Source organism: Oculina patagonica, chromosome 4 (genome assembly GCF_052425735.1).
Source record: "Oculina patagonica isolate OP01 chromosome 4, crgOcupat, whole genome shotgun sequence".
NCBI lineage: Eukaryota > Metazoa > Cnidaria > Anthozoa > Scleractinia > Oculinidae > Oculina > Oculina patagonica.
The window spans coordinates 4065869-4137531 of NC_135761.1; the positions used below are offsets into that span (position 1 = coordinate 4065869).

A 71663-nucleotide genomic window follows, 5' to 3' on the forward strand; every position below is an offset into this window, starting at 1 on the left:
AGTAACAGAATTGTTAATTCGTCGGAATCACTAGCTCGCTTGTTTACGATAGAAAGCATAATAGTTACAACGCTTGATAAACAAGCAGCGAAGTTGAGTTAACTTTTTCTATTAACACATGACTTAATACTCGATCTGTGACAAAGAAAATTGAAAATAATTTCTGCAATAAAAGGCTTCATTTAAAACCAGTTCACGCCCTTTCGCTACCCTAGTAACAGAGGATTTGTTTCTTCTTTCTTCTACGGTGGCTATTAAATTGTTTTAAAAGAGCGCGAGTGAAAAAATGGCCGCGTTGACGATTTCTAGGGAGAGAAGATGAAAGTGCTGTAATAGAGAGAGTGAAGCCTATCATAAAAGGTTCTGTCAAAGGGGGGTAATAAGAGAGGGGCTTAATTAACAGATCTTTCACGGAAGCTCTGTAAGTTAATCGGGATAAGAACCACGTCATCTGTGTGGAGACAAAAAATAATCAAATTATAATTGAATGTAAAGAATTCGTGGAATTTTAAGGTGATAATGATTAGCCATTACTAAACAGAAATATTGAACATTTTACCGCAGTCAGGGGATATAGTATTGATACAATGTAACAGTTTGATGATTATTAAGACACTGCAACTAAAAACGCAGTCGAGTTTCTTTCCCCCTTTAATTTCCCCATCCTTGTTTTAATGTTTAGAATGGTTCAGTTTTCTACCAAAAAAATGGCAGAACCCATTTCAAAGCAGGGCTGAAATTGTTTAACTACTTATATCAATCAAAACTAGCCTAAAAGAATACAGGCCTACTCAGTATAGAGAGCGAAGACATATTTAATACTTGTATTATTAGAAAACCTAGTGATAAGTATGTCCTCGTAGCATCTATAGCTACTTAAAGCTTTCGATAAAGAAGGTGGAATGTACTGTGTCATACCTACAAAGCCGCGGTATGTCTTCAAAGCCAATATAACTCACTTGTAACGGAAATGAGGGGTAGCTGATTGTGCAAGATTCATGAAAACCTCTTGAGTTATATTTTTACTCTTCACCGCGCACGTGCTAAAGAGCACTAACCAAAAGACATCCACGAGCTAAATTACACGAAAGAAAAGGGGGGGGGGGGGGGAGAATTTGGCGCTGTACTTGATCACAGCAAGGCTTCATAAAACGAGTGATATTACAGGTATTAAAGCTTGGAAAACAACTTTCTAAGCACTTCAATTTGAAACAACTGCATTGCTGAAACCTTTCTATTTCTCGACGTTTCGCGAGCACACTACACGCGACTTCTGAAGCGTCAGTGAAATGGATGTATTTTCGGCAAAGCGCACACGAGCGGACAAAATCTGACGTCTCTTGCCTTTCAGCGCCCATTACTGTGTTACGAAATATCCTCCATGTGGTCAAAATGCGGTTACAAAATCTCTATCGCAACGTGTTGTTCGATACGATATTGCTCCACCACACTGAGAGCCTTCTAAGTGGAAAACGTGCCGCTACAGTGGTCAAACCCACGCTTTCTGTCAAACGTTAATACCACCGCATTCACTATTTCCCTGCTTTTAAATTAGCAGGTTATGATTCAACAAATTTTTCTGGTTTGCAAAAATTAAGTATTACATATTTAACCGCGAAAATTCTGCGATTTCCTCATTTTTTAGGGCAATCGTAAAGAAGAAAAAATTTTCCGCATTTTCACAGTGCCTAAATAACAAGAATTTATGAAATTTGCGAAAATAAGTCAATTAGTGCAAGTAGCTGTAAAAATCCGAGTCACAATCGAACATTTCTGCGAGATTTTCAAAGATGAAGATAAAACTAGACAACATTTTGACGCCTATATTTTAAATGTCAATGAAAAAGGGCTGAGTTACGCTGAATCATTCTTGAATAAACTTTGCGATAGGCGCCATTGGTTTTGCGGGTCATTAGTTAACAAAAGACCCATCTTTTGAAAAAAAAAGAGATAAAAAAGACGAAAAGCACTTAGAAGTGTAACATCAAAACAAACCCCTTAACAGACAATCGCACCATAATGTAATGAATAGGATTTTACGCAAACAATTTTGGCTTTATTTGACGAAAGTTCCACAGAGTGACCAACATTAAATTACATCTTACAATAGCGATACATTGTAAAAAAAAAAACATCAAACTAGAGGACGGTGTCTTCAATACAGAAATTATATGTTACCAAATTCGCGATACAAAAATTCAAAGAAATTTCAATGCAGGCGTTTGGCAGTAAAATGGTTTTCGAAGCAAAGGCTCAGCAAAGCAAAATCTGAGAAATGGTAATATCAATTTCCAGTCACAAACAAGTCCGTTAACTTCGCTACGATGTTATAAATAGAATTGCGTCAAGAAGACCGCGGTTCTATTAAGCTAAGCTTCTCAAGCACTTCAAGTGTCTACAAAGACTTGATGTCTATCGATGGCAAATTAATTAGCTCTATACGTAATCGTGGTGTAGTTCTTTTTTGTTCTTTATAAGGGCCCTTAGGGAAAGTACATCTTCTGGAAACACTTCACAGGATGCCGGTTCCTTTTCGCATTAACAGCCTCTTGACATGCAGCCAAGCAACCTAAACGCTCTTTAGCACATAATAAGTGCATTGTCGTGGGCATCGAAACAAAAATCAACGCCTTTGCTACTAAAAAGTTCAATGTTCTCAAATTATGTGGACGATTGAACAAACCAAATAACCACGCAAACGAGAACAATAAAAATGCGAAAGCGCTGGTTAAGGCTTCGACCGTCGAACGCAAGGCGGGAAAAATGATCGGAAACATAAGCAAGCGGAAAAATCGCCTCGCAGCCATTTTTGCCTCGCGATTTTCTCGCTCTTTGCACAAACATCTGAGGGAAAGTAGGAATGCTTTGCAGTCCAAGGAAGATTTGACGAAGTGCTTTCCAAAGAACCCTTTAAGCTCCAAAGTCAGTGACTGAAAAGATTTTTAAGTATGGTAGAAAACTTGAAGTGAACACTCAACCACGTTCCCAGGGTCTCTCCAACCTCCCCCCCCCCCCCCCCACTTCTCTCGCTCTGGGGGGCGGAGAAAGAGAGACCCTGGGCGAGGTTAGTGAACAATGTAGTTTTACGAGGTGAATGCCTGCACAAAGACTAGTATAACACCATTTTCCTGTAGCAAAAAATTCAGTTTCCAAGGTTGTCGAAAGCTGGTCCCTGGGGACGCGGGCTCTGGGAATGGATGGCTCAAGGATGTCCGCGCATCATCAACTTTACCTTTGGTGTAGCTCAGATTGCAAACAACTGTCAAACAGTTCTCCAATCCCTACTTTATCTCCGGCTCCAGTTTTCGCGCGGCCTTGTTTTTCTGGGACCGCCGAAAGACCTGCATTAACGTCCCTAAAGTTTATTAAAAAACTCTTCTGTGATATTTGTAAACGGCGCTGTATACGTAACATTATTTAAAGTTAGCCAATTCCTGAGTTTTGATTGGTTTACAGGCCATGGTATATGAGCTCATATACCATGGACCACAAATATGGTCGGTGCACGCGACCATGGACCAGGAGCTCAAATATTGCAATTCTTTGGGCGTTTTTTTATAAAACATTTATTCCACTCGCGCTTGTTGGATACGAGATCTTAAAGGCAACTCGACACTACGCGCCTTATTGGCTATCTACAATCTCATATCCAACGCGCGCTCATGGAATAATTGTTAAGTATCGCACGGATATTAACATTGCTAAATCATGCTTAGAAAGTAGTTTCAGAGATAGTTTGTGGATGATCAGTTGTTTAATATGGAGGTACAATTTTTCCAACATTAGATGGAAAGTGATCTTTTTCGCATAACAAGGTAAACTGTAATACATATTAACATACACTATGTTAATTTCTATTCAAATTAAACAGGTTAAAACCGAATTAAGGTTCTAACGCTCCCTCTTGGACTAAGAATGCCCATCCATGGTCCAATTTCACCCTCCCTGAGTTTTCAACATAGTTTTGAACTGTAGTTTATTCACAGTGTGACTCAGTGCGCGCCGTCAACTTCTGCGAGCGCCCCACGTGGCACGCCCGTAGCGGAAGGCGCGTAATGACAGGCGGCAGAAGCAATTTTATCGGAAGTTAATTTCGAGATAAAGAGATACCATAGTCCAGAGACGTTTATTATTCATTACGAACTGTTTTGTTATTTCTACTACTATTATTATTGTTTTAGCGTTGTTTCGTTTCGTTGTTCCTTCCACGCTCCATATCGCGCATGTGTCCTTTTGTCCTTCAGTGAAAGGCAATGAATTAAATGATTTGACTAAATTACAAAGTGTCAAACAAAGCATCGTTTACATATTTACAAAAGACCACATTATAAAAATCTCTGTTACCACTGCTTTCTTTATAAACCAACACGGTTTCCATTTTTCTGTGACAAAGCATTATCAAAATGAAGTCTTCACGACCCTTTGTTGACTACAAAGGGAGCACATTTCTCACACATTCGGTTAATAAAGAACCGCATTCAGATAAAGAAAAATCTAAACGTAACAAAAATACGTTAGATTGGATTAGCAGTGTTGTAGTCATAACATTATTTTCGTTGTTCGATCGTGAATACATCTCGCACCTCGCTATTTGAGGCTGGAGGACTAGTGATGGGTCGGTTAGGGGGGAGGGGAACTTAAGTAAAAATCTTCCCGGAGGCTCCGTACGGCTTCCGCAACAATCGAGCCTTATACCATCTTACCTCCCCTTTTCAAAAGCCGGCAATCGCGTAAAACCTCGTGTATTTTCCAAAACGTTTTATCTTTCATGAGTTGTTATTCTAATTAACTTATATCGTAAACAATTCAGTGCTGTAACTAATGCTCTTTGACACTTGATCGGCAAACACAACAGACCAGAGAACAGACAGTGCCACCGTCTTCGCGTGCTCTTCTCGCTTCATTTTATTGAGAGCGAGAGAATATTGAACGCGTCTGGGCCCTTCAAAAGCTCTCTTTTGACAAGCAGATACTATGCCAAGCCCTGAACTCTGAAAACGCACGGTGCCATTTCACTTTTCTATTATTTCAAAACGTCAGTTGATGACTTTAGATCCTACTGAAGCCAGCGTGCGCTCGTGTGGCGCGCAATTTCGCGCCTAAACGTAAGTGAATTGCCTTTTTTCTTGTAAGCTACGTTCTCAAAGGGCTACAGCGGTGCGCAATGTTGTTTTTCGTGACTACATGCCTCCCACTAAGAACATCCTTAGGCTATTAAGTGTTTAAGTGACACGACAGCGCGGAACAAAGGAACTCATGTTTTTCTTGCACGATGCGTGGTGAATAATGTTTAAACAAGCCGAATGCGATACCTCAGTCTGACAGCTGCTTATTGAGCTGTTTAACTTCCCGGTGTGTCAAGACTTCCTGTTGCGTCTTAATTATAATTAAATAGAAAAATTAAACGTTTCGCACAAGGCGATCGTAATTGCCAAGGATCAGGTTTCACAGTCGGCACGCGATTTTTATGGCACGTCAAATAATGTCGATTGAAAGCCACCGTAACTTATAACGGCCTGTATAAAAAGAACTTCCTTGTTTCACACAAGGCAGGTTTCAAAAATGATTAATATTGATTATTGAAAGGTACAGATTGTTCATGCGTCCCTCTTTTGTTTGCGCGCGCGGACTGTTTCATTCCGTCTACAAACAGGACGCTTTCACTAAGCGTCAAGAAAAGCAAAAAGTGCTGTACTTATTTCACTTTGAGTTCGCTCTAGCCTGTTATTCACGCGTGGATCACAATCAAATTGAAGAACTGTTCAGTATTTTGTGCTTATCCTTTGTTCACGATATTACGTGCGCAATTGCACTGGTAAAGTTGAAAATAGTAATCTTGGATTGATGACTATCCAAGATTGTTGTTAATTTGAGTTCTATTGTATGCCGTTCCCCTCTCGATCGTGAATAAGAGCTGACTAATGATAAAGACCACTAAAACATAGCAAAAATGTGCCTGAAAACAATCCTGCTAAACTATCGTTGACAGAATCTAAATGGTTCTTTTATACAGTTATAAAAACAGTTGAGTACAATAGCAGAAACTACAAAAACAATCGGAGAATATAAGATTTACCTATCCGAGCTCTTATTACAAACAACATTCCGAAAAAAAAAAACCGCGAAGAGTTAAAACGTTTCAAAGTGTAACGAGCGGCACTCGTTTCAATGTTATAAGTGCAAACCTGGCTTGTGGGTAGTTTCGCACCTAAGTCAGATAAACTAAAAACGATCATTTCAATAAAAAAAAAAATTCCAAGTTAATACTGTAAATCACATGGATAGAAAAACAGCAGAGATGATATCAAACCATAACAGAAGATGAATTTTAGAAATGGGGATAATTAAAATGGATTGCAGATATTAAAATCGGATTAATTTCCAGCAACCTTATTAAGAACAAATTTCGTGTAAGTAATGTTGCACTTCGCACCTAGTTTTCGCATTATATAGCTATTACATAATCATCTGATCGTTTCTACGGCGTGGTTAAAAGGTGATGATTACTGTTTTAACACTGCAGGTTTAATTAAGGCTCCATACGGTGTTATTTACAAACAAATCCGATGTTTATCAGATACTTCATGGAATTACGACACTGCGGGGAATCTAGAAAGCGACCGAAATATCCTTTGTGAAAAACTGTTACCTAGTTTGGCACATTTTTGCCCAGAGATTCACATGGCATTCATGAACAAATATCAAAGCTGCAATTTCCTTGACACTACAGAACTGCTGTGTGACTTGACTTCTCTTTCAAATCTCACGCTCAGTAAAAGAAGCAATATGAGCAAAGTTTATCAATATTTTCTCTTTTTGCAACAAGCTGTTTTTACGCCGTTGGTTAAAAAAAACACTTGTGCCAATGGTCGTAGCTTTTATTAACTTTTTAACCCTTCCATCAGATAGCAAGACCTCCCGCCGAAAGCACTTTCCGATTAACCCTGGTCATATTTTGATCGTAACGACGAAACGCCACGTGCTCACAGAACACGCGACTATTCGATAGGTGTCGTAACAGACACCTGTCTATTATCACAAAAATGAATTAAAATGGGTTCTTGATCTTGTGCCCGACAACCGCAAAAATCGCCCGTTTGTTTGCTTGACAATAATTAATATAATGAAAGCTATTTTGTTCCACGTGGGGTTTAGTTCTTTTTCCATGGACCTTATGATAGGGTGATAATTATTAGACAATGTGATTATGTAAACAGGGTCTTTAATATCGGTAGTTGCATTATAAAACATATAGTTATAAAACAAACTGGTTGTGAAAACAACGTTCCCGCCAAAAAAAGACGCTATAAACCGCACGAGCGATTTTGGCAATGGGTTTCGAACAGCTTTTCCTATGTCTTAGCACAAAAAGCTGGAGGCAAAATAAAAGAAAAAAAAAACAGAACTTCAGTTTTGTTTACGTCGTATATATTAAGATTGCAATTGTAAATCAGTTGCGAAGAGTCGGCAAAATAATTAAAGGACTATGTCACGGGGATTTCGCAGTTTTTTGGTCTTAACTGTTCTGAAATAAGTGGTAGGCACTTTTACCAATAAAAAACATTGTCTTTGAACATTTAGCGGAAGATAAACCTTTATTTGGGGATAGAAATCAAACTTCGGCTATGAATATCGATTTTTTTGAAGGCGCGCGGAAACAACTTGAAAACGTTGGCTAACGTTTTCGTGACATAGTCCCTTTAAGTTGGAGACACGTCGACACGTTCCAATGCCCGCCTTTAGTTCTTAGAAATATATCGCACGATTCAACCAGTGACGGATCCAGACCTTGAACTGAGAAGGGGGCCTTTTTTGTGTGTACACCCCAAAAAAATGGCGGAGGGAATCATTAAAAAATGCCTTTCACCAAAAAATAAGAAGGGGCCCGGGGCCCTCTCCTTGATCCGCCACTGTCAATGGCATCTTTTCTGAGAGAGTTAAAAACAGTAGTCACCATTCCTTAACGCTAACAAATTAATATCGGGCATTTAAATAGCATTTATCGTTATTGACATTTTTTTGCGTGTTTTGAAAAGAAAAATACAAAAAATACAATGCAGTGATTTGAAAACATACACAGACGATCGCTAGCGTCTGCGGCGATTGGGGCGATCACGATCGCTTGGATCGCCCGTGTTCTATCCTTCTAGCTTCTCTTTCCCTTCTTAGCCGAAAAACTGCAATAACTGAGAAGATAGGAGGCCACAAGTTTTGCTCTTTTATTGAAATCAGCCAATGTGCTGGATCTAGGGCTAATAAAAATGAATTGTTTTTCGTAGATCGTTGCTCATACCAGGAATAGGGACGATCATATGAGAACCCCTGATCGCTTCCAATCGCCTCAATCGCCTACGATCGTCTCAGTAGTTGCAAACGATCGATGCGATAGAAACGATCGGGGCGATCATATGAGAACCAGCCTTTAAGCCTGGTTAATAAGCACCTTCAATGGTCTGCGAGATATCCTTACAAAACATTCAATGTACAGCACTGTGTGCCTGTTTTAAATAATGCTTTAAAAAAGCATTACTTACAACAGCGCAGCTTTCCAAAATATTAATATTGGGTTTCAAAACAAATTGAATGTTCTAGCGGTAGACAAGAGTAGATAAGTTTCGTAAGGAGCACCATCTGCGCCATCTGTATCCTTGACAAACCCCACACGACCTACTCTTTGGAAATCACTTGTACAACAGTTCAGCCCTGTGTGAATTCAGTGCTCTGTATCAAGGAAGGATCCTACTCTAGCAAAATTTACAAGCCTAAACACGTACAAAGCTGCTATTGCTTTTTCTGGAATAAATCTCTCTTCTAGCGAATAGAACTACATTCAGTGTAAAATTTGCTTTATTTACGGTGTAGACGATATTTCAAGTTTACTTCTGTGAATATATTGATACTTTCTATGCGACAAAATTCCCTCGTACGTCACAGAAGTGCCGCATTGCGCATTTTTTGAGACAAAATTTTCTCGTTATTTTATCTGGTCGAATCAGCGGTATTTTCCGACAAAAGGCAGCTAGTGCGAAAACTAGCAAATCGTACTTTAAACGGACAGAAATTAGAAAGCATATCAGTATTATTATATATACAACAGAAGTTTTCTCTGCGCGCTGCAAAATATCTTTAATATGGTGTTATTTTTGGACGCACTTTAATTTCAATAAAACTGTCTCTCAAGAAAAAAGTGAAAAAGGAACGAGATTTTCCTTTGTGTAAATCACGACGTCGTTTCTGTAACTGTAGCTTGCTCAGCGAAAAAACGTGGAAGTATTTCACTTTTAGTTTTCTTTTGTTCTGAAAATCAACGCAATCGACAACAAATGGTCTTTCCTCTTTTCTCGGTCACTGCAACAGGTATCGAGCACTATAAGCTATTTCAAAATAATACGCAAACTTACAATAATTTGGGCCCGTACTATTTGTAAAACAAAGGGTATTAATACAAGTTACGAATAAACTAAGTTCTCGTCAAATAAGTCGGATTTTTTGTTTGCCATTGGGGAAATAACCGTAAAGTAGCGCCGAGGAAAATTCTAATTCTTTCGCATGCAATGCATCTATACAAGTTACGATTTATTTTATATTCAATTGATTGTCATTTTATATCTTAATCTTTAAAAAATTTAGCTGTCTTAGCTGTATCAGTTAATATGAATTCGATTTATTTCGATTTCACTGATGAATTTGTGGAGAGCGGAGAGATGAATGTTGAATGAAAAACAAATTTTGTTTCGTTTTGTATTTCTCAGCACATTTGCTGTATTCATAATGACTGAAAGTAATTTTTAAACATCGACAATTCTGGTATACCCCCAGACAAATTAAAATTTAAACCCATATCTATATATTGTCAAAAAAGATATTTTAATTAGAAGAGAGCATTTTAGCAATTCAATAATTTGCTTGAAATGACTATTTTATGACCCAAAGAAAATTTCGCAATAAAACGAAAGTCGAAGGTTTTTACTGAGGCGAAATTCAAACGATAACTTTTTTAGACTGATTTTATTTTCAGGTTTTATTAAGGTCAGAATATGCCCAAGGTAGTTGTTTTTGAAAAAAAAGTTCGGCGATAATTTCACATAAAAAGAAGTTATTGAAAATACTTCACTTTTCAAACGACTGCCTACAATTTAACACGGGAAGGGAGGGAAATTATTCTGCTTTATTTTTGTTCACGTGGATAATTTGTACGCCTCAGAAAAAGCCATGGAAACTATTCAAACGTTTATTATCTTCATCTTTTCAGAGTTACAAAGCGTGTCGTCTCGTAAAAACGGGTTTAATCATTGCACCGGAGATTTACGGGACAAGACAAAACGCAAGCAACTCTTCCTGCATGGTAGCTATTGTAACGCAAATCTTTTTGTTTTCTTTTCGTTTTCTTCGGGCGTTTCGAGCGCGATTTTGTTTGGCTCTAATTTCCTCCTCGCCACTGCTGAATATACAAAACTCATTTCGCTATCCCGCTTTAAAATAAAACTTGATTTCTATGCAAGAAAATATTTGGGTATTGTATGACTTAAATGAGCAGGCGTTGAGAAAGAAAGCATAATTTTTTCCAAGCAGTTTCTGAAATCCCTGGAAAATCACAGCTGGAAACGTAAAAATATAATTTGTCTATAAATCAATAAGAATATTTTGGAGAAGTTTACCTTCCAAAAATTAATTTTCACGTTCAGAATCCCTAACTCTCTTTTGGGTATTTACATCACAAGAAAAAGAAGCAATTCGCAGTCGTTTATCATATAAACTGTGTTGAAAACACGCGAAAACACCAAACACATTAACATTTTTTGGAAAAAACTATTTTTGTCTTAAGACAGTTGGTTGTGTTCCCTCGAACAAGAGCCAGAACACACCTTATCCCGAAAGATCTTTACATTATATGCAAATAACTTCTGCTTTGAATGGTAAAGAACAAAAGATACAATCGGAATCCAATTTTCGCTTTTTCAGTTATACTTATGTAGATTATCTAAGCCCACGTACAAAATATTGCGTTGGCTGCCGCTAAAGTATGGGAGAAAATTGGACAAGGGTGTGTTTCGGTACCGAATTTTATATTTTTGTGCTCGAGGCAAAAATAATGATATATTTTAGAAAGTGTCTTTCTTTAAATATTCCATCGTCTCAAATAAAACAACAGCTGTAATGACCGGTTAATATCTAACGCAAACAAAGTGCCTCTTGAAATGTACCACAGATAATGGAAAAAATTCAAATTGGAAGAGCTTGTTCAGGTAATGATGCTTTTCCCCAGGCTAAATCCAACACATGAAAAAAGGCTACCTTTTAGCTGCAAGTTAGATAGATCTAGGCCCCACTGAAACTACTGGGTTTAATTTTTACCGACCAAACTTCAAAAGTGTCCTTTTTGGTAATCCATGAGAATAGTTAAATAAAAGCTAAACAAACAAAATATAGTCAGTTGTTCCTTTTAATTTTATACTAAGTTCGCTGGTTTCTTTTTTAGAGAACCCAGTAGAACGCAAGCATTTTGCTGGGTTTAATTTTTATTCACATAACATGTCTTTTGACTGGTTTCTTCAAAAAATTACCAATTTTTTTCTCTTTTTTAAGAATATTGCGTCTATTACTCTTATCCATTAGAGTTTTGAAGATGGTCAGAAAATTTAATTGGGGTCGCTGACTAAAAAAAGCTATAACCACAAATACATAAAACTGTAGATTATTAGTCTAAAAGCCGTATCGTTAATTACTCCTTAAAGTGCATGGCAATCATCTAAGCAGTTCTCTTTTTCTCATCAATAAAAGCCTCCTTTGTCTTTTTGTGTTTATTCTCACTTTAAAGGTTGTTTTATTCAAAAAACGCATTTAGACACTTCGCTGAGCCAAAGCACTTTTATAGCGAGCGGTTTCTTTTTCGTTCAGCGCATGAATTTTTCGTTGGATTCGTTAGCTTGCACACTAGTTAATTTTACAGCAGTTTGCAAATTTATTCTGCTTCGAATAAGCTGTACAAAATCACAAAACTGAAAAGAGACGAAACGGTCATTTTAAAATAAAAAGGACAGACAATTCAGTTTTTGTTTTATAAATTCCGTGCTACCTTTTTCATAAGAAAAGATCAAAGCGACCAAAAATAATTTTCCGAATACCATTAATACTTTCTGTACCAGTTTAACTCTTTTAACCGCAGCAGTAATATTTAAAGTTAAGGATGACTTTTAGGGTTTTCCACATTCAAGTGACTAATGAGAAAAAGAAAGCTTAAATTCTAACGTTTGAATTCGCCGCCGGCAAAATTTGCATGAGGAAACGTGTATTCCTCTTCATCACAAATAAGCTACGAAAATTTTGAACTCATAGCCGCTGGGAAAAACAAGATCAACACAAATGTTTGGATACCATAATTGACAGTTTAATTGACCTGTTCGGCGGAAAACATTTTTGATAACGCTGTGCTTTTTCCTAGAACACTTGAGATGCTTCAAAACAGAAACATTTCCGAAAGTTAAGTGGAATAGTAATTTTCCAGGGAACGCACCGAATGTTCGAAAACGCGAACACGTAGCTAGCATGACGAAGCAAAATGGCCTGGCTTTTCCTCTTAAAACAGGACCAGGGAAAAACCGTAAAATAAAATGAACACTGAGGACACAAATTAACAGTTCCGTGATTATACAGCAATGGATATCTAAAAACCGATAAAACAAATATTAACCACAGCTCACTAAGTGGAAGGCGGGGAGCGTACACACAAAGTAATTAAAAACCAAACCCAAGAGTCAAAACAATTCACAAGTGTTTCTTCCTATTTTCTCTGGTTTTCGAAGCTAACGGCTCTCAAATCCTAACAAATTTGAAGAGGTCAGCTGACTCGGGTTTCATGAGAATAATTTAACGCGGAAAAAATTGTGGCTCAAGGCGGTTTTGCTTGAAATTATAATCACACTAATATAGCAAAGTAAAGTTCCGAAAAGCCGCCGCTAGGGTTTTGGAACAGGCAACTCTCAATTACTCACCGGCAAACAGGTAAAAACCAACTTAGTTTAGATTTTCAAGAGAAAACTATCTTATCCCAAGGAATGAAATTAGCAGACTGGGAATTTAAGACGAGGTAAAGAAGTATTGCCTTCCCCTTTTTATTTTCCCCACATATTTTTACAAATACTGGGTAACGTTGTGAATTTAATCGTTTTTACGCGTTTCTCAGCGGGATAGCATTCTTAGTATTTTTATTCATTTTGAATCAGTTTTTTTTTACCAAAACTAACGAAACGTCGGCAGGTATAACTCTTGTTTATTTAAAAATTAAGAAAGAAAGATACTTTTTTATAACGGTTCATTTTAGCACCGCAAATAATCTAGCGCAAATTTCTAATCGGCAACAGAAGCACCTTGCCTTTCGTGTAGAGCAAAAAATAAAATACATCATGACTCAGACACACCTATGATAAATATCGACCATTGGATTGCTAAAATGCAAGTCTAACATCAAACGAGATAAAATGTAAGATTATGTTCTCTCGGAAGCCAGTATTTTTTTTTTCTAGCGCTCCATGTTTGTGGTTGTTAATTCACTACCAAATTGACCGCTGCCGCCTTAGTTAAAATCCGTTTTCAAAATTCGTCAGAATAAAATTTCGATTTCCCCATTAACGGCTTTATTCAACAGATAGCGCATTCCTCCGAGATAAGTTTCAGCGAGAAAAGAAAACAATTTATCGAAGATACGATCAAAATTTGAAGGATTTTGAATCCCAATGACCCGCAAAATTCGCGTAATATTTTCTCACATCGCGGGGAACAGGTGTTGTTTCATTACAAAACTGTGGTACATTTCTTCAGTTTGCACGCAAAAAAAGACATTTAAAAATTGAAGGAAAATACTCATGTCTTTGCTTCCGTAATTGCAAATGATTTAAAGGACTCCAACTTACTTGAATATGATGATTTTTCCACTCTAGGTTGTCAGTGTTGCTTTTATCAAGCAATATTTTCACTTCCTTTCCTGAGAAGCACTCGACTGGCCCGCCGCGATTTTTTATACTTCGATTACTCGTTTGTTTACTGAAACCGATTCTATGCGAATAACTTTTAACCCTTTCAATTCAAACCAACCTACCAATTTGGCGTGAAAACCACGATCAAAACCTACTGTTTTCTTCGTCCCTTATTAGCATGTCTTTTGTACGGACGGCAAATTTCACTTGCTAGAAATGCAAATTGCGAAAACTAAGGTCGTATTAGCGAACAAATCGTGGTATTCTGCTATTCTATGCAGGGTAAACATTTATTTTCTGCCTTTTTTTCTATGGCCATTTCAACGGCTTTTCATTGTGCGTTGTTTTGAAAATTAAAGAAAGGTTTGTTTCAGTCAGGGTGAATTTCGCCGCCATGGGACAGCCTCGCCGGCATGACAATTTTTAAACTCCCGCTAAGCGAATAGGTGATAATTTATAAAGATTGCTCGAAAATTTTTGTAATTTTTTTATTGAGTTTGTAGCTGTAAAGGTGCGAGTGTAAATTCGCTGCTAAATGTTATCGTACGATTCTTTTCTCTTGCGGTTATCGCGTACGCAATAAAGATTGTTTTATTCTGGTTTTTAAAGCTCAGTTAAAATAAAAGTGCTTTAGCATTCTCTTTAGGTGATAACACAATTTATGTCAACTGTTTTTTTCGACGAACAAAAAAACACAACAGAAAAGTGCATCATTCTTTTCAGAGAAATAATATTCCTTCAAATTTTGCATGCCTCCCTAACTAATCTCGCGTAAGATCTTGGACTCGAAAATTCCTTTTAGGATCTAAATTGCTTTTCTCGTGTAGCGGACAGGTGCAAAGTAATTTTAACTACCTTACTCTCTTGAGTTGCCTGAAGCGATATTTCAACAGTATGTTTATTTTTCTCAAGAGATCGTCTTACACCGATCTTTGTCTAGCTAGTTGGTTTAATTCCCCGGTTAAAGTTTATTTACAGAGCCAGAAAAAAGTATCACATCGATACGCCGGGATTAAAGAAATAAATAAAATTTTTGCGAAGGATGTTAATTTGAGGACGAGTTAGTAAGTAAGTAACATTAGCCCCCAGCAATAACAACATTGTCAATTAAAAGTTGTGCGTCTAGAAAATGTTAACTTAGGAACATTCGGCTTTTCCTAAAAGGCACTATCGGTTATTTGCTTTCTAATTATCAAAAATATTTTTCGGGTGGGCAAAGTTTCTTCCTGGAAGCTATTCCACGCGACAATTGCAGTCGTAGATAATTCATTCGAAAGAAAAGATAAAAAAAGAGAACAAAGACCGATGTTTTGCAAAGCTTTATTTCTTTTGTGTTGTATTCATTTTATGCCTTTCGTCCTTTCGTGGTAAACTTAACAGCAGGGGCGAGCTAAATTTTCAACTTTGTCTAATTGGAAATAGTTTGAAGCGAAATTTCCTTTCCTTACATGTTTGTGGCAGCAACAATTGGAGCTGTTCTTCGCGGTAAATAACATAATTAAAGCCAGTTTTTGTCCCTTGATTAGCAGTGTAAACAGAGAGGAAATCAACTCGAACACAAACACAAGCGCAACTATTGGGACTCTCCAAACACAATTCGATATCGCTGACTATAGCACCGTTAATAATCAAACTGACTCCCACAGTTTCACACCAAAATTTTCAAGATGATTGAAAACTGCTTCAGTCCCACGGAAATACCCCAAACAAAGAATAATAAGCGACTAGATCGTAGGAGTCTCGCTGAGTTTAAGAAAAAAAAACTAATAAAAATTCAAAAGCGCTTCTCTGTTAATATTTCTGTCGCACATACGCTAAAGAAAACTACATGTTTAAAATTTCGGCTCAGACAATAGCGCGCACAATGACCACAATAAAATTTGCCAATTCTCAATTCGGAAATATTTATCTAGCGGTGTAAATCGGCTGTAACCCAAGTTCTTAATGACTTTGCAAATACGACGGTCTATCAGAAGATAGAATCTAATTTGTCAGTGTTTTTTAGGAGTTAATGCAATCAGCGAGTATCGAAAGCGCTCGCACTTTACAACTCAGCCATGCACGGAAAATCAACGCTCAGAAATCAACACTGTTTTGCCCTCTTAGTTTTTTGATCCGAAGTACAATACCCCAAGACCCCTAGGCCACTGTTTGAAAAGCTCTTTCTCTTTTCGTTTATTGTGTCGTTCAATGAAAACCAATTGACCTCGAAGATGTGGAGTTCGCTATGATTATTCGCGAAACGAATCGCACAATACAGCTTTCATTATGCAAATCGCTCCTTGGAGTCCATTAAATAGAGAAAAGCTGAAAAGTTTGTAAATCTCTTTAAAAAAGCGACAATGACGCACAGAAAGGCAAGGTAAGCCCTTAATGAAACACGTGCAAAGCGAACAATAGCGAATGCCGCAGATGTGGTGAAGGCATTGAGCGGAAAACATTATTATATTGAAATAGTTTGAAAAGCGCACCTGCGTGCCTTGCGCAGGTGTCGCCCTGCTATCATTAGAATAATGTTTGAATGAGAAAGCAAATAGAACCGAAAACTTGCAATAACTCCGAGATCATTGCGGTTTAATCCTGCGTTAAGTATTTCCCACTTGGACAACACTCGTGTAGCTCTCCAAATATCATCTCTGGGCTGCCAACCGAAAGCCATGTCGCTTTAGAGCACGTGTTTGAGAGTTATGGCACAAGAATTGCCGCCGAACTTTCCCGAGTGTTGATTGGCCCACAACGGAAATATCCATAATTCATGCGCAAATAATTAACACCTATTGTTTACTTCTTGTATTATTATTGAAATGAAATATTAGCATTGTCCTATTATATCATTATACCCATCAGCCATAATCACGCCTGCGAGGTGTTGGAGCAGTTGAGCCGGCCGACCAGGCAAATAACAGAACGGAGGTTGCTCCTTTGAGAACAGTTTGACCGGACTCATCCTCGCGTGAACATCACCGTAACTCACTACCAAGACAACCAGTTTACTCCGCGTTAACAACCTACGAGGACCATAGACAACATGGGCAAGCAAGATGAAGGACACATTAAGAGACCCATGAACGCATTTATGGTGTGGAGTCGTGGTAAGAGAAAGCAGTACTCCGCTATAAATCCGCGAATGCACAACTCCGAAATCAGCAAGCGACTCGGGGCCGAGTGGAAAATGCTCTCACAAGAGGAGAAAGAACCGTTCGTGGCCGAGGCAAAACGACTTCAGGCCATCCACATTCAAGAACACCCAGACTATAAGTACAAGCCAAAACGACGCAAGCCGAAATCACTGCAGAAGAAAGAGTTAGCGGCCCCGATGTTTTCACCTTACAGCGCCCCAATGATGGCGGTTGATAAATTCTCAACGAATCAATTGCCTCAAACAATAGCTCATTCAACGGCTTTGTCCGCGGACCCAATGTATTCCAAAATAAACGGAGCAACAGCATTTCATCACTCCGTTTCACCAGGATATCCAGTGATCTACCCAAACGTAACCGCAGTGAACAGTCACCATACTATGACTCCGCCGTCGCGTCAGCTATTCGCTAGCTCCTTGGACACGGCGCACTCGTTCCGTGCCGCGGATGTCATGAGCCATAATCGAGCGCTCTACACCAGCCAGGCCTTCCAATCAGCACTTCCTTCCCAAATGCAGCAGAGAATTTCCAGCGTCGACGAAACACGCGGCGCGTCGATCAGTAGCGGATCGTCCTCCAGCCCAACCGCTTCAAGCAGCGATGCGCCGAGCAAGCCTAGCGGTTATACAGTTTCCACGGCCGAACTGAACGGTCAACGCGTATGGCAACCCCAGCAGGACTTATCCCGTCCAGTGGCCTATGTCCCGGTATTGCTTTAAATTTTTTTATGTAATTTGTGCCACACCTTTTAATTTAAGGGCTATCGATAGAGTGAGAGTATAAAATTAGAGACTTGATCATGCGAACGCCTTGTCAACATACGTAACAACTTTATTTTATTCAGTGAGTTTTTCTAATCGTAAACGAAGATCACATTCGCTCGAATGTTTTCGTTAGTTTCTTTCCACTTGTGTTAGTGTAAAGTTTATTAGCAGCGTCGAGTACATTAGGAACATGTGATAATTTGTCTTTTAAACGCCTTTTCAGTTTATGCTAGTTGAAGTCCACATTATTCCTAGAAGCAAATTTCCGTTTCGCACAAAGAGCGCGGGTTTGTGATAAATGCGCTTTAATGAGGAACAATTTCGAGTTTACAATGAATAATGACGTTGTTCTGACAAACGGTACAATAACTCGCTTAATATAGAGTAACAACATAAACCCGGGTACAAACATTCAATTTGCTGTAACGGTTTGGCAGACATCTCGCCCTGAAAGCTCTAGAATCGCTCAAGCGAAATCGAAAACGCCGTTCTAAATTTTTTCCCTTTTAATATATGCACATTAGCGGCTGCATACGTATGTTGCGAACAAACAAGAACGCAATTCCAAAATTGTTTTATCTCGAAGGAAGTTACACAGAGTTTGCCAGTGATTGTAGAGTCGATCGACCGGGCCGTATTTGACACTATAGCATCGTCTTATATATTCGAACAATGCTCTAATCTCGGGCCTCAAACCAACATTCTGTTTAGTTCATTGTTATGCAAAGATCGTAATTCACTTAATGCGATAAAACAAGTGGCCACGTCAAGACCGAGAACAAAACAATTTCTAAATATCTCGGTACAACTTTCTTTTAGTGTGATCAATGAGGAGATACTTGTGTTTACATAAAGTCCGTCGCCATTCTCGCCAACGTGCAAGCCCGCGCTCGGGGTACGAAACAAGCGAAAGATCACCTGAAATATTTATTTTTTCACTTTTTGCATATTTATAACTGCGGTGTGATCAAACGCTTACATGTCGTTTGCTACTAAGCTAGCTTCCATTAAGTTAATTTCACCAAGATTGAGAAAGTAGAAAGTTTACAAAGTTTTTTATGTTCAGATACTTAAGTTAACAACACGCGAGTTGTACGCTTTCACTTTGTTGCAATACTCCACACTGTTTCTGCCAAATTGTAAATTATAAAGATTCGAACCCACATGCCAAACGCATGGCAGAGCAGCAAAATTTAATTTATGCTTCAGCGGACGATTGATTCACATGCCAACTTCGATAAGCAAGCAGAAAACGAAACTCGAGGCTGTCCGATTGAATAAACATACGACAGCAAAGTTGAAAGGGTTGGATTAGCGAGTTAAACCAACAGCACATGTCGCTAAAGGCACACGAGCCCGGTAAATTGAAATTGATTTATTGGATGGCTCTGACTCTGCCAGATTCTCTTTACAAATTAATGAGTTCTTTGAGGTGTTGTTGACCGTGGATCGAGACCTCAATCTTGTACATAGTGACCGCGAATATTTACAACTTTAAACGAATTAAAGCTTTGGAAAAGAACCGGTCGAAAGTTTCTTGCATATATACGCTCGTACGAAGGAACTTATACTTCTCGACAATCAACGTACTTTATTTCTCGAAATATATTTAACGTTGGTGTTGGCTATAGGCTATTTTTTAGTTTTTTTTTCTTTTGTATACACGGTATTTAAAAATATTGTAAAAATATGTAGGTAGCGTTCATTAACGACGGACAAGTTAAAAGTTTTTCCTCTGTTCATTTCAGATAGCCATGAAGAGCAAACTACGTTTTCCCGCCCATATAAATTTCGCTTAGCTCTACATTTCGACATTCGAAAACTTAATGTATATCACAGTTATTATTTTTGCCTTATATTAAGTTTTGTAATTATCCTTGTCTGAGACTGAAGAATGAACGATTTTTTTATGCTGTAACAAGTGCCTCAAATATGGCATTATAAGACAATCCCTTGAGGGAAATTACAGTCTTTTGTTAGCTAAATCAAAATATATCATACTAAAACTGAGACAACCTATATATTAGTAGGTAAAAACTGTGTCGAATAAGTATTATAAATTTCAAGCTTGTATATGGAAACCTTTTGTAAAAGTTTCATTTTTTTTCTGTTCAATACCTAGCAAATTATTACATATCAGAAATACGCTGATATTTGAAAAGAATATGTATAATTCTTATCTGTGTAATATAAAAATAAATAAAAGCGTGCTGTGTACAATCATGACATTGTAGTTGTAGTTATTTTTGTCAGCTGAAAGCGACGAAAAATGTTTTGGACGGCAAAGGTTAAGCGCTCTCTAAGCTCATAAAAAATTGTTCGATCTGAAATCAATTTAAACTAAAACTGCTGTTTTAATCTTTTTCATTTGCGTTTTTTTTCTCTTTTGGAATTTTCGAGAGCGTTTAAAATAATGCTAAAATCCTACATGAGGCAGTTGATTAATAACATGGAGGTTTATACAGTTGTGCAATCTCAACGCCGTCCAAAGCAAATTTCGTCGCATTTAAGCTTTCTTGTTCGAATGCAACGCAATAAAAAATAATACAGAGTTAAGTAAACGGAGAACGCGCTTTAAATTTTGAAATTTGCCCCAAACTCAGTGGAAGGATTTAGGTTTGAAATTTTCCGTCCTGTTCCCATATCGTTCCTTTTGATGGTTTAGCTCGAGTTTTAACCAGATTCCAGCAGATTTAAATCAGAGCACTTTTTGTTTATCAAAATACCCCTTAACGCCTAAAGTTCGTTACAATAAAGTATTGTTCACACTTTACTGAAACGATAGTGTGAAAATTCCAATTCTTATACATTTCATCGTCAGCAAAAACAAAACTTCCCTTTTTTTTTTTTCACAAAACACTTCTTCGACTTTTAAAGAAATACTCTCTTTTCCAAGAAGCAGTTTTGCCCAATAAGCGCGCGAACACGAAATTGGTCAAATTTTAAGTCAGTCTGCCTACATATGAAGGGAATTTAATTTTTTATCACTGGAAAATCGCAAAGCCGCTTAGCTTCTTTTTCTTTGAGTCATTCAACAAGCAAGGGAAAATATATTTCTCACTAACACGCGTTTTTTAATCACCACAAAACTGAAAACATTCTTGTTTTTGAACGTGGGCGTTTGAGCATTAAGAGAAGGAACTCCCACTCATCTGATGACTCCATATCACATCTTATTTTTATGGCTTGATCTAACGCATAAATTGAGCTTGAGGTAGAAGAAACGAATGAATTCATCACGCAAGTTAGGCACAATTTATTAATGTTAAGTTCCGCACGCCAACGAGAACATACTGAGAATATAACAGGTTTCATTCCAATTTCGTGCGTGATTGAGTCAATACGGTGCAAACGCAGAAGAAAGGCGAAACTAGCGGGTCATAGAGAGTTTGTAACAAAAGATAGTTTGACAATACCGGTTACCGCAAAGAAAAGCGTAAACAATGCCTTACAACATGTGAAAACAGTGCATTGTAGTGCGAGCATGTTGGGGTTTATTGTTATTTTTATTAGCCATGTGGTTGCTCGCACACGGCGTGTTTCAAAGAGATTTCTTTTGATGCTGGAAGTTTCGCTAGATAATGACATCGCCCCTGGTTGTGTTATTGTGTTCACAAAACTTCACCGTTGATTCAATTACTTTATCACGAACAAAGTTTCCGCCTAAGTTCGATTCTAAGACCGTATAATATATTGTTATTGACGCGGCCAAACTGGGAAATATCACAATAGCAACACTTCATTCTCTTAATGCAAAGAAATATCTATTGAAAAAAAAAATGTAACAGCTCGGACAATGCTTTCAAAGACAAAGCGAAGTACAACGGCACGAAAGCGTGTTGTACTTCCATTGTCTATCTTGAACTTTTAATAAAGGACACGAGAAACCTTTAAATTTGTTTTACAAAAAGAAATCAGCAGTAAACTGCAAGCAACGGGCAGAAAACGGAAATATTGCGATATATCTCTTTACAAAGAAGAAATCATTTTATCACTGTAAAGCTTACAAGAAAGGCGTTTGGCGCGATGTTATCAGCTCATACTTCCTTTTAATTAACTCGAATCGCGACTGTTTAATTAGGTGTTAGCATAAACGTTGGAGAAACTGTAATATTTAGCAGCTAGTTATCTGTCCCGCTAACGACACTTCATTAGCAATGAATCGCATTCACCCGCGCTCACGACATCGATTTGTTATTCGCCTTCCGGTGAAGATAAAATCTTAAGATTTCTTTACGGAGGGATATAAAAGAAGAGTCAATTTTAATAAGACGCTGTGGTAAAAGATAAAACATGATGATTTCCTTGTGACAGAAAGAGCGCGAAGTTTGGTAAACATCGTTTACAGCGAGTCGTCGCACGCGAAGGGTTCCTTTGTGTTTATTAACGATAGGCGTCTCATTTTACAAGTGAACAAAGAGCTCTAGATAATTACTTTCAAGAACAACTGCTAGTATAGTTACTGCGTACGAGGTCCTTTGAATCGCAAGCTTTGTTACAATAGCATGTTGTTTGAACTTCGCGCATAACAAAACGCGTTGAATGGGTTTACTTGCAGATAAATTACATATCGCACACTCTGACAGTTTTAATAAACCAGAACAATAGGTCGCCTTCGGACCAACTTAAGCAAACACACATTGCTAAAAAAGTTATTAAAGCTCGTTTTACTGTGTCTCTAATCAAATAAATAAAAAACACTGTTTTCCGTTGCGCTGACAAATAAGGCATGCGCTAAATAGAAAACGCACGGAAAGTCATACAATCCAGGTGGTTAAATAACGTTCAGCGAGTTAATCAAGCGGTGGACTGATTGTTTGTATATGAAGGCTTGTTGTGGACACCGCCGACAAAAAATGATTTCTGTTTTACTAGTACATCATTGTACATTACACGACTTGATCAATGATTAAAGTTTTCTTGTCTGTTGGGTCACAAAAAAAGGAAAAATGAAAGAAAAAAATTACAAGCACTTGTAATGATTCTCAGTTCTTGAATCGCCTCAAATACCTAATTCTCACTAATTTTCGCGAGAACTGATCTTTGCGATAAAAAATTTAATACGCGCGAAAAAAGACCAAAAAAGCATTGCGCGAAATTTAAACATGCGAAAATTAATACCATTTTATGGTCTATTATATATCAAAACGATAAAACTTTTAAATGTTTGAAACTGCAACAATCTACCCTTGAATTATATTTCAGTCTTGTTTTCGACTAGCACCCTTCCTCTGATTATTGCCTTGTTTTCTTTAGCTCAGTTGTAAATTGGCCAAAACCTCTTTAGTAGAGTCACCAAACTAATCGCGAAAATTAACACTCGCGAAATTCGACTCCCGAATTTTCGCAAAATTAGTAAGAAAAATAGTAAGAAAAATGCGCGAAAATTAGTAAGAATAAGGTATGCACTTTTACCTAATACAGTATACGATTTATTTGAAAGATTCGCCAAAAATTACCCTGATAATTTTCTATGATAACCAATTAAAAATTGTACAATTTTCACGTGCAATTTAAAATTGTTTTAAAGTATTTGCGAGGGATTATGCAAAATCTAAAGCAGCCATTATAAAAAAAGAAACCTTACTAGAAAAACTACAAGGCAACTCAGTAGTAATTGCTGGTATTTATTTATTTTCTGTAATAAAAGCATTTGTAAAATATAATACATAACAAAAGTTTGAAGGCTACTTTGTGTTAAATTACAATAAAATTTGGGCACTTGCTCATCATGAACGGGTATTAACGCTTGTTTTAGTTTGCTGGCGTTACTTGATAAAAAATAAAATAAAATAAAATTTCACATGAAACCCGCGAGCAGCATTTTCATGTGGTACTGTTTATCACACTGATAAAGGTGTATTGTAGTGCGTGACCATTCAAATAAAAGCTACATATATTGAGTAGTTATCGTGTGTTACTGTTACTGTCTTTTATGTTTCAAGATGTGGTTAAAACTTTTAAGTCTGTGGATGTAACTCTAGTGTGTGACCATTCAAATAAAAGCTACTGAGCAGTACTTTCATGGGCTACTGTTAATTTTGTTAGGGTGTGGTTGTAACCTTCAAGTCTGTGGATGAAACCCTAGGTCAAATAAATACATTTCCCGCCAGACTTGGTAAAATTACTACTCACATGATTATACCGCAAAATGTTTTCCTTTGTAAAAATGGATTGCTTTTGTGAATCCAAAGCGAAGATTAGTTAAAGGATTGAATAATTACAATGTGAGTGCAGTAAGCAGGACTCAAAATGGCGCTGAGGCTGTCAACAGTTAACAGCATGTCCTGATTTAGGGTGGCACCGCATAACGTAGCAGCTCCGAGTTCAATTAATCGTTCATGTTTATGTGAATAGCTAACTGGTCAGCCTCTCGCCAGCTGGGGTTCTTGACAAGTTCACGTTCAGTTGTTACAATATTGCTGTTTTAGTTTACAATGTTCAAGAAGTTAGCACAGTGGGGATAAATACAGCTTACATGTAACTAAAGTCAAATTTTTACTGGACGATTTTCCTCCACGATTTTCACGATTTTCATCAGAAATATTTCACGTGTAAAGTACAAATCCTTACTGTTTTTGTTGAGGTTTACAAATTGGTGATGAAAATCGTTGGTATAAATCGTCCAGTGTAAAATCACTTTGTACTTCTAGGCGATGCGAAGCAAGGGTAAAAATACGTGAATATACGCAGACGCAAGCTATCAACCTTATCATCTGGGCTCCGCGCTCGTCTGAGAATTCTTGCTAATGATTAAAGGCTACATTCTCTCTACCAATTGATAACAAAATCAACAAGATACGTAATGTGAAACAACGATCTGATCATCCCAAGACTTCTTGACTCAAAACGGAAGTTTCCCAAGTAGAAATGCAAAAAATATATATGAAAAATTGTGAAAAAAATTTAGATGATATTAAAATTTAATTACAAAATTACGATTTCTTTAAATTACAAGTTATGGCGTTTTAGAGTCTCTTTCGTTAATATTCCACATACAGAGGTTTAAACGGTCCGTGATGTTCCTGTTGTATCCATACACTGTCCGTCACTGAATTATCGTAGGCTTTGATTTGTTCCCAGTGAATATGGGTCGAGTTCACTATCCGCAGCTTGCCGAAACCCGCGTTGCCTGGGAACCACTCTCGGAAGGCGGACCAAGGACCTAGCGTAAGATGACGATTAATACTTGACCTCTTTACATCATTAATTTGTAGCGGTGTTTTCAACATTAGCGGCGAATGTGCAGGCTGAAGGAAACACTACGCCATGATTTACTCCCTCGGGAGAATACAGAGAAATTGTGGCCGGGGTTTTAAAAGATGTGAAACATATGAGAAGTGGAAAAAGCAAAACATCCGTCAAAAAGATATAAGAGGTGGCGGACAGCGAAACAAGGAACGGTGTCATCGCTAGATTTATCTTACATGCAATTGCGTTTTTTCCTGGGAGCGCTGTTGAATTGTTATCAATATCCACCTGACAACAATGTGTCTCATGATTCTAAATTCTCGCTGGTTTGATAGAACTTTTTTCGATAAATTATTACTTTTTCTGGTCAATAAATCAGCTGACCAAGCATGATGAGCGATGCTGGAAGTAACTCGAATGTTTTGAACCTATTCCACATTCGTCAGTCTATCATTGGGAGCGTAGGTTGCGCCAGGTTGTTCAGTTATCAACCGAAGACACTTAACATCAGTAACCAGACACCTTTGTCCAGTCAAACTGCCAGATTCCTCTGGCAAACTAGCAAAATCTTTCACACTTAAATACTTGATTCTCCGCAGAGACTGGGAAGCAGAACAGTGCGCTAGGATTCTGGGATCGTTAACAAAATGGCGTCCATTTCAATCTCGAGCCCAGAGTCCGTCTATGTCGGTCAGCGACCCTACCGCTGACCAACGGCCGACGGACCGAGGAGTTGGGGGTCCCTCTGGGCTCTAGATTGCGTCCATTTAAGCTGTAATATGCGTTCTTAAATCAAAGTATCGAAGGTAGTGGATTGTTGCGCTCGTTCTGGCTGAACTTAAATTTTTACAAATTAACTTGGGTCTACAGTATTTTCGGATGTCAAGGAATGAAGACCTTGGAAGACTTCATTCTCAAATCAACACTGTTGTTCAGTTTTCTGGTTGCATTTTGCCACCATTTTAAATTTCCACGCGTCTACCGAACAATCCCAGAAGCGCTTGCGCGTCCTCGTCTTTGAAATAGTTGTATCTATATTGGTTCGCGGAATGCCTATGCCTCTCGAAATCCGACAAAGAGTGAGAACTTCAGTGAGAACTGCAGTTTAGCTAACGATTTTCACCATCCAACATCGAAGAATACATATGCTATCACAAGGTCGACACAAATGGTGGCCGCGATCACATCAGCCGATACAGTGGAACCTCGATATAACGAAGGGCCAAGGGACTGGCAAAATATGTTCGCTATAACGAGGTTTCGTTATATCGAGGTTCTTTTCCATATATTTTACTATTACTGGGGCGAGGAATATCGTTCGTTATATCGAGGACTTCGCTATATAGAGGTTCGTTAAATCGAGGGTCCACTGTAATTTGATTTGATGGCTGCAGAGCAGATTAGCACCATTGTAAATCGTGCTCCCAAGCTATGTGGATGATTATCAATATTATACTGCACCATATTCAGTTCGAGCTTTTGGACAAGTTAATCTAGTCACTTCTTAAGCTGCTGCTACACAAGCGGTGTTTGATTGCACAGGCAGCGCGTCCCAACACACACAAAAGAAATGCGCTGACGTCCTTCTGTCACTGAAAGTTCAACTTGTGAATTTCTTGCGACGTTTGCAAGGGCTTTTAGTAAGTGCTACTAAAACAAAGTTTTCGTATCCGAGATTTCTTGCATAATAATTAAGTTTGATCCTTACTTACAAACACTGTCAAGCTTGTTTTTCTCTAAAGATTCGCGAAAACAGCTTTTAAGTCGTTGTAAGTGGTTGAGCCCATAATAGGCGGCCATCTTGGCGCGGCTAAAACAGCCTTGTGATACGATGTCACTGGTTGTAGCAAACAAATAACGCTTGTGCAGCCGTGCCGTTACAAAGAAATTGCATACCTCTTGGTCCTATCATTGGATTCACACATATTCCATAAGCCTCATTACAGCCAGCCGCGCCTGATATAAAGTGGACTGGGGCCTTGGGATTGACGTAGTTATGAGCCGTTACTGTGTCGTTGAATACTGGCCAGAGGCGTTCGTACGAGTGCTCATGCGCTTCAATGATGACATCCACACCGTACTGGAAAAACAACGGCTCGAGGCTGGGGACAACACAAACAGAAAAGCTTGCGTCAATTTTGTTTAGCTTTGCATCTTGCTATACTTTTACAGATTGGTTTAACAACTGGTGCAACTAAACTGGTGTGCTCTGTGTAATTAACCACAGCAAAGAAATAAAGTGCAGACTCCTCCTGTGTTTGCTTCTCCTTACATGTTTTTCCGCGCTATTACTCGCAGCAAGTGCTCTCCCGCGCGATTACTCCCGCGCTTTATACATCCCGTTACGTGTTTCCTCGCGCTAACCGCTCTTGACATATTTTCCCACTCTTAACACATGCGTTTCGGGTTTTTTCACCCTTGCCTCCCATAACATGTTTTTTTGTGTCTTACCGTTACAAGTATATGTGTGAGTTTAACGCAATATTCTCGACTCCATGCAGTCTTAACCTTCAGAAATACCTCTCAGATAGGGCCAGATGGCAAAGCGTTTACCTTATTTTTACTAATTTCTTTTCGATTTTCGCGATTTCAAAATAATCGCGAAATCAAATACGCGTGAAATAAACATTGCGCTAAATTTAAACACGCGAAAATTAATATCAGAAAACAATAAAAGTTTTAAGTGTTACTTAGAACTGCAATTATCTACCTTTGATAATATCCTTCCGTCTTGTTTTCCACTAGCACCCTTCCTCTGATTACTGTTTTCTACAGCTCATAAATAGCCACAACCCCTTTAGTACAGTCACCAAAGTTTCCGTTTGCAGGCTCCTTGAAGTTTCATTGAGTCAGACCTTTGAATATTTCTAGTAGTTTTTTTACTCTTTGACGACTGATTGATAAAACACTGACCAAAACCGCGAAATTTAATACACTTTTGCTCTAATTTTCTTGCAATCGCGAAAATTAATATTCGCGAAATTCGGCTCCCGAATTTCGCGAATTAAGTACACGCGAAAATTAGAAAGAATAAGGTACCTTGTCTCCTCACAAAACGTTTCCAAAACGAGTTTTAGACATTACAAGAAAACAACTGACCTGTTTCTAACCACAGACTTAAGCGTGGTGCAGTCATCTCTGTCGATATTCGAGCAGTACATGGGTCTGTGACCAAACGCAATGATCCACGGCCGCTTGGCTCGGTTCTCGGGTTTGTTTGCCTCCTTAAGGTCGTTTGTTAACCATTCTATTTGATCCTGGATCGGCCCTTTAGTGAAGTACACTTCAGAAGAGTAGCTGTTATGAAATAAAAAGCAGGAAAGATTGATAGCTTAACCCTACAGATTGCTGGTAATTGATAATGTTGTGCTCTCGACTTTGGCCAATCAGATGTACCAGATCAAAACCTTGCAAATCTTCATCTACTTCTATAGATGATGAGTTTACATGGCAGAATGTATATTATGTAAAAGGCAATCTGTAGGTAACACAACCCAAAAGTTGTGTGACCGCATTACTGGGCATAGAAACAGCAAGGAGTCCGCCCTTAAAATTCATTTAGATTCACATAATTCCGCTTTTTACCAAACATTTCAGTTTGTAGTATAAAGCCATTCTTCTCCTGAGATGTTAAATGAGTTAGAGTACATCTGGATAAGTAAGTTGCGCGCTAGTGAACCTGATGACCTTAATAGGGTTGATCCGTGTGCATTACGCACCGGCGTTGCTTAATTTTTTAGATATCTCGACACACCCTAACTGTACTGTAATATCATGTCACTGGTTGTTGCCATTTAAATGTTACTACACTGAAGAGGACCGTTAAGGTCGAAATACCTATGTAGTTCAATAAAATCGTAGCTGTATGGCGATACACAATTGTTCTTTGTAGGAAATTTGAAATCCGCCCGCCCTAGGTTTAAGCACTAGCTCTGAAATGGCATTCCAGTTCAACTCTTCAGTTCTGCCGGGGGGGTTCTGCTAAGTAAATCTAAAGCTAACTGGACTGTTTGAGTTCAACAAACACGAAAGCTGTGTCGAAAGTATTCCTCTGCTATCATGATTTCGCCTAAAAGAATTTATTTCTCGCCTTCACCAAACACCAAATTGGTATCTCAGATGGTATTCCTGTGCAATACTGGTAACCCTGTGTAGTAACTAACCTGATGAAGTGAACTCTGGCTATGTCGAAGCTGTACCACATTTTATTGGCTGTTGTAGGCCATTCGAGCTGTGGCATGGAAAATCTGTAGCGGTAATGACTGAAGTTGTAAGGAATCTCTGCAACAAGACAAGGAAACAAAAATATTAATATCGAGTAGCTAGTGAGCTGTAAGCCCGCTTTGGAAAACATATTCCTCAACCGTTCTCTCTCTCAAAGCTTTTACGCCTTTTTGCCTTTTCCTTCCATCTTAATACTTAACTTGACCCTCCTCAGTTAAACTTTTAAACATGCAGAGCATTGCACATAAAGCATTTTTTTCCAGTTCTTATTTGGTCACTTCCTGCATGGAATTTGCGCAATACAAATTTTCCGATTATATCAGTAGTCCGCTTTATAACCAGTGGTCTTCGCGCACAGCTGAAGAGCATGCGCCCGATGAGAAGCGGCTGCATTCGCAGGCTAGTCTCTATGTAACGTGATTCTCGGACGGTCCGAGGTCGCTCGCTCACACTCCCTCTTCTTTCGCTCACGGATCGTCCGAGAATCAGACTAGCCTTTACCGGGATAGGACAAAAACCAACTTTAGTTAATCAGTTTTCCTTTAGCTACAAACCTTAAAACAGAGCGTGACTGCATTGTTTTGATAAATTTATTGATTAATTTACTAACAAACACTAACATGTTACTAAGCCAGCCAGACTGACCGTTCTTACCGTGATTTCCAACACATGTCATATAAGGAACCCACGCAGCTATGTCCTGAATCCTGTTCATAAACGCGTCTCCATTCTACAGGAAAAACAATTATTTTTATTTGGTTCTTTCTTGCTACTGACTACTTTTTATTTCTGAAGCCTATCAGAAATGGCATTTTTCCAGCGAATTTAGTCACAGAGTTGATAAATTGTTAACAAGCTTCGCTTTGTCCATTTTTTTTTCTCAATTTTTTGTAGTTACGATTATAGGACTTCGCGTCGTCCAATCCGGTCTGTATTTATACGCGTGATTAACAAAATCAGACGGAGGCGTAGCGGATGTCTGATTTGTTTAATCACGAGCAATAGTTTAGAGTGGTTTGAGGGTGTTACACTGGACAGCGTTTCGTGCAACATTTCTGAGGGGTGGGCGGGTGAACAGGTTCGCGGATCGATGGATTTGGTCTTAAAAGGGGCACGGATTGCGAAATTTTAACGAGAAAGTGAGCGAATTCGCGGATTTCGGGAGAAAAACGGACCAGCTAAGAATTTCGTCTCGGATTCCGGACTCTACCTGTCTTGAAGTACGGATCGGGGATCCTAAACAAAGTTCGGATTACGGATTTTGGCGTTTTGTCTACTTTGTTTTTGTAAAAAAAAAACAACAGATTTTGAAGATTAATTTTTCAACAATGACACGAGCATTGGACAAAGAAAAATTCTGAGTCCCTGACAGGAATCGAACCCATGGCCTCCCAGATACCGGTTGGGCGCTCTAACCAACTAAGCTATGAGAGATCAGGATCAGCAATGTCGAAATCATCAAGTGTGTAGTAAATAACAAGGATGGTAAATTTCAAGCTCGGTGATAAATAATAAAGCCAGCGCCCAACCGGTATCTGGGAGGCCATGGATTCGATTCCCGTCGGGAACTCAGAATTTCTCTTTGTCCCATGTTCGTGTCATTGTTGAAAAAAATAATCTTCATTGTTTATCACCGAGCTTAAAATTTTCCATCTTTATTATTTAAAATTAGATTTTATTTCTATGTTTTGACTGTTATGCCTCTTTAATTCATCGACCAAGTTGTATTGTATTATATTGATGTTTTGCATAATTCTGTAACGCGACGTTACCTTCGTATAAACGAGCAATGATAAAAACTTCTTGGAAAATCATCATCAAAAAACAAACGTCGACAGTCCGTTGCTGTGATACTATACCACAGAAAATTTGTGTGGATTCGGATTTGAAGGAGAATGGTCGCTGTTCGACGGATTGGGCCAAAAATACCACGCATCGGCGGATTTGCATAAACCCCTATTCACCCCCAACCCCCTCCCCCTCCCTCTTTTCTCGACAAGGCCCAACAAGAGAGAGAAGTTGCACAAAATATTACCTAAAGTAGCAGCACCTTGACAATTATACAACTGTAAGAGATTGCGATGGTTTACTTACCAATCCCCCTTCAGTATTTAGGTCATACGCAAAGTCCCCAACATGCAACACGGCCGTGTTATGTCCAGACCTGGCCTCCACAATAAGCCGTTTAAGACTGGGCGCACCACCGATTCGGCCCATGTCTCCATAAACCAAGAACTGCGGTGACCAATCCTACAAAAAAAAAATAGAGAAAAATTACCATAAACGTTTTCTCATAATATCACTGTTTATTTACAGTCGAATCACCCGTTCACGACTTTGGTTTGGGTTTGGGTCTAACGACACTCAAACGAAAATCAATCGATCCGGGTTTGCTGTTGGCTCTCGCTTTGCTCTGAGGCCTTTTTTTCGGGTTATATGATTTTTTCCTCAAAATCCAACATTTCTCAATTCCAAGTGGATCTGGAATCAAAACCAGTTACGGATGATGTGGTTTTTCTCTTGAAATATAATAATTTTTTATTCGTTCATGGCTCGTTTTACCGTTTTTTGGTTTCAGGAAAAAAATAAAAAGTTCACGTCCATGCATCAAATCACTGGCACACGCAGCCGATAAATCGCGATGTCTATCATACTAAGTTGCTTGTTATTGTTATCTTGATAGAGTGGAACCTCATGATGTTTGACAGAGCCGGCCTCTCGTTTATGTAGATAACGCTGCTATCCATGTCACATTATAGGCAAATTATTCCTTAATTTTGGCGCGAAATTTCAGGATTAATTAATTTTGTAACTTCGCATTTTAAATTACAAAATTGCTATAGCGACATTTTCTATATCCCAGTACATATAGTGCAAGATGGCGTCCAGGTTTAAAGATGTTCTGTAAGTAACAACTTTGTACATTTTCGCTTGAATTTCATTTAGGCCAGTTTGCTTTGGCCATATAATAAACTTTTCGCGATAATTTACTTCAAAACGACTTCAAAACACTCGAGCTGATTTCTGCGCGCACGGGCGCGGTTTTCAGTTCATTCATGACAAATTATAGCCAATCACGTAAGGAAGATTTGACAGTTGACTAAACTTGAAACAATATATAAACAGCAAGGATTCCAAAGGGCTTTTTTGTCAAAAAATTCAAAAAATTTTCTGAACTTTGGCCAAAATGTTTGAAGTTCTCGATACAATAAACAAGTAAAAAAAACCATGACAGTGAGCGTAATTTGTCACCCATGATATTAAAAGGTAATCAAATGGTATACTGGAAAAATGAGAAAAAATTATTTCAGTTGCGTTTTGTCAGAATTCTATTAATTTCACTCGCCTAAAGGCCAGGACAATTATTAAACAGGGGTAAATTTTTTTCCTTAATTATTTCACTCGTCGCCATTTGATTACCCATACAAATTTGGAAACACCCGCCAACAGCTTGTAAAGGTTTGATCGCAATTATAATTTCTGTAACGATCTGTCTAATTTTTTTTTTTATTTAAGGTCATTGCCCTGTTTTGCATTGCGCATCCTTACTGCGCAGAATTTTACGCGTAATTACCGCGCGCGCGCGCGAGCACATCAACAAAATGGCGGCTTTTTTCTATGCGGCTTAGTCCGCGAGAGAAGTAAACTGTCATTTTCTCCTAAACGAGCCTGGTGACCTATCAATTTTTTCTCATATTTTGGGAGTAGCGATCAAATTCTTTCTGTAAAATGAAAACAGATCAATTCATGTGTTTGAAAAATAAATTATCGCTAAAAAAGTGTACTTTGCCAGTACTCGCAGAGGAATTATAAAGGAATTATATGGAATATACATGGTCGTCCTGCTCCTAAACGAATCTGGTGACCCCCCTTTTTTATTTCAAAATTTAAGTTCCCTTGAAGTAATAAACCAGTAGGCGAAGTTTGGTTAAAAATCTATGTTCAGTTTTATTTCGGGGTAATGACCTTAACCCGGGAGCGCGCAACAAAAATAAAAGGTGACTGATGAAAGCGGTTGAGCTCTCGCTGGTCTGATCCTTGAGAAAGATTTAAAAAAAACCCATCACCGGTGGTATCGAATGATAAATAGTTCGCGTCACTTTTCGCTAAAAATTCTCGCTAAACATTCCACGCGCCCGCGCTAACTCCTAGCTGACGAATTTCTTTTTTCTCACCTCGTGACTGCTTGAGAATACATTGATATTTTTTAGAAGGAGAGGTTATAAGTTGATTGCCATCATGGAAGAAACTCTATATTTGTTTGCATTTCTCTCTCCACTTGAAATAACTTCGCACAATCTATGAAAATTGTAAAGACGTTTGAATGCGTCTACGGAAAACGATAACATTTTCGTTTACATGTAGGATCTTACTCACAAAACACATTGACTTCTTATTTCTAAAACCCAACGATTCATTTCCTTCAAATTTCTTGGCTTTTTCTCCAGTCTGTGTGCTCAGTGACAATTTTGTCCCTACGTGACCGAATTTTATAATTGGCGACAATGTTCCAGGGGTTTGTGTACCAAAGACATGCTTCGAATTTCTTTTACTAACTCTAATTGAAGTATTGGAACGAGCAAGCGAAAGAAAAATCAAGTTACGGGTGGTTTTGTTGAAGCAAAGATCTGTGGCAGCCGGCGCCATATTATCACACTTTCGTCTCAATCAATTCTAGGCCACGAAGAAGTCTCAAAACAGCTATACAAGTAGACATAGAGACTGCATTCTCAAAAGTAAATTACCTAGCCACAAATATAGCCTTTTTTAACACAAATTGTTTCATAAGTTTATTAGCAAGCACAAATCTAAATAGGTTTTTATTCAAACAAAGAAAGAGATTATTTGTTCTGGCGTCGACTATAATCTTGAACAAGTTAAAAGTTAAAGCTACTATTTGTGGGAAAATGAAATCATTTTAACTTAGCAACCTTCAACAATAAAGCTGTATGTTTCGTCAAAAGTATTTTAAGAACAATCACATTAACAGAAATAAAAAACAGATTATAAGAAACAGAAATGCAGAAGTACAAATGTCACCTTGATGAAAGGTAAAATTAATTAAAACACTTTCCTTTTTCGTGAAAACCATTTGGGCACTTTAAAGGTTAAAAAAATACCTTTTGTCAACACAAACTCAGTGACAACACGAGGAAAAAATAGCGAAATATGTCATCGAAACATTAGCTAAACTGCTTCAAGAAGTTTTTAATGTTTTGGATTTCCAAAAGATGCCAACACAGCAGCAGCGTCTGCGGACGAAGAACGATCAAATCTAAACGAGTTGCTTTCCATCCTCGGAGAATGGTTGCAGTACTTCACAAAGGCGCTGTTATCAGACACGGTGAAACCAGGGCTGGTTGGCGGCTCGATCGGGCAGGAAGACACGGGTTGTTCAGTCCGCCAATTGCTGTAATGAAAGCCCGAATAAACATCTCCTGGAGTCCATTGAAGCTGGAAAGGAGTTGGCATGTAAGCACTGCAGTTGAAGTGATGCTGCCTAGGAACACTAAGCTGAGAGTGCAAAATGTTGGACACGCTCTGGATCAAGCCTCCGTTTATTCCTCTGTGTTTCGAAGCGGCTTCTTTTCCGTCGAGACTGCTGAGTTCTTCGGCGAGAGGCGATTCGGTTTTCACCACGGCGAGGGAAAAATTCACTGCAAATTGGACGGAACAGTCCGTTAATTATGCAAACTACAGCGTTACACAAGAAAACCCATTAGATTTAAAAAACAAAAAAAACGACAGATTGCAATTTTTAATAAATATTTCCTCGGTACATTATTAAAACAGTTATAAAGTTGAACTGACAAGAAGAGTCTTTCATATTATAAACGCTAACTTCAGGTAAACAAGCTAAAAACAACTAGCAACAAGTTTGTCAAAACTGGGTAAACATTATTCAGCTTCCGAGAAAACCCTAAAAATCCTTAAATTAAAATCATCTCAAGGCTGCCAAGGTTAGAAAGTTTCCCGGGACCGATGTTTGGTCATGTTGTACGAACATTAAAGAAATTCATTTCGAAGCAAAAGGCGTTCACTTGAGGCAAAGAACAACAAACATAAGCTTATAAAGTTAGCTTTCTTAATCTTACCTCGCCCTGGATCGACAGGTGTAACACAGTAAGGACGGCTTCCGATATCTTTCATTTGTCTTCTTCGAAGACGAACTTGCTCCCTCATCACAACTCTTCTTTGGCGTCCCTTGACACATGGTTCGCAGTCACAGTTCGAAAAAGGACAGAGCCGTTTGTGGCCTTTGAGGTTCGATCGCACTCCGTGATTACTGCAGAGAGTACATGACGGCTTGCGTTCCTTTCTTATATTCAGCCGTTTCTCGAGAGATTCCTCCATTTTGCTCTGTTAGTAATTTACAGCTTGAAGTTACAGCCTAACTGTTGCTCTTTTTCAAGGCGACGCCCTGAAATCTACAAACTTCGACGACTTTTCAAGCGAAATGAATTGCAAGGCGGCGCTTACTCATTGATTGACAAACGTCAGTCCTGTCAAACTCTCGAACATGATTTGTTCAGAAGAGCGTGTTCTGGTGCGTGTGTAGCACGTGCCACAGTGACATGCTTCAACGTCAAAACAAACAAACAGGATACTTTTTTATTTTTTTCCAATTTTTTTTTTTTTTACAAGGCGTTTTATAAACGTTTTTAGAACAGTGCAGTTTCTTAATAATACCGTTTGACATTCAACATTAACACACCTATCGCCATTACTAAAAATTATGGGAGCAACCGCTTCAACCAAAACAGAAACCTCGAGTGGAAAATCAAATTAAGTTTTTTGATGAAACATATTTTTCGGAAATATTGCAAACCACCTTTGCAGGATGCCTGTTTACACGCAATTTCTGGAAGCACCCAAAAGTTCCGCTTCATTCAAAAAAAATTCATCCCTAACAGTCTAACACTTAATTTTCTTCAAATGGGCGATATTACGACACCAACTTTTGCGAGTTTGCATTAGTTTTTTAACGAAGTCACTTGCCAAGCGAGAAAAGTGGCTTGATTTTTTTTTTTTTTTTTTTGAAAGGTTGAATGAAAAAAAAACCCCGCACTATTATAGAAAGCAGCTGATCACTGGATGAATATATAAACCAATCAGGTTACGTTTATTGACGCGGGAAAACCTTTCAGGTACAGCAAGCTTTGAAGTTATAAACTCTGTCTCGAAAAGTTTCTCGCTGTCCGAATTGTGTTCGGAAAGAAAATTCTAAGTCTATCTATTTGTTAGAAATGGGATAAAATGTAGCCAAAATGTTCGGATTTAGAAGCAAAAGCCAAGGCGAAGATACAAAGAGAGCAACTTCTTTTCACCTTTAATACGAGAAAGGAAATATCGTTCACTTGAATCGTGTTTCTCCGGTCGAGCTATAAAATTAATAGCTGAGGTATTACAGAAATTTTGTGCCGAAGTTTAACTACAAAACTTAAGGTCGTTAAGTATCATTATCCATGAGTTGTGTTAGTTATCTGGATGTTATTTGGCCTTGTATATTAATAATAATTACCGGTAATAATAATTTCCATTAATTGTTTACTGTCCAGAATAATTAAACCCTTACTAAAAAATCTGCAAACCTGCATCCTGGGGGGTGGATTCACAGACTTTATTTATACTTAAGTTCTGTGATCATAATCTGTGAACTGATTCACTAAGACGCACTTAATGTTGATGTAATAGAGAAAATTCTAAACAATGATGCAATTACCAAAAGACTTTGTATGAGTCTGCCCACTCAGCTAGCTATCAGAGCTATATATGTTGTGATGATAAGGCCAAACCAGACAGTTCTTGCTCATTCCAATATAACCATACATGTAGTCTGAAATGTCAGCCGTCCCCCATACCACGCCCCTCCTCCGGGGGGTTAGGATAAGAGCATAGCTGACATTTCAGACTAATTTACCCTGCAGAGAGCAGATTTATTCAGGCACTTTGTAAGGTCTCTCAGCAATTTGCCAAAAACTATACCCACACCACAAGGACAATGCACATGGCTCAATTATTAGAGTCTAAACACTAACCATTAGGGCACCAAACCAAATACAGTATTGTGTACTTGATACTAATCAGTATCATCAAGCTTGTACAACAACAATGGCAATCTCTCCATAGAGGCCAGGCCTTTTCAGCCCAGACGTGGATACGTGCTTTTACTCTTAGACAAATCAGGAAAAGATCCAGGGGGAGGGGGAGGCGGGGGATTGCATGGCTAGCCACCCCCATTTGATACACCAGAAAAATACAAATAAACACATTCAAATAAAAAATAGATAATGACACTGCTGGCCGGGTATGGTGTAAAAATTGATGATAATCGATCATTGCTGAAAATTAAGATCATGGCCAAAAATTCTGGACACTGATGCATAGGCTCATATGCATCCCCCTGGCAAAAATATTAAGAAAAGCTCTAGATAGATGATATATTTTAACATAAAACTTGACATAAAATCAAGAATCATAAGAAAGACATTTCCCATGAATGAAGCGTTGCACAATGTCCAGAAGTTCTTGTCATGCTTGTTGTCACAGGGCCGTCATGCCAAAAAAATGTGTGAAACAGAAATTTTCTAAACTGAAAACTTATTACAGAACAGGGGATACCCCTGTATCAGTCCATATGTACTCCATGTTTGCTTTTCATTCAAACATGGTGGTCAATGTTTTGTCTCGTAAAATGGGTGCAAACTGTCTATTTCTTAGATGATTTCATCTGCCATTTGGGACTGTCTATCTCGCTGAATTCAAAATGGCATATGATGTCATCCAGTCGTATTTTGGTCATTCTTTGGGAAGTGCTTTAACATGTTAAGTGGACAATTTTTTGTAATACAAAAGTTGTTTTGAGCGTAAACAAAGCATAGGAGGGAGGTCATCAAAAGTCCCCATGTACTTCAATCATGAGTTAGATCTCAATTTTATTATTTCTTGTTCTGATGGCCTCAAAAATATGACATGTAAAATAAATTTTTATTCTGGATCTGCCCTAGCATGCCAATAAATTAAAAAAAAATAATTAAGAACTTTTAAAATTATACCCATGTTGATATTAATAAAATTACATACTAACCTCATCATCTCTCTTTGCAGTGAATTCAAATCCTTCACTAATATTACTGCCACTTTGAACACGGTATGAATAGTTCTTCCCAGGAATTAAACCCTAGAAATAAACAAAGGTAAAATATGGGTCCTCAAAAATAAACAACAAAGAATAATGATGTACACAGTCTATTTTTCTTTTGCTCGCCCCCCACCCCCATCCTCTCATGTTCCGTGCTGGGACACACTTTGCTCACTTTTTTTTTCATTAAAAAGATAGAGAGGCTCCATACAGTCTACCACTATTCTGGTTTTGAATACACTAGTACATGCAACACTGAAAAACAATAAGTAGAAAATCAAGATGACAGCTGAGGGCTCACATTTATATGTCCACAAAAACAAAAGAGGTAATGAAAATAACAGGACACTAATCAAACTCACTCAAATGATATTCAAGATTGCTCTAGGTACCTCTCAGCATGTGAAAATTGCAAGTACAAATTAAGTAATTAAAAAAAAGCACATCCTTGAAAACAAAACTTGTACCTGTGTGTTTAGTATCAAGTACCTTAATATTACATGAAATTTTCGCGACACTTTAATTTCGCGAATTTCGCGATTCCAAAAAAATCGCGAAATTAAAGTGACGCGAACAATAAGTGTCGCGAACATAACATGACGCGAAAATAAAGTGACTCACATTATCTCAATAATTACACTGTAAGAAAAAATAAGTTTAGTGCCACTGAAGGAAGGAGTTAATTTAAATTAAGTGGATGTTGTCCTCAATTGATTCAAGAACAATTAAACTCATGCACATACAAGCATACCGTATTTACTCGAATAAGGGCCGCCCCGAATAAGCGCCGCCCTCGAATAAGCGCCGCATTTCGAACAAAAAAGTTAATAAGCGCCGCCCCCCGAAAAAGCGCTGCAGTCCCGATGCGGCGCTTATTCGAGGAATTCCGTATACCTTACTTAAATTACTACAACAAAGAAATCTTAAAACAGCCTTGGAAATTCCTTTTCGTCAAAAGCGATGATTTGCAGTTCGCCCTTTTTTTCTGTCCGAAATTCTTACAAGATGTAGTTCTGTTAACGTTGCAAAGGCTGTGACCTTTGTCAGGACAGCAAGTGCAACAACTCTCTTCCGTAAGGGACAAATATTGACAATCAAAGTCCCTTCTTTTAGTTACCGTAGAAGTTTCGTCTAGCTAAGACTGTTTGTGGCATCCAATTTTTAAATAAGCGCCGCCCTCAAATAAGTGCCGCCCTCGAATAAGCGCCGCACTCGAGGCACGAAAAATTTAATAAGCGCCACGACGCTTATTCGAGTAAATACGGTAACCTCCTCAGTGTAGAAATTAACTGCTCCGTTGCAATTGTAGCTATTGCCGAGATTTAGTCCCATCCTTGCTTTTTGTTAATTTTGACGTTATTTTTTCATTAATGAAGTCCTTTTTAAAGGAAATGTAAATTGTGTCTTACTCAAAAACGCGAAATTAAAGTGATTCAAAATACAAAATTTTCGCAAAATTGCAAAATTTAAGTGTCGCGAAATAGGCGCACCTTAAAATCGAGAAATTAAAGTGTCGCGAGAATTTCATGTAATAAGGTATTTTAAAATATTGACCTTTTTACAAAACAGTTGAACCTAATAACCTTTACTCAACATGAGTTCACTTCATTGACTACCATATTTATTCGATTAAGCACCCAATCACAAATAAGTACCTATCTTGAATAAGCACCCACCCAGAAGGAAGGAAAAGTTAATAAGCGCCCAGCCTCGAATAAGCGCCCACCCACCCCCTCCCCCAAAAAAACTGTCACAGAGAGTTCGCTGATTGACCTTAGTTTAATACAGGACCCCACAAGCATTGATGATGATGATGATGAGTTACAAAGCGATTGAAAAGTAACTAAGTACAATTAAGAGACTACCCCAAAGACGGAGTTTTCTTAGTACTTTACAGAAACAAGTGCCCAGCCACTCTCAAGGACCAAAAGTTTAATAAGCGCCCATGTCAAAAAATGCAGTATTATAAGCTAATGTATCAGTCAAATCCAAGAGTGTCCATGCCCCCTCGGCGTTTGACCTTTGAAAAATTTTGGTCAAATTTTTCACAATGCTAGTACAGTGGAACCTCGATTTAACGAACCTCTATATAACGAAGCCCTTGATATAACGAACGATATTTTTCGTCCCAGTAATAGCAAAATATATGGAAAAGAACCTCGATATAACGAAACCTCGATATAGCGAACACATTTTACCAGTCCCTTGGCCCTTCGTTATATCGAGGTTCCACTGTAGTTAACAAGGTTGAGTGTCCCAGTGGTTAGGATTCACAGGGTGTCAAATTAATTAGCTCTGTCTTGAAAACAAAACAATATTGCTTTCACTTTTCTATACCGGCCAATAATAACTGCAACATTTATGGAATTGCGTCAAAGTGTTAACTTGTTTTGATCACTGAAAGAGAGTCAAGCCTAACAATTCTTTACAAAACATACTATTCTCGGATCCCTACCAAAGAGATTTGTACAGGAAACATTTGGCCGGGACCTGAGACGAAACAGTGAAGGAAGAAGTACATATTTATCACGTATTATACTTCTTGCATTCTTCAAGAAGTAAAATACCTTTTGAATCGAGGAAATTCAAGACGGTAAAATCCTTTAACTTGAAGCCATGGTAACTTTTTTATAGAAAAAATATTTCGACATGAGGTTAACTTCCACAGGGGGTGGGGGTCGGAAAATGGTTGGAATGCCCAGCATTCTGAATTATAATGGAAAATGAAAACTGTTAAAAAAATAAAACGCTTTGTTGGGTTGAAATCTAGATGTTTCGGCAATGCTGCCTTCATCTGGCGTTGCCAAATGTCTATATTTCATTCCAACAAAGCGTTTTGCTTTCCAAATGGTTGGAATTATGTCCCATAATAAAATTGACTTGAACAGTGTAGTTACGTAAGTTAACTCATACGAAAATATGTGAAAAGTATTTTGCTAATCTCACCCTAAGTACAACACGATGAATATATTTTAACCCATCTGGATTCCCCTCTGTAAATAACACAAACTTGCCCTCGGCTTTTGAAGTATAATTCTTTGGTGCTAAGCCATAATGGACAACCGAACTCGCAAGCTCCGTTGAATTTGAAGTCGACCATACAATCGTCATTTTACTCGGAGAATCGCCATAAGCGATGTGTATTTGCTCAGGACCGTGGACAGAATTATACGGCGACAAATCTGACATAAACAGGCGTTCTTGTGCTGGATGTGACGATACTGGGTACACCAAAACGAAGCAGAAATACACGAAGAGCTTCATCCTGGCGGTGCCAGTACAAGTATCAATCGATCCCACAGCTGAACTAGTTGTGCTAAGTCATGTGACTTCCACACGCTAACAGCGCTGCGTGACATCGAGTAACGTCACGCAAACTTAATGTACTTCTTCATCGAATTTTCCACTTCCGTCACTCGCCGTTCTGGCCCGTTAATCGCGCTGTTTCCCAGCTAACCAAAACGCCTGGAACAGGCTATCATAAAGACATAAGCAGTTCTCTCAATTTTTCTCAAGCAAGAACAGACTGCAATGAACTCCCCACACCGCCCCTCACCCCCCCCCCCCCCACCACCACCACCACCACCACCACCAATAGTGGGTGGTCCCGGCCCTTTTCGTGAAAGTGAGGGTATTGGGTATATGGGGGGACTCCCATATATAAGCTATATAGGTATGTGCCGCTGTGAAGGGAAGGGTTTTCAAGCAGTTTAGTCTGGGACAAGGTATAGAAATTAGAGAGTATTGGTCTAGAATAGGGTATCATTTGCCCGGAAATTGATCCGTGGTATGAGAAATTAAGTCCAGAATAGGAATAGAAACTCGGAAGAGAAAGAGGCTTTCCCAAACGTAAAAAAAATATTGCGGTATTGTTGTTAACACTAAAAAACGCAAGTCTGGGATAGGGTAGGGATTCTTGGTGTCTAGCCTCAAAATCAGCTGAACACTCCATGGTCTGGTTTAGGGTAAGGGGTTCAATGTCCCAGAGGCACGCAATGCACCCCAACCTAAAAATATACAGTGTGCCCTCCGACCAGTTTCGAGAGGCTGGGGCTGCACGTCCGCGCACAGCCTCGCCAAAAATTGGATAGTGAACAAAAACAGGCATTTAGTACCCCCGTGCTGGATTCACGAACTTTCTCCTATGTTAAGGTGTATGCCAATAATTGTTTCTTGACAGAAGAATCCTGCCATTCTCATCTCCCAGAGAATTTCTTGGCCAGTTGTGCCTTTTCCTCAAGCACCCCATCGGCTAAGAGGCTGGAACACTGAACTGTATTTTCATAATATTGGTTTTCATCTGGGCCTTTATTTAAAATGTGTTTTTTTTTTAACAGAGAAAGGAATTTTACACACTAGTACCCAGGCCTCCAACAGTCACTTTTCACTTGATACAAAATGTTGCCAACTGAAATCATGCCCATGGCAGGATTAAGGGTAAAAAGTCATAATCAAATTTGCAACACCCATCCTACTTGTTTTCTACTCTTAAAGAAAGTCAGTCCACTTCCCATAAAACTACTTGAAAATCGAGACAGCAGTGCACTAATGGCCATTCACTGACAACTGACATGACACTTCAAATCAAACCAGTTTACACAAAGGGTGTGGCCTTATTCACTGGACACAAAAAACTTGTCAAATGAAATTCCAATTTATTTCACTAAAAAAGACAATTAACAACAGCTTGAGTATGTGGATACAATATGGTAGAAGAATATCAACTACATGTGAACTAACATTAGTGATTTAAGACCATTTAATTACAACCTAGCAATTCTAAAAGTACCCGCTATTAAAAAAGTGTATCCTATCGACAATTGGAAGATTGCCTCTCTGGTCATTGACTATGGGAATGTTACCTCCAGGGTACATTCCTACAGTTTATATCTGGGTTAACATGACCTCGAGAAAGTTCAGTAACATTTCAGTCTTGGGAAGCTTCGGATTATAAAACAACTATCCCCGGGGTGAACTCTAACAATCACGTTTGGTTTATAATCTGTTGTTCATGAGCAACAAGCTTCAGTCACACCTCAGGAGTTTTTCCTGTGTTAATTTAAGAGCTTGTATGGCATAGCTATAGTTTGCTAGTTAGTGAAATTCAATGGCACTACCACAAGTAAAATTCTTAGGAGTGAAGCAAAATTGCCATTCTTCAGTTTCACAAAAATAACCACAAATGTACTGTACATCCAAATAACACGCAATCTGCATAGTAGTTTTGTTTATCCCTTTATTTATAAATTAGCATATTTGCCAATGAAAATAAAATATCCCCTTTGAAAATTTCAGTACAATTATCTAAAATTGATAGCTTGAATTTCAGCCAGCTCCTATAGTGGGGAGCTAGAATTCAGGCTGTAAAATTAAGTGCTTAGCAAAATGTTTTGATGCAACAACTGAAAATAATGTCAATATAAAAGCACTGATCGTTGTTACTAGCTTAATATCAATAATAGTACATATTTCATTTAAACTGCCAGCAGCGACGAAGGTAAGACCAGCTCCCGGTGTCCCATGAAAAATTACATCATAATTTATGCTTACTTGCAGTGCATTTTTTTAACATTCTTATCCAGTGTCTTTGAAATTAAATTAATTTCTATCTTATCATTTAAGTCAGTTTATGTTTGAAAAAATAATCCACGTCCTAAGTTGTAAAAAATATAATTTAAAAACAAGTTTTCTTCTGTTGTAAATAACTACTGATTCAAACAAGCTATGTTTATGTCCTAGCAACTTACACACATTATTGTGTTCACGTCTTAAACAACTATAATTATATCTCGAACAAAGTATGCTTACCGGTACGTAAAGGACGACTGTATCAAACAAACTAATGTTTACGTCCTTGCAAACTACACACATTAATGTGTTCACGTCTTAAACAATATCTCAAACAAAGTATGCTTACGTCTAGGACGACTGTTTCAAACAAACTACAGTATGTTTACGTCCTTGCAAACTACACACATTAATGTGTTTACGTCTTAAACTACTATCTCAAACAAAGCAATTGCTTATGTCTAGGACAATTGTTTCAAACAAAATATACATGACAATATAAAAACTTATTACTGTCATTGTCATGATTTAAAGAACTTCTGTCTTCGTCCTTCTAAAAATTCAATTATTAATTATAATTAATGAGATTAGTTAAGTAATTCACAAAAATTGTATTGATAAGAATAAACTTTCATTGTACCACAATTATGTTGGTCTAGCTTATGAAATTAATGTCTGCATATTGATCAGGAAACTTCTCAAAATGAAATCATGTAGCAATAACTTTTTGAAATTAAACGAAATTTTCTATTTCCACTCTGCTAAGAAAATTAGCCACCAGACAGCTGAAAACACAACTAAAGCTTGATCTACAGTTTTTGACTGGTCAGTAATAAAACCCTCAGAGCTAAGATGTTTTAAACTGATCTGGCAAATTCTGTGGTGCAAAAATTGATTTTAAATAGCAATAGAATGTTAATTCTCCTTTGGATTGAATTAATTCCTGTGACTGGACCCACAGAACATTTTTCGAATCTCAAAGAAGTGCTCTGGCAAACTACTCTACAAAACATCAGTTGTTGGGCTTTTTGCAAATACAACACAAATGCTTCTTTGAAAATTTAACTTAAATCCCCCAATATATTACAGTTTAAATCCACTAACTAAATCAATTTACTTAATTTTTTAAACGTAATATTTATCAGCCTCACACATCATTTATAAAAGAAATTCATCTAAATACATACCGCAAAAAAAGAATGCAGCACCCCACCTAACCCTAATTAAATTAAAGCACTAATGATATTATTTGTTTCCTTTGGGCTAAAAATATTATTAGCAACAAGTAGCAAAGTGAACATCAGTAACAAAAATATACCAATTGCATTATCACTGCTCTTTAATTACAAACACAATCAACCAACTTTCACAAAAAGAAGCAAACAAATTGAATCAAAATCTTCCAATCAATTTTGAACCCAGTGAAGTGAACTTCTGTCTCCTGAGGGGTCTGCTAAGATGATTGATGGCAGTAAAAAACACAGTGGTTGATTGAGAAGAGTTCGCACGTTATCGAAAGGCACTGAGTTCGACACATAGAATACAGAGTGCTTGCTTAAAAATGGTTTTTACATTTCACAGGAAGAAAGACTACCAGTGTCAAAATAAAAGTAAGTAAACCAAAAAAAAATTCACTTGTGACCTGTGCTTTGACCTATGTACCAATACTACCTATACATGTGGAAGAGAATTTTAGTAACCTTCCTGGCTACTACATGTAAATCTTGGATAATAAAAAAACCTCAACAGTGTATTCAACAAACCACTGTGGAGTCAGTAAGTCGTGACAATGTCTGTGTATCTGTGGTAACCACCATACAGCACTACTCTAACAACACATGTACATGTATGTAATGTACACTTCCTGCCTATTTACTGATCTTATCAACAACAGAAGTGTAATGAATAGTGAAAGGTTAAGATACTTTCTTAACGGATAACAATAAATTATAAAAATCTACTTAAAAATAATTATGTACAATACATCATCTAGCAAAAATATCTACAGTATATACATGTAAAAGCTATCTCAAAAATTTTTTGGAATGATTATTACCAAGTAACAAGTTACTAATCAGTCATTAAATAACCTAGCCGTGAATGGATCCCATGCCAGATCCAACATTTTCTACCTGACATTAGAGAATGTCAAAGAACTGGCACAGCCAGTTAATGAAAGAACAAAGCTTGAAACCTTTTGCTTCTTTAGTCTTTTCCAGTTCTCACTTGCTCCTTTCAAGGGTTGGACTCTTACTGCAGAGAGCAAACGCAAAAGAATGCAGTCATACCAGAAAAAAAAATACAACGAAAAAAAAAAATAGCATTGTGATGTATACAAGGGCCTTAGTTAGGGGTAGTTGAGGGGTTCTGAGTCACTGCTTTAAATTCATAGTTATATCCTGTCACATTTTAACCCTAAACGATTTTCAATTCTCAATTATTTTCATCTTTACAACAATATATTTTATCTCTATTTCTATTGTTGCTGTTGCCTGGTGCAGCACTTTTAATAACTAAATCTTAAGATGTGAAGTGTCAGAATATGTGTGAACATGTAGCTTGTAATATCTCAATCTGATATGACTTTTTTCTTGGCCCTGTTAATGAAATTCCACTTTTGCAGCAAAAATTAATGCAATCAAATTACTACATACAAGGCTTAAGCAGTGGCTGGGAAGATTGTGCCTCAAAATGAGTTTTTATTCATGTCAAAGAATTGCAGAGAATACTGAATGCACAGCATAAGCCCCCTCCTTTAGTAATGATATTGAGCAAAAGTTAAGAAGTGAATCCATCACTTAAAAAAAACATTAAATTCTGATGGTGGTTTTGATATAATCTACATCTTGTATATATTGCTAAGTGTATGGCCACTATTAACAACATTTACACTTTACATTACACATTTTTTTACTAAATTACCTAAAATCCACTTGTGTAAGATCCAGGTAGAATTTTAATTTCAAGAAAAAAAAACTCATTTTTAAAATCACAACAAAACCTCATAAATAATTTATTACCTTTTCTTTGCTAAGTTTCTTGTTTGTGTCCATGACACACATGCGGTGCACACATACTGGAGATGATATGCTGGTCTTTTTATTAACGTCTGGAAGTTCACTCAGGCTTTGTGACTTGCTCCCCTTTGATGTGTCTGTTTTAGTTCTCTACAAAAAGATCACACATAAAATGTTAAAGTTTAAAAACAATTTCAGGTCAAAATGATTTTAAACTAGTTGAAATTGTATTTTCCATATTGTTCCATTTACTACCATATGTAATCCTTAAACAAAGAAAAATACAAATCAAACAACATGACTTCTACAACTTCTAGTACGGAGGGTGACCAACAACATAACCTATTAGTGAGTCGGTTTCAATTTGAACAACAAATTGAATTCATTAAAAAGAACAGTTAATTGCAAATTCAAATATTATGTAAGTGATTACAATCCTGAGTGTTTAATCTTCAGGCTGAAACAAATTAGATGGGCTATTATACCTGGCAGTCTGGTGCATTAATCTGATTTTGAGTGGCGGTCTGTGGGCACACACACCGCAGTTTAGGGTTAAGAAATTAATGGTGGTCTTGGTCTTCAGGAGGAAAAAAAGAAATTATTTTACCGTCTTGGATGAACAAAGTACGGCAGTCTGAGGACTGCACAACCCCCTATAATAGACCCTCAGATTAACCTAGGTCAGAAAGAGATTTAACCTACAGTAATGCCCCAGGCTTTCATATACCATCATGGGCATGTTAAGCGGGGTTGTACACGTATGCTGCTAAAATGTTTTTTCTAACTGACTGCCAGCGACCTTTTTCATATTTGATATTTTATGTTGCATTCTTGGGTAATCAGTGACTTAACAGTAAAATTACAGCTTCTGTACATTATAGCTCTTTGTTTGCATTTCTTCCAAAATGAAGGAATATTGTGTTAAAGTTGCTTTCAATATCATTAACAAAGTCACCATGCATTTATGTAAACATTCAAATCCTGAATTACCCTTCTTGCAAATCCAGATGGTGATTTTGTGGGTAGATTTGGCTCTGATTTGCGGTTTATCAGCTTCTAAAGAGAGTAAATTAAAAACTTTTAATTAGGATTCAGGGCAACCTGAACAATAAGCTGGCTCTGAACCATACCTATCAAATAAATATTATTAAAATTAAAATTAGTGACTGTGTTATTAGCTATTTATAACAGGATGCTAAAGATGGGAACTTTGTAAAATTCTGAAATAAATTAAATGAAATCACAGCCAAAGTGATTTTATGACAAAATTAAATGCCAAACGATTTTTAAAGAAACAATTTAAAGCTGAACAAACTGATGATGTTTCAAGTCATTATCAAGTCAAAAAACTAAAAAAATATATATATATATACATGTACTGTAGATGCTGTTTATAAATGACAAGTGCCTTCACTTAACACCTAAACTGACTCAATTTGTGCCAAACCATTAAGTACGCTTTTAGAATTTTTAAAATAGCTTTTCTTTTCTTTTATAAATACTGTTTTTACAACAGGAATTGTACCCATAGGACCAACAAAAATTTCTGTATTGTTTCACATTTTATATACTCTTGTTTAAAATTATTTTGCTTTTTGACTTATAAACTTGTTTTTTAAAAATCTTTTGAGTTAAACTTTGAAATGAAATCACTTTCCAAATCTTGATTTCTCGAACCTCCCAAGAACTTGGATTTTCCTTAGATTTGCCTTACTAGGAGGAGCACTTCAGTAATACTGTACCTCAATTTCTCAAACAACATATCTTCTTGAACCAATTTGAACAAAGAAACTGGGATTGAAATTCCTGGTTTCTGTAACATTCCAAATTACATTGAATCAGGGTGTCTCAAATTTCAAAACACTTAATTCCCAAAATGAAGCAATTAAGGCTGCATTCATTATGTATCCTACAGGGGGGGGCAGAGGATTTTAGGGGGGGTTCTCAAATTTTTAGAGCAAAAAAAGGGGGGATATGAAAATTGTTTAATATCTCCTGGGGGGATGCTTATTTTTTGTAAGATTCTGTCTAGCTTTTGTAATAGTTTTAAAAAGTGAAAAAAGAAATGATAAGTACAGCAGCTTCTTTCAAGGATTTTAGGCAACAAGGGTACCTCTATTACCGTATTTATTCGATTAAGCGCCTAACCTCGAATAAGCGCCCACCTGGAATAAGCGCCCACCCTGAAGGCAGAAAAAGTTAATAAGCGCCCAGCCTCGAATAAGCGCCCACCTCCTCCCCCCTAAAAAAGGATAGGTGGTACATGTATGTACCCAATGAGATTGAAATTGACAAAGTACTACTAACTTAAAAAGAGTTTCCCTTGTTTTCTTAGTATTTTACAGGAACGTTCAACGAACACTTATAATTCTGCTTTGGTACATCTTCAAATTTTGTTGTTATTTGTTGTTTCATTGCAAAATAAACTTACTATTTACTGAAAAATAGTGAAAATTTAATAAGCTCCCAGCCTGAATAAGCGCCCACCTCGAATGAAGCAATGAACGCCCACTCTCAAGGTCCAAAAATTTCAGGGCGCTTAATGGAATAAATACGGTATTATGAGAGACTATAGTACCTATTTTGAAGTTTTTTAAGTAGTGTGCCTGGCCTGTAGATGTAATGTTTCGATACAGTATAGAAAGTAAAACATCTAAAATGGAACCATTTAATGCAACCTCAGAAAAATGATAAGATAAGGAGAATAATGGCACATGTCGCACTTGAGAGGAGTGATGCTGAAAACGAGGGTGAAAAGGATGGCAACAGCGGAGATGAATCCGTGTATAAGTGTGATAGTGAGAGTGATGATGATGATGAGGTTGTTGCTTTTGTCAACGAGAGTGACAGTTAAATCCAGGTTCCTGTCAATACTTCTGGTAGTACTCGTACACGAGCTGGCAGGCTATCTATACCTAATTCGCGCTACTTACTGGCTGGTATAGGCATTACATAAACAGTCCAAGCTCTCTCAATGTTCTTATTAAACATGTACATATCTTGAAATTTCAAACATATGTAGTGTACTATTATACAGATATTTATTTTGATATTTCTTGAGAGGGAGGAGGGGGGGGGGTATTCTTTTTTCGGCTGATTGCTTGGGGGGATTATGAAAATTTCTATGGACCTTGGGGGGGATATAAAAAAATGAGCCGCTGAAAAAAAAATCCTCTGCCCCCCCCTGTAGCATACATAATGAATGCAGCCTAACATCTGCTGAAACAAAACTTTTTCCAGTAACTTGTGACACTGATGTCAAAAACATGCTGGAAGAAAAGGGATGTAGGATCAATAGATTTAAATTTAGAATTTTGATGACATCATGTAAAATAATTTATTGTAACAGAAAAACTGATTGGGTCGTCACAAAGTTATACCTGCCAACTCTCACGCCTTGGGTGTGAGTCTTACGCCTGCGAGTTGAAAAATGTAATCTCAAACCAATGTGAGAAACGAAAACTCCATGAAAATGAGTAAATGGCGATACTTTCCCCTAGCACTCTGATTAGCCTACTGTTACCGTTATATTTTCCTTATTTTAATAATCAAAGGTACAATGTCTCTTCCTTTAATTATGGTTATTTGCCTTCTTCTTTTCTCTTTGCCCTGTAGTGTTATTGTAATTGCTAGTAGTCCAAGTAGTGTTTTGTAAGTTGTATTTAGGTATTGTTAAAGACTGTTAGTAGTCTAAGTACTGTAAGTAGTGTTAATCGTGTACTGTAATCGCTTTTTTTTTTCTGTATGTATTGTTGCATTTCAATAAAAAAAAAAAAAAAAAAAAAAAAAAATACTGTTACCGTAGCTTAGGTAGCTAAATGCGGTTAGCCCCCTTTTATTTGGAGTAGGGATTTCTGCCTTGTTGCCTACCTCGCTGTTTTGCCTTGCACGCCCTGTTGTCTCGCAAATTTGCAAGACTCAAACTGATTGAATTGTTGAAACTCACCTGACGTTTTTCTATTTTCCCTTGAGACTCCCTTCTTTCCATTTTTCCTTGATTAAGCAAGCTTGATAAGAGCTTTTCGACTCCCTCAACTTGTTCTTTTTGAGCTCTTTTCCACTTCTCTAACTTCTCTACTCTGGCAACTTGCACCTTATTCAAATGGTGACCATGGACTAACTCGATTCTGGAGAAAAACGTCTTTTCCTGGTCTTGCAGTTCCTTTGTAAAGTCACAAAGTTGTCGAAGACACTTGGAGTTATCCTCTCGCGGCTGACCAACTTCACCAATAAGCTTGATAAGAGCATCATATATCCCTTGACAAAAGACGCGTTGATCTTCACACGACTTTAGTAATTGCTCCACGCTTTCACCTTGTGATGCATGTACGTGTACTGAATTTGCATCATCCACTGCCTCTTTTCTTGATTGTGTGTCCTCTCTGGGAGAATTTTGAATTCCATCACTTGAGTCAGTATCAACACAATCCAGTTTTACTCTTTTTAGCTGCTGCCTCAGTTCTTGAACCTCTGAAGAAATGCGCTTTAAGCTTTCTTGTCGTCTTTGTTCCACTGTTTTTCCCATGTCCTGTGCAGCTACAGCCACAGTTTCCAGGAATCTCTTGTTCTTCTGGATCTGACACAGTTATTAATAGCAAACAATTAAACTCAGCAACTTAAAGTTTAAAAAATAGCATTTAATTAACAAATAAAAATAACAGGGTAGAATTATTTTTATTTTAGTTTCAAACCAAGATCAGCAATTTTTTTAATATTTCTATGGATCAGAGATTGTTACATGTCACTGTAAGGTATTACGTAATAGTTGGGTAGTTAAAAGTAGTTATATGCTACATATATTAACTACTTTCATATTAGTGCGCTGGACTCTGGATCAAGTGCTCTGGGTCCAGCCCTGGTCAGGATCATTATAATCATCTGATGTTCTTTGGCAAGATAATGTACTGTCATAGTACGTCTCTCCACCCAGGTGTATAAATGGACACACGCGAATTAAATGTTGGGAATAACCCCATTTAGGGAGAAGTAGAAATACTACTAGTGGGCATTTCATGCCATGGAACCCCGCCAGAGCTAAGTGCCATTCTGACGGACCCCTAAGCTTGAATGCAGACTTTGCCTAGTTAGTGAATGTTGGCTTAAATTTTTTCAAAGACTTTTTCAGACTTTTTTCTTGTTGTCAGGGTGGCAAATTAAGGAGAGAGGGATGTAAACTGATACATGCCAAAAAAGTACCTCTTCTGAATTCCAACATCTGACATTACTGCTAATAGCTTTTAACATGTATTTATTCCCAAGATGATCCTCACACAACATAAGCTGTAGAGATAAAAAAATAAATGCGTTATTACTCACAAAATATAATTTAATATTCTACTTAAACAACAGAGTGACAGTTTCTGTCGAGGAGCTTCAAGGGTTAATATGCTAGTTTTAAGAACATCAAATTTCTAAGGGGCAACTATCAGACTGATAGTTCCAAGACAAAAACACTCTTACTATCGTCTTTATTATTCACCACTAAATTGAAGGCTATCGCGTCACGTGATCAATTTAAACTGATCAGAACATCTACATCTACACTGTATGCTTGTCTTCTTCTTGCGGTAAGTTCAAGCACTTTCTTGTATTCTAATAACAATTATTGACAGGGTCATTGTGACTTAAAACACCCCTTGATCAACTTTTAATGTCTTTGTCAGCTGTTTACAATGTGTATTTAGTACTGCCATTAACCAGATTTAAACATGATAAATTCTTAACCTTGTTGTCCAACTCTGCATCCAAGTCACATTTGACTGTTAAACTGATTGTGTGACCCTCACTAACTTTCGTGCATGATGGTAACTTGACGCCACTTACTCCTAAAATACAACATTTTAAATAGCAAAACAGTAAGGTCAGAAAATGTGCAGATAACCAATACATCAATACACTGCAATAAAAAATAATACTTTTGTCCACGGATGTTGCTAAGAGCCAGCTGCCGGCTAATTTCACCGGCTGAAAGAGAACTTAAATCCGGCTGAAATTTCTCATGAAAACAAAGACTTAGGTAAACTTTTAGAGCTCCCAAGGCCAGAAAGCCAGCTGGGCTTAATATATATTATAACACAATTAAATTAGTATAGAGATTGCCATTTATTCACTGAAATAATAATTATTATGGCTGTGTTAGATGTGGCTAATGAAATTAAGGCTAATTTAGACTCAAGCCAATGATAGTCAGTGGTGCCTCACAGCAGTCATGTGTATTGAGGCCCCTTAGAGAGGGAGGTGCATCACATGCATGCTTGCTCTTCCAGCTGTGTGCAGATGTACAGTTATCTCTTTGGCCTCATGCTTAAGTTAAGCCATGCTTTTCTGCTCCCACTCCTCCCACCTTTTCACAGGGTAAGCATTGGATTTGGTAAGTATTTTGGTTTTTAAGTATTCCACTGATTCCATCAGTGTGAGGGTGCCTGGCGGGTGCAGTTCTCAGGGTTGCCATGGATACCTTGCATTCTCTAGCGATTGTGGCATGGCTCCACCATATCTAAGGCACCTTCCCCAAGCTCATCTATTGGTGAATGATGAGTTTAAAGGTATTATTAGCCATGAAGTAAAAATAAACAAAATGGATTAAACAACTAAATATAAATATAAATCTTGTAACTATTGTACCCTGAAACTATTCAAGGATCAGGAAAAACTCTATTCCTGGTCTGCTGATACATGTCAGCAGCATCCTACACAGAATGCCCACTTATTCCACACAGGATACCCACTCACCAAGTAGCTTTTCTGCTATGCTTTTTCTTCCAATGCTCTCTAAAGCGTCTGCAAGAAGTCCTGCAAGCGCACCACTCCCCATCTGTTCCTTCCATATGATCAGGAGAGCATTGGCTTTGTCACGATTGCACCTGTACTCCTCATCTAGATTGTGAATCTTTGATGCTGCTATCTTAAGCTTTGGTCCTAATTCCCGCCAACAAGTTCCTACATCATCACTTATATCAGACAGCTGCATTTCTGTGACCGCAGACTGTCTTGGATCAATAGTTTCTTCTGTAAGTGAGAAACAAGTCTTAAAACACAGACACTTGAATTGATTGTATAAGGTGGGTGAATACAGCTTCCCTGCCCTCTTTAGATTCAGTGCTAATTTTAAATGCTGCGCACCAACAGTTGCGATTGGGCGTTTTTTGTCCTACCAAAAAAGATGTGATTTCTAGCGAGCCAGTAATTAGATTGTACTTTAGAAAACAAGAAAACTGCTGATAACAAAAAATCTGGAATTTAACAGACAGCTTTTGAAACATTCCAGGACAATATGTGAAAACATAAAATAGCAAAAAAAAAATTAAAATTCTCTCTGTTAAATCTTTACTACTTCAATGTTAAAATGTCATAATTTCATATTTGTTACAAACAAACGAATTCTACCGACTGGATTTTCTGAAATCGTGAAAAATTCAATCTTTTTGGTTGATTTATATAAGCTGTGTGGCCATGGTAACTCACTATGGTCTAAAGTGACATGTATGCAAACATTACAAATGCGTTAGCTTATCTTGTAACTTGCCAATTTTGAGCTCATCAGCTGCACCAGTTTGGACGTAAGTGCAACATAAACAATACTTATTAGGTACTCTAAAGATCGGAAAACTGTGTTCAGCCACCTTAATTAATAATGCTGATTTATAGAACTGTTGAACTTGTCAAGCTTGAGTGGATTCATTGGAGAGGGGACATGCAAGCAGTTGAGGTTTTGAGATGTTTTACTGGATATATTTACTATGTGGGGAACACATGGTGATGCTTGGCCTTCCAAACCATGCAGACAGGTTTATAATTTTTTTCACTTAAACGTACAGGATTTAGATCGCTTTCAGGGATCTTAATCCAATTTGTTAAATTTTGTGCTCTCTTTACCTTTTGGCTTGGGTCCCTATATGTTTGTGTGTTATTTGGGTCATTTATTTTATTGTGAAGTGAGATAAATTTGAGGATCGTTACAAACATCTGTGATATGCAATTTGTCAATTAAGGGTGCATTTCTTTGGGAAAAATCCAAATCCGGATTCTTGATTCAAAAACGGATTTTGCGTTTCTTTTCCTATATCCGAAAATGGATTAATCTTGGATCAATGATCTGAAGAATCCACACTCCGAGTGGATACATCAGATCGAGTGTAGCTAACTGTCGTGGGTCGTGGGTGGAAGTCGTGGGTCGTGGGTGTGGGTAAAGTCGTGGGTGTGGGTAAAAGTCGTGGGTAACAAAAAAGTCGTAAAAAAATACTGAAAAAAAAAACATTTGTGAGAAATAGTTCGTCAGGGTGTATTGCTAGTCTGATGTAGAGTTTCGACCCGGCCAAGAGACTCTTCAGAGGCCTTTACGCCCAACAAACTTGTTGGGGTGACTGTTATACCAGAAACACCCTTGAACACCGAAAATGTTTTAACACAGATTAAAAAAAAATGATTGGATTGAATTAAAATAAAACGTTAAAAATCAAAATAAGATAAAGATATCAAAGAAACAAAGCATTGGTAAGTGCTTACAATATTGCATTCCACAGAATTCCCAAAGTTTGATTGCTCACAACTGGAATAAAACTAAAGACTTCCGATGATATCAACGGAAAATTCCGTAGTCGTCCGAAAACTATCAAATGTTGCCCAAACCTAACCCAATATTTTAAGAAAGCTGCCGAACATTTCCGAAGTCCCTTGCCAATCGTCGGTTTTCATACTAGAAACATGTTACTCGTCGGGAAGAACATAGGCAAACATTTTGTAGTTTGTCTGGTTACAATCTCTATAATAGCCTAGCACAGGATTCGTTACCCGTCTAGACGAGCGACCTTTCGTACTTATACATCACTCAAGACGCAGTACGTATTTTAAAACTAGTCCGCAGCCCGCGCGTTTCACTCCTTAGTCCGTGAGGTTAAAAAATCACCCACCCATTTAAAATGTCTACAGCCGTCCCCCCCCCTGGGGGGTACTCGGGATTTTAATTGACGGGGATGATCGAATGGGGGAAAAATCAAGACCCATAAAAATCCCTAGACCAAAAATTAACCCCTCAATAATCAACAGCAAAACACATTTGTTTGTACTTTATTCGCAAAACTACGCAGCCAAGGCACTGCCACAAATCTTCAGATTGTTTTGAATACCCAAAAACATCCCTACTCAAATAAAAAAAAAAATACTTGCCAAATTTTCCCATCCAAAAAATCCCGGAATCAAAAATTTCAAACCCCCAAAAATGCATTGTGCATCCGCGTCACTTGAAACCCCGAGTATCCCCCCGTGGAGCCGTCCACCTCCCTGTTCCCGACTTTTTTAGGGGAGGGAGACGGCTGTACACACTGACAGACTACAATATACATGCTCGTTTTAAAAATAAGCAGAATAATTTGGAAAAAGTAGTATAGGCAGAGAATTCTATGCATTGCGTCGGGTGTCGGTTAAAAAAGAAAGCTCTTGCAGAATCTCCCACGCCAAGCTCTCGCAAAACCGAGTGTTATAGATTGCAGTAAAAAATGTTGGCTGAATCATTTCCGCGACCGAATCGAACATTTTATCACTTTGGCCAACAGGCGAAGCCTTTGTATTTATTTTGTAATAAACCAAACGTAAACAGAAGCGCCTCTTTGTAACCGCAAACGCGACCATCAAAATTTCCCACGGAAAAAATGTTGTTCAGTCTTCAACGCACAATGTCACGCAATATTTTAAAGTCACGGTTCTTGCGGGGTGGGGGGAGTGTGCGAGGACAAAATGCTAATCGCAACGCAGAATAAAAAAAAATTAGTTTTTATGTGAATATTGTATCTATGACTCTTTTCTTCAGCCGTTCTTTTCTCAGACAAGGGACTTCGTAAATGTTGAGACTTCGGACGACTTCGGAGCTTTTCATCTTCAGTTTTGGTCCATTGGTGAGCGATCAATCTTATCGCAAAATTCCAGGCACATTTCAAATACTTACTTCTTTAATATTTTTACTTTTTTAAATGTTTTAAATTTATTTAACTTTAACTGAACCGTTTTGTTGATGTGTGTTTTAAACATTTTCGGTGTCCCAGGGTGTTTCGTGGTGTTCTGAAGGGTCCTTTGGCCGGGTCGAAACTCTACGTCAGACTAGCCGTGCACGAACTAATTTGTTTCAAATGTTTTTTTCAGTATTTGTTTGACTTTTTTGTTACCCACGACTTTTACCCACACCCACGACCCACGACTTCCACCCACGACCCACAACCCACGACTGTTAGCTACACTCCATCAGATCATATCTGAATCCGGATTTTTAGGATTCATGATCCGTGCGTTTCTTTAGGAAAGGATTCGAAAAAAGTACCATGGCCCAGCGGTCTTTGCTGTGAAAATACAGGTTCGCTCTTTGTAAACACTGTCATACGGTAAGTTTTCAGGCGTTATTTCGAACAAAATACAAAAATATTTCACCATAAAAGGAAATGGTAGCTTGATAGGTATGAAGTGTCATTTTAAACTGGATACAGGTTTTCTAGAACAGCCACCCTGTGCCTAAGGAAATTGTATCCTTTTGAAATTGTCAAGAGTGAAGTTTGCATTCGCAAACATTCTTTGCTCTCAGATGCTTTCTCGCCACATTGTGCTTGAGGTTAAAGAAGAACTACCGTATTTCAACGTGTGATTTTTTTTTTAAATTTATTTTCGGATTCTTCGTTTCTTTGGGAGCAAAGTATCCGTGTGATCTGAGATCAATGATCCAATTTTGGATTTTTCCAAAGAAACGCACCCTAAATTCTATATGAACATGAACTTCATTTGTTATTTTTTCTGATTCACAAATCCAAAGGATAATGTGAATTCTTCCAGGCATGGGGTATTTAGGGAAACCTCTTCCTTATCTTTTTGTTTTTTGTTATCAGAAAAACCGCATTGACGTCATTACTGTTATTGAAGATGAAAATTAGCCAATGCGTGTACAAGTAGTCTTACAAGGAAAACTACCCCCAATATTGGAATCAAAAACCATTTGAAAACACCTCAAAACCCAGACACTTCGACTTGGCAAATTAACTTGAACATAGTTTAATATGCCCCGAAAGCATAAAAATAAAGTTGAAATGTTAAATATTTATTGTAAATACTTTGATTACTGAGATCAACAATCATTTGTGAAAAGTCCGCGGATTATCAACCCGCGTCAATATAGCGATACAAAAACATCAACAGCTATAATTTAACCAAATGGTTTACCGCTAAGCAGTTTAGATAGCAAAAGAAGACCAAAGAGTAATCAAATTAAGATGACTGGATTCATTCATTAACCTAAGCTTTTAAACAAATCGGAAGAAATCTTAAAAGTCAGGCCATTGACCGTGCGGCGATTAAAGTTTACCGAGCGACAGAAAGCGGTCGTTTTGCAGACGTAATCAACATTTGAGTGTCATATCAATTTACAACGCAACCATTACACTTTATTCGCCTTGCAAAAGTTATACCCTCATCGCAATATTGAGACATGCTATTTAGCACGAACAATAACAAATAACCATTATATAACCAACCTCTCACTTCAATACCGCCATCAATTTCACATCCGTTCGACTTCTCCTGTGCTTTGAGTGATGGTGTTGTTGTTTTCATGTTGACCTTGTTAACGCTGAATGTACGAAAATCCTTTTCCACAACTCTTTGGCAGGAAGAACACACTACAACGCTCACCAGTTCTCCCTGAGGCGTTGTTAATGAAATTGCATGTTCTAAGTTTATTTGTGTATCAGTTCCATACGCAAAGTTCAACGTGGCCAAGCAACCGTCGGCTTCCATTTTGTCGACTTCCAGCTTGCTTCCCATAAGCTGTGGCTCGCCGTGATTCACAGAATACATTTCTTCCTCGCCTCTTAAAGCATTTTCAAACTGGGAATCGATGAAAGCCTCCACATCGATCGGCCCATAATCTTCGAAAACGTCGTCAAGACCAGTTTCTTGATAACCATCAACAGAGCTTGCAGCGGCCATTTTTTCGCCGGCCGCACGGAAATTGAACGGATTAACTTTGAGGTCCTTTGCTTTCTTCCTTCTTCGCTAAAAATAATTGGAAGCACTTCAAATCCTTTAGCCAGCCGTGTTATTTACAGACAATCAAAAATATTTTCCAGATGTCACGCTCAAGCTAGCGCTATAGAGCGCGGACTACAAACTTTTCCACAGTTTAAAGCTCATCCGCGGTCTTGTGCAAAACACGGAAATGTCGAGATCTTACACTAACAGACGTGATAATGTCCAAACCCTACTCAGCTAATCCGCCCACGGATATCTGAGCACTGTTTTGGTGTAGAACGGATACAATTTAAATATTCGACCGCCTCGATCAGCGTTTTTCCAGACTGGAATGCATCACATTTTCCCGACGAATGAATGAATGAAGTCACCGCTGGAAATAGCGACCAATCAAATTAGTTCTAGGGAACAGGCCAGGACACAGATCACCGTTCCCGCGCTCACAGCCATGAATGAAATGTTTTTTTATTTAATTTTTATTTTCAAGACTTTTTTTATCAAAACAAAAAGCGTTAAGATGTAATGCATGCGACTGCTCACTATCAAAGATTGAATAATGCGGACGGGAAATCCATTTTTCAACAAAAAAAGGCAAGAAAGCGGGATGCGGGATGCCCGGCGGGATGGGCGCTGACTCAAATCGAGGCAGCAAGCGGGATACGGGATACATAGTTCCAAAATTCGCGGATGGAAGGCGAGATGAAACAGCGAATCAAGTGACCTCGATCGAGAGAGGTAAAATATGTTTCGGTGGACTGATTGAGGACACACCTTGTATTCCACCTTATACCATGCCATAGAAAATACAGCCAATCAGAATACGGGAAAGCCGTTGTATATTCGACGGTATTCAACCCAACCTTCCCATCGTGCGCTGCGATTGTATTCTCGACGAAATTTAGTAAGCGTATTTTCTATGGCATGGTATAAAATAGTTACACAACACTTTCTCGTGGTATACTATGGAATATCCCACTTGTCACTTGTATTTTCTTCGTATACACACTCGCCTAAAGGCTCGTGTGTATACCGAGAAAATACAAGTGACTCGTGGGATATTCCATAGTATACCACTCGAAAGCGTTGCATAACTAGTATATATTCACACAGTGCATTTTTCCAGTCACTTATATTGCACTGGTAAAACTAAAATTAAATAATTAATAACTTTGGTTGTTTATCATAAACCAAATAATTCCAAATAACAATATTTTCATTTGCCCAAGCGCAAACACAAAATTATGAAATAACGGAACTTGCTTTGTAAAGCTTTCCGAATATCTTTACACGGGAAATATGCTTGACATTGGCGTTTTTCAGATGACTGGGTTACTGATTCCGTCTTAAAGTTTCAAACTCGAAGGATCAGCGGTGTAATTTGTGTAAAACGTGAAGTAAATGGCGAGTTCAACGCTAAAACATACCAGTAAACGTTCCTGTCTTTGGCTGTGCATGCAGACTGCAATGTGGTTGAGAATATTTAGTCTTGTTTGTGGAGTCGGGATAAAAATTCTGAGAAGCACAGTAAAAAAAATAGAACTAGTGCATTACTGAAAACAAGCCCGTTTTTGGACCATCGGGTCAAAAAAGGCGCAGAAGAAATTTGAAAAGTCATTTCAATTCCTCAAAGGCATGCAAAAATCAATGGAAAAATACAGTGGATATTGATTTAAACCGGCGCCGATAAAAACCTACATTTTAAGTAGAGGAGGATCAGTCATAGGATCAATATCAATAACTGGGCAAAGGATACAATATCAAAATTGCTTCAAATTTTAAATTAAGCCCACTTATAAAATTAAGTGTCATTGTCAGAGTAAACCAGGCAATGCCAAAAGATGGGGGTCAGCCGATTTCCCTCATATTTTCAGCATTTAAAACCTATCAGATAAGATTGTGATTGGTGGCATTTAAATGATTTTCTGCCTTTTCAATCTTGAGATTGACCACCCCCCTAGTTTTTGGCACAGAAAGTGCCAAAAATCCTCATAAAAAAGGCCAAATTCTCAGTACAGGAAACAGATCTTCCTTTTGCATTTCGTGCACAAAACTTTTTCTCAAGGTAAATTAACTGGTTATTAATGTTTTGCATGCTTAGAAACAACTTTTCAGTTCAACTGTAATTTTTACCATATTTTCTAAACTAGGTAGGTAGCTTGTGTCTTGCCACAGAGTGAATTTGGGGGATTTTCAAATTCGATTTTTTCAAAAGTGCGATAGTTTATTTTTTATTAAAAGCCATTTTATAACAGTCCATACCCTTCTTATTCGAAAACAAGAATTTATTGATTGGCACGATAAATTCTTTCTACACGAATTTAGTTCAAAAATGGCTCTGATCGCTCTTATGGCTATTTCCCGCCAAAATTAAATCACACTAAAATATCACATAACATCGATACAATTATATTTTGAAATGAAATAGTTGTATTTTAATTCATTGAAAGGAGTAGAAACCTCATTAAATGTGTTAATAATTGATTTCAAATTAACTATGTTAATTAACCCTCGGAGGTACAGGGGGGGGGGGGGTGGATGCCAACCCCCATGAGATTTTTTCTAAATTTTGAAAAAACGATTTACTCTACAATGCTGAAACTTTCATTAGCTGTTCATTCATCCTTTGCGAAAATTTTGATATGTCAACGATGTGTCCGTGGTGTGTGATGTGACGTTGCCATGGCAACGTCATAAATACAAGCAGGTCTTGCCAAAAATCGTCATTTTTACCATTTTTCTTAATTTTTTCCAGTTTTTTAAAACAGAAGTGCAAGATGTGTTTATTTTTACATTCCGTAAGCATTCTGGCCTGATTTTGCACATTTTCCGTTATTTTCTGACTTTCTAAGAAAATGTTGAAATCAAAGATGGCGGATCCAAGATGGCGGCTCTTTTGACGTCACATGACGTCATATGACGTCATAACCAATTAAAATTATGTCATCTTATAGAGTACGCTGAGGGCTTTCTTCCAAGTTCAAACAGCCAATCAAAAAAATTCGAATTAATTCAAAAATCCTATGTCCCCAGAGCCCTCCGTTTTCTCGTGCCAAGCCGGCTAAGAGAAACGAAAGGGCTATGGGGACGAGAATGAGTCGAATTACGTAAGCATTGCTTCGATTTTCATAGTTTAGTTTGGTATGTCTTAAAAGCGAGATTATAAACGTAATATATAAGGCGGTCTTTGAAGTAATGATCCAAGGTACCAAAGAAAGAAACCACGAGTCAAGACGTTATTTCTCACGTTCGACACGGAATTTTGTCAGTTTCAATTCATACTATCACGTTTCATTCGGGACAAACAATAGTAGGTCAGTGTGGTTATGCTAACGACTGATAGTTCTCCCGCGGAAATTTGATGTTCTTAAAACAAATATTAGCCCGAGAAGCGAAGCTTTAAGGGCTAATATGCTAGTTTTAAGAACATCAAATTTCCAAGGGGCAACTATCAGACCGATAGTTCCGAAACAGAAACACTCTATCGTTTTTATTATTCACCACTAAATTTTCTCCGGCTTTGGCGCGCCCATTCAAAAACGAGCATCGTGAATTATTTTTTTACTTTTGAAAATAAAAAACTCAATTGAAAGCCGAAATTTAACAAACGAAACAAAATCAGACAAGAAATCCCCTAAATGCAGTGATTTTGGTTTTTTTTTTTTTTGTATGCAGGCACACTTGTTTACAAAATTTTCACGGGCGGGCACTATCCATCCGGGCTTTTTTCTCGGACGGGCACTATGGGCTGATAGTGCCCTCCGTGGATGAACCATCGCGTCACGTGATCAATTTAATCCAATCAGAATCTGAGAAAATTTTTTGGTGAACTATAATCGCTGATAGGGCATGATTGTGCGTAGGCTTAAAAGTGCTTTAAATTTTAGGTTTTGGATAGCGATAGTCCACTGTATGTTTTGGATAGCGATAGTCGACTCGGCTGAGCCTCGTTGATTAATCTAACTCATAGAAAATTTGGGTTACTAATTTTCAAATATAAAACAGTGATACACAGTTTTGTAATGGCCACATCCAGCTTCTTAGAATCAAGGAAACTGATGTATACAAAACATCATTTTTTTGAAATGCCAGTGGGATACATCTATAAATATTCAACAGTTGAACAACGAGATCACTTGCTTACTCTTTCCTTTAATTTATGTTGGTTGAATGTTGGATATTTTGTTGTACAGGCAATCAAGTGATCGTAAAAGAAAAACGAATATAATTGTTAGACATGCACTGCAGTGTCACTGGCGCGATGTATACTCGTGTAAGCATTTCTCCTGTACATCGGCTAACTCTCGCCCCGCCCAATTATTTATTTTGATAGTTAAAAATCCGGGCAATAGGTTGGCTTAATATTCCATTCGCACGATTTTTTCTTAGGGTTTCTGTAGTACAAATCTTTTACAGTACAAATGAAATCTGCTTCAAGGTTGTAGGTGAACCACGCCCTCACAGAAATTTATCGTGGCTGAAAGGTACACAACACGAAACAAAGTTGTTGTTGCCACCATCACGACCTTTGTCAAGTTTGACCAGGCGTTTGTGCTACAAAAATTAAGAATTATTTTTCTTAATTTAATTCACAAAAAGTTTTGAATAAGAAAGGAAACCAGAGCTAGTTAAATAAGTTTTCTCATAGTGGCGAATCATAAGCAAACGTGTGTGCATCTTAAGCATCCTATAATGGATTGGCTTGACTATCGCTTGGGTACGAATTCTGATCTGACCAGACGATTCAGTTATAAAATATGACACAGACATATACTAGACATTGATTCTCGTGACCTGAAACGAACATTTTGTTTATCTCTTATATCGGTAAACGATGCCCATAAAAAATGATAAACCTTGTGCTTCTATGAAAATTCACACACGAGTTGGGTCACATTTCAGTTTTCTCCAATGACCAAAACGAAAATGCAGTCCTCGACAAAGATGAAAACAGAGATGTTTTCTGTTTTTATTGGTTAAATTGGAGTTACTACTTACTTCGGGTGCGTCACGATGACACTTGCGTTATAGAAAAATTATAAATGAAAAAATACGCTTCCTGTCACTAAAGGTTCTTGAAAAAAAATACACAGCTGATCTGAACTTTTACCTATGTTTACTTGGGTCTTGTGTGCGTTTTTGTGTCTCTTTTAGGATGAAAAGAATTCGAGACTAACTTGAAAAGAGAGGCGCTCGAATTACAACCAGCGTGACAGTGTTGCATACATTACAAAGGTCATGCAAACACGGCGTGGGTCATTAATCTGTTTGCATTGATCTTTGTGCAGTGATAACAACAGGTCAGACAGGTATTTTTTCAAGGTCGCCAGTCGCATGCAGTCGCCTGTTACTTCTCTTTTAGTGTTCTGGACAGATGCTCATACCTGCCACTCTATCTACGGATAAGTCAAAGTGACCTGAACTGAATGAATAAAGCTCCCTCAGTGATTTCTGAACTTCGAGATCACCATCCTCGCTTGCCACTAACAACAAGACCTTGAGTAGTAAGCGAACTGTAACATCTTGTTTACAAGCATCTAACGATAGACTATATTCGAGAAGACTACAAGGTGATTCTTGTGAAGCTAACAAACAATTCATACTTTATATAAGAGTGTTTGTCCCGAATGAAACGTGATAGTATGAATTGAAACTGACAAAATTCCGTGTCGAACGTGAGAAATAACGTCTCGACTCGTGGTTTCTTTCTTTGGTACCTTGGATCATTACTACAAAGACCGCCTTAAATATTACGTTTATAATCTCGCTTTTAAGACATACCAAACTAAACTATGAAAATCGAAGCAATGCTTACGTAATACAACTTAGTTTTCGCAGGAAATACACAATGAATTTATGCACGGACTGCGGTATCTATTACTTTAACCCTCGGACGTACAAGCCAACTCACACCCCCACCAACGTACAAGGGGGAGGGGGGTGGTGGATGGAACCCCTCCCCGGAGTTTTCGTTATATTAAGGCGTAACGAAATTATTTTGAACTTGGAAGAAAGCCCTCAGCGTACTCTATAAGATGACATAATTTTAATTGGCTATGACGTCATATGACGTCACGCGACGTCATAAGAGCCGCCATCTTGGATCCGCCATCTTGGATTTCAACATTTTCTTAGAAAGTCAGAAAATAACGGGAATTGATGCAAAATCAAGCCAGAATGCTTACGGAATGTAAAAATAAACACATCTTGCACTTCTGTTTTAAAAAACTGGAAAAAAATAAGAAAAATGGTAAAAATGACGATTTTTGGCAAGACGTTGCCATGGCAACGTCACACACCACGGACACATCGTTGACATATCAAAATTTCCGCAAAGGATGAATGAACAGCTACTGAAAGTTTCAGCATTGCAGAGTAAATCGTTTTTTTCAAAATTTAGAAAAAACCTCATGGGGTGGTGGCGTCCCCCCCCCCCCCTTGTACGTCCGAGGGTTAATTAACATAGTTAATTCGAAATCAATTATTAACACATTTAATGAAGTTTCTACTCCTTTCAATGAATTAAAATACAACTATTTCATTTCAAAATATAATTGTATCGATGTTATGTGATATTTTAGTGTGATTTAATTTTGGCGGGAAAATAGCCATAAGAGCGATCAGAGCCATTTTTGAACTAAATTCGTGTAGAAAGAATTTATCGTGCCAATCAATAAGTTCTTGTTTTCGAATAAGAAGGGTATGGACTGTTATAAAATGGCTTTTAATAAAAAATAAACTATCGCACTTTTGAAAAAATCGAATTTGAAAATCCCCCAAATTCACTCTGTGGCAAGACACAAGCTACCTACCTAGTTTAGAAAATATAGTAAAAATTACAGTTGAACTGGAAAGGTGTTTCTAAGCATGTAAAACATCAACAACCAGTTCATTTACCTTGAGAAAAAGTTTTGTGCACGAAATGCAAAATGAAGATCTGTTTCCTGTACTGAGAATTTGGCCTTTTTTATGAGGATTTTTGGCACTTTCTGTGCCAAAAACTAGGGGGTCGTCAATCTCAAGATTGAAAAGCCAGAAAATCATTTAAATGCCACCAATCACAATCTTATCTGATAGGTTTTAAATGCTGAAAATACGAGGGAAATCGGCTGACCCCCATCTTTTGGCATTGCCTGGTTTACTCTGATAATGACACTTAAGCCTGTTAAATATAGGGCGTTTGTTTCTTGTTTTGTATTTTTAAATAAAGATGATTATGCATATTTCAATCATTTCAGATGTTTTGATTTTTCGTTCAAGCCGACTCGTTTCAAAATCGAAGGCCTCTTATTTGTGCTCGGCTGCCCACTTTGTGTATATGACTGTTATTATACATAAATGATCGTGTTATTGCGGAAAATATTGGCAGAGTTCTTTCGTTTGCAAGTTTATGGGTCAAGCCGAAGGCGGTCAGGCCCATAAACTTACAAAACTGAAAAGAACGAGACCAATATTCTCCAGTACTTACCACATATTGACGGGAAAATACAGTTTAATAAAAACTCTTTATTATAAAGTTTAAGTAAATGCATTGGTGATATTAATGTGTCTGCGCGCCAAAGTCGAGCACTTTCTTGAGGTACTTCTACATTCAGGTCACGTCCTAGTTTGAACCTGATTGAATTAGTGAAAAATAACCGCCGAAATTTACTGTCTTGACCGCCAGACCTGGCAGAGAGTTGACTTCTTTCTTGTCAGCAAACTGTTTCTGTTTTTTTTTTTTGCCTTCATTAGGGATTTAATTCAAATCTTCAGACGAGCATCCCGGGACCTTTCCGTATGGGAGTCACCCCCGGGCTTGATCATCAGCTTTTGCAGGCCCGAGCGCCCTGGCTTTTGCCGCTTATTTTTGCGTTCCACCAGAAGTACATAGGACTTCTGGTTCCACATGTGATCCTTTTCAGTTTCCTGAACTGTTCGTGATTCTAAAGGTCTTGTTGCAAATGCAAGCTCTTCAAATAGCACGCATGATGACCAGGACGTACGCAAAATAAGAGAGATCAACTATGATATTAAGACTGAATAATATGTCAGCCTGTCGATCTATTAAAAGACCTCCATCCCGCAGGATGATACAGTTATTCTGCCTGGTGGCAACTACCCAGTGTCGGTCAGTGCATTCTTACACTCACCTATGTTGCACTGAAAACTAAAATTAGATAATTAATAATTTTGGTTGTTTGCCACTAAGCAAACTGATTCCGATATTTTCGTTTGGACAAGCGGAAATACAAAGTTATGAAATAACGGAACTTGCTTTGTAAGGCTTTCCGAATATCTTAACACGGGAAATATGCGTGACAGTTGCGTTTTTCAGATGACTGGGTAATTCTTCGCAGACTTCTGAGTTTCAGCGGGGTGTAATTTGTGTAAAACGTGGAGTAAATGGTTTCAACACGAAAACATACCCAAAGTTAACGTTCCTGCCTTTGGTGTGCATGCAGTGTGTTTGATTTAGAATATTAATCTTGTTTGTGGGTCAGGATAAAAATTCTGAAAAGCGCGGTATGTGGAGGGAAGGAGCGGTCAAAAAATTAGAACTGTTCCAGGACTGAAAACAAGACTGTTTTTGGACCTTCAGATCAGAAAAGGAGCAGGAGAAATTTGGAATTATATTAATTTCAAATTCTCAAAGGCATGCAAAAAATACAGTGGATATTGATTTAAACCGGCGCCGATAAAAACCTACATTTTAAGTAGGGGGGGATCAGTCATGGATTAATATCAGCATCTGGACAAAGGATACAATATCAAAATTGCTTCAAATATCAAATTAAACCCACTTACATAATTAAGCATGTTTAATATAGGGCGATTGTTTCTTGTTTTGTATTTTTAATAGAGATGACTGTACACATTTCAATCATTTCAGATGCTTTTATCGTTTGTTTAAGCCGACTTGATTCAAAATGAAAGGTCTCTTATTATACAGGGGCACCCAACGAAAAAAAAGTTTCGATCATAGCTGGCAGAGCACCGTTTTTACGTTATAAGAATCCTTTTTGTGTGATTTAAAGCCTTATTTTAACAGCTAAGTAAAGTATATCTTTTCGGATACGCTAGCTGAACTTCAGTCAAACTTCAGAAAATTTTAGGGGAAGAAATCTTATCACCCGAATTTTTGAGCCGCTCTTGCCTTCTCCAAAATCGTAGCTCGCCATTTCTCTTACCCAAAACTGACGACATTTTTCTCTCTCCGAAAGCAACAGGCATTACTTTCCACATGTCACGAACGTTGGAGCTAAAGAAATCTCCAGTTTTTCATCACAATTTAATCTGAAACTGATCGTAGGCGATGATAGGTCCTCCGAACTGATATTCACCAAAACGGTCTGTTGGATGCCGCTGGATTATACGCCTACCGTAGTCGCTCTATTAACAGTTACGTTTAGCGTAGGGCTTCGCCTTGTCCACTTTTTATATTTGAGCCTGTTATAATACATAGATGATCATGTTATTGCGGAACATATTGGTAGAGTTCTTTCGTTTGCAAGTTTATGGGTCATAAACTTGCAAAACTGAAAAGAATGAGAGGCAATATTCTCCAATACTAACCACATTTTGACCGAACAAGATAGCTCAATAAAAATTCTTTATTATAAGACTTAATTAAAAGCTTTAGTGATATTAATGTGTCTGCGCGCCAAAGTCAAGCATTTTTTTGCGGTACTTGCACTTTCAGGTCACGTCCTAGTTTGTCTTGAATTGAATTAATGAAAATTGACCAAAATTGACCGTCTTGACAGCCAGACCTGGCGGAGAGTTGAATTCTTATCAGCAAACTGTTTTCTTTCTTTGGCGTCCATTGGGATTTAATTCAAATTTTCCGACGAGCATCCCCGAGATCTTTCATATGGGGGTCATCCCCGGGGCTTGATCCTTAGCTTTTGCCGCTGATTTTTGTGTTCCACGTATCTGGGCCTTAACTAGCAAGAGGCAAGATGACACATTTGCCTCTTCTAGATTTTTACCCAATATTAAAAACAAAATGCTTTTAGTTAGAATTATAATCCCAAGTTGAACAAGATTGATTTTTTTGTCAAGAAATACCTCATGCCGAGGAGATGTCTCTGAAAGAGATTCATAGCTTCAGGCTAGATTTTAACATTTTCTGGAGGGCATGCCCCCAGGGCCCCTATAGCAAGATCTTGCCTCGTCTATGGCAAAGGTCTGGTTACGAGCGTGCGTATGATCCCTTTCAGTTTTTCTGAACTGCACGTGATTCTAAAGGTCTGCTCGCTTTTCCGAGTATAGCATTCATGATGGCCAAGATCGACCAGGAGGAATGCAAAATAGCAGAGAGTATATCTTGTTTGGCAGCTAGTACTCACACATTGCATTTTTTCATCTGTTAACCAAATAATTCCAATATTTTCTTTTGTCCAAGCGGAAACACAAAGTTATGAAATAACGGAACTTGCTTTGTAAGACTTTGCCGAATATCTTTACACGGGAAATATGCTTGACATTGGCGTTTTTCAGATGACTGGGTAATTCTTCTTAAAGTTTCAAACTCGAAGGACCAGGGTGTAATTTGTGTAAAACGTGAAAGTAATGGCTTCAACGCTAAAACATACCAGTTAATTAAAGTTCATGCCTTTGGCTATGCATGCAGACTGCAGTGTGGTTGAGAATGTTTAGTCTTGTTTGTGGAGTCGGGCTAAAATTCTAAGAAGCACAGTAAAAAAATAGAACTGGTGCAGGACTAAAGACAAGCCCGTTTTTGGACCATCGGGTCAGAAAAGGCGCAGGAGAAATTTGGACAGTAATTTCAATTCCTCAAAGGCATGCAAAAAATATAGTGGATATTGATTTAAACCGGCGCCGATAAAAACCTACATTTTAACTATATGGGTGGATCAGTCATGGATTAATATCAACAACTGGGCAAAGGATACAAAATCAAAATTGCTTCAAATAACAAATTAAACCCACTTATAAAATTAAGCCTGTTAAATATAAGGCGATTGTTTCTTGTTTTGTATTTTTAATAGAGATGCACATTTCAATCATTTCAGATTCTTTGATTTTTCGTTCAAGCTGACTCGTTTCAAAATCGAAGGCCTCTTAGCTTATTTCACGCCTCTTATCGCACTAACAGGGAAGTTTGGTGACAGGGCCTTAACCGGCTTGTGCTCGGCTGTCCACTTTGTGAGCCTGTTATAATACATATATAGATCTATGATCATGTAATTGCGGAAAATATTGGTAGAGTTCTTTCGTTTGCAAGTTTATGGGTCAAGCCGAAGGCGATCCGACCCATAAACTTTCAAAACTTAAAAGAACGAGACCAATATTCTCCAGTACTGACCACATTTTGACCAAACAAGATAACTTAATAAAAGTCTCTTTTATAAACTTAATTAAACTATTAGTAATGCTTTAGTGATATTAATGTATCTGCACGCCAAAGTCGAGCATCTACTTGCGCTTTCAGATCACGTCCTATAGCTTTCCTGAATAAGTTAAATACTAGTAGTAATCAGAGATCAGGGGAGTGCGTTCGACCTATAGGTAAAATAGACCCAAGGTAAGCAGGCAGTGGCAAAAAAACCGACATGGTCGGCCTACTTGTGGTATGCCTTATGTCAAAGTTAGTTACTATGCTTATACCTAACCAAACGCGAGGAGGATAAGGATAAAATAACATAGAATGAATGAAATATTACGTACACAAAAATAATTATTTATTTCTTTTGACCTGTTATCGTTTGGCACGAAACAAGATTTAAACTTCCACAAACTTCTGGAAATAGTTTACTTCGATTTAAAATTCCACAAAGTACAAATACAGACATAATCAAAACTATAACAAAATTCTCGATCGGTGATTGGTTATCAGCAGCCCGATTTGAGCACTAATAGGACAGTGTACGCGTCATGCTTGTAATTGGACAGTGTATAATAGGACAGTTAACGCGTCATGCCTGTGTAATTGGACAGTACGCGTCATTTTGCGCGCGCTGTTGTTGTGCATTTTGTTGAGTAAACTGTTATGTTTTTCAGTTTTTATAAAAAAGTTAAACCATTTGACTAAAGGTTAGTTTCTTTCTCAAATTTTATCATAGTTTTGATTAATTGGTAACAGGACTTCGTGTCGTCCAATTCTGTCTGTAATCATACTCGTGATTAAACAAATCGGACTCCCGCTTCGCGGTCGTCCGATTTTGTTAATCACTCGTATGATTACAGACAGAATTGGACTCCACTCAGTCCTATTACCATTATTAATACACACAGTACACGCATATTACATTCACACAACGATTTCCTCGTCAAAACCTCTAGTGTTTCTAGGAATAACGATATATCACAAACTCAAAAAAATGATAAAACAATTTCGATCCGTATTATATCCACTCTCGATGCATGTTATTCTAACAATTTGTAGTTTTGTGCAACATATAATTGCAGGAAAATACGCTGGTTTACCTACGAACGAACTCCGTACGAAATACGCATCGACTTACTCGATTTCCACTCTTTTTATGACGTTCGGTGGCTGAAGACAACTCTGCTACCTTGGATGATAACCTTCTAAGGTTATCCATATTATTTTAGCCGTCTAGGTCTCGTTAAGGGTTGGACGTGAAAAAAAATAAAATCACCATCATACTATGTTGCGGCCAAGACCGATAAGACAT

General features: G+C 37.8%; 5 protein-coding genes and 1 long non-coding RNA gene across 7 annotated transcripts in view; 2 read left to right on the top strand and 4 right to left on the bottom strand.

Moving 5' to 3' along the window:
* LOC144649182 (uncharacterized) overlaps positions 1-214 on the top strand; it is a 10855-nt gene extending 10641 nt beyond the window's left edge. The window contains exon 12 of the mRNA XM_078508636.1: positions 1-214. This exon is cut by the window's left edge and continues 465 nt beyond it. The gene's annotated coding sequence lies outside the window, so the exon portion shown is untranslated.
* Positions 1-1067, bottom strand: part of LOC144649183 (uncharacterized) — a 1111-nt gene extending 44 nt beyond the window's left edge. Inside the window, exons 1-2 of the long non-coding RNA XR_013569851.1 lie at positions 919-1067; positions 1-451 (exon numbers count right to left, since the gene is read on the bottom strand). The exon at positions 1-451 is cut by the window's left edge and continues 44 nt beyond it. This is a non-coding gene — a long non-coding RNA (uncharacterized LOC144649183). The remainder of the gene's footprint in view (positions 452-918) is intronic.
* Positions 1068-12987: 11920 nt separating this feature from the next.
* On the top strand, positions 12988-20103 carry LOC144649184 (uncharacterized). Of its 2 annotated transcripts, none has more exons than XM_078508639.1 (2): positions 12988-13002; positions 16821-20103. In XM_078508639.1, exon 2 carries the CDS (start codon positions 17002-17004, stop codon positions 17830-17832), a length of 831 nt encoding a protein of 276 aa, XP_078364765.1. In that variant the 5' UTR covers positions 12988-13002; positions 16821-17001; the 3' UTR covers positions 17833-20103. The 2 variants fall into 2 exon arrangements, with proteins under 2 accessions (XP_078364765.1, XP_078364764.1); XM_078508638.1 differs by lacking the exon at positions 12988-13002 and having other exon boundaries at positions 16401-17820; positions 19626-20103.
* Positions 20104-23484: 3381 nt separating this feature from the next.
* On the bottom strand, positions 23485-41736 carry LOC144651238 (acid phosphatase type 7-like). Its single transcript, XM_078511169.1, has 8 exons — positions 41381-41736; positions 38381-38473; positions 31387-31542; positions 29947-30022; positions 29232-29349; positions 28168-28365; positions 26965-27170; positions 23485-25042 (listed from the first exon to the last, which is right to left on the bottom strand). Exons 1-8 carry the CDS (start codon positions 41696-41698, stop codon positions 24861-24863), a joined length of 1347 nt encoding a protein of 448 aa, XP_078367295.1. The 5' UTR covers positions 41699-41736; the 3' UTR covers positions 23485-24860.
* On the bottom strand, positions 33265-36907 carry LOC144651312 (uncharacterized). Its single transcript, XM_078511257.1, has 2 exons — positions 35388-36907; positions 33265-34949 (listed from the first exon to the last, which is right to left on the bottom strand). The coding sequence occupies exons 1-2, from the start codon at positions 35644-35646 to the stop codon at positions 34501-34503; spliced, it is 708 nt and encodes a 235-aa protein (XP_078367383.1). The 5' UTR covers positions 35647-36907; the 3' UTR covers positions 33265-34500.
* Positions 41737-43069: 1333 nt separating the features above from the next.
* Positions 43070-59382, bottom strand: LOC144651221 (uncharacterized). Its single transcript, XM_078511135.1, has 8 exons — positions 58527-59382; positions 53752-54027; positions 52744-52844; positions 52216-52299; positions 50966-51595; positions 48010-48075; positions 47023-47169; positions 43070-46255 (listed from the first exon to the last, which is right to left on the bottom strand). Exons 1-8 carry the CDS (start codon positions 58978-58980, stop codon positions 46253-46255), a joined length of 1761 nt encoding a protein of 586 aa, XP_078367261.1. The 5' UTR covers positions 58981-59382; the 3' UTR covers positions 43070-46252.
* Between the last annotated feature and the right edge of the window lie 12281 nt (positions 59383-71663).

Excerpts from the sequence above, each read along its gene's own strand:
- LOC144651221 (XM_078511135.1), bottom strand. The coding sequence starts at position 58,980 with ATGGCCGCTGCAAGCTCTGTTGATGGTTATCAAGAAACTGGTCTTGAC. Across the intron at positions 52,300-52,743 it reads ATGCAGAGTTGGACAACAAG|CTTATGTTGTGTGAGGATCA; the intron begins GTTAAGAATTTA and ends TTATCTCTACAG. Across the intron at positions 47,170-48,009 it reads CATCTGGATTTGCAAGAAGG|AGAACTAAAACAGACACATC; the intron begins GTAATTCAGGAT and ends ATCTTTTTGTAG.
- LOC144651238 (XM_078511169.1), bottom strand. The coding sequence starts at position 41,698 with ATGAAGCTCTTCGTGTATTTCTGCTTCGTTTTGGTGTACCCAGTATCG. Across the intron at positions 30,023-31,386 it reads TAAATACTGAAGGGGGATTG|AATGGAGACGCGTTTATGAA; the intron begins GTAAGTAAACCA and ends TTTTTCCTGTAG. Across the intron at positions 29,350-29,946 it reads GACATGTGTTGGAAATCACG|AGATTCCTTACAACTTCAGT; the intron begins GTAAGAACGGTC and ends GTCTTGTTGCAG.
- LOC144651312 (XM_078511257.1), bottom strand. The coding sequence starts at position 35,646 with ATGGAGGAATCTCTCGAGAAACGGCTGAATATAAGAAAGGAACGCAAG. Across the intron at positions 34,950-35,387 it reads ACCTGTCGATCCAGGGCGAG|TGAATTTTTCCCTCGCCGTG; the intron begins GTAAGATTAAGA and ends TCCAATTTGCAG.
- LOC144649184 (XM_078508638.1), top strand. The coding sequence starts at position 17,002 with ATGGGCAAGCAAGATGAAGGACACATTAAGAGACCCATGAACGCATTT. Across the intron at positions 17,821-19,625 it reads GTCCAGTGGCCTATGTCCCG|ATAGCCATGAAGAGCAAACT; the intron begins GTATTGCTTTAA and ends TGTTCATTTCAG.